General features: G+C 34.3%; 1 protein-coding gene across 1 annotated transcript; it reads right to left on the bottom strand.

Moving 5' to 3' along the window:
• Positions 1-42058: 42058 nt before the first annotated feature.
• LOC131050718 (putative UPF0481 protein At3g02645) lies at positions 42059-43870 on the bottom strand. Its single transcript, XM_057984948.2, has one exon. It carries the CDS (start codon positions 43868-43870, stop codon positions 42398-42400), a length of 1473 nt encoding a protein of 490 aa, XP_057840931.1. The 3' UTR covers positions 42059-42397.
• Between the last annotated feature and the right edge of the window lie 28219 nt (positions 43871-72089).

The raw sequence follows: 72089 nt of genomic DNA, 5'->3' as shown, positions 1-72089 counted from the left end.
GTCTTCCTTGATAAAGGAACTGAGATAGAATTACTAGTGTGTGGACTACGTAGGCCCATATGTGTGTCACCTAAAGAATTTTGGGCATCCTAGATAACAAAGTCCCTCAAGGAAGCTCCATTAAAGGTCCATGATGTATCGCCATAAGGGAATGGATGTGTGGAACAAGTGGATGAGTTATGAAGGCTTATGACTGTGAAAAGAAGTGAAAGTAGGATAGCATGATGGAGACTTAGGATCAACAAGTATGCTTTTTGATTTAAAATTTTAGAACTTTTGCCCCCAGTTATTTTGATATTAGGGGAGATCAACTCTTGCTCTTTTTGGTTTATAGGATTTTTATCCTTGACTTTGATTTTTGTAGAGTCCAATAGCTTTTGATTTTGATTTAGACTAAAGGACTTTTATTTATTATTGACTTTTAGATTTTTCTTTTCAAAGCTTGATTTTTGATCCCCAATTAGTAAGGGCTTTTGTAATTCTTGTTGATCCAAGTTTGGAAGTGGAGTGGAAATGGAATGAGTGGATGATATGGTAAAGCTATGTGAGTTATCAAGAGGGTTAGTGATAGACTCAATTGATTCTTTGTTGGAACCACTCTTAGGACTATTGATATCAAGAGTTGCTTGCACCGCTAGAGGAGATTTGCATTCGGACTTAGTAGCCACAACACTAGGTGGTTCACACCCAATTCCTTGGTCTTGCATATTGCTTGTAGATTGTTCTTGTCGACTGAATGGCTTAGGAGACAGTGGGAGTTGATCAACATGAAAGATATACTCACCACATCCCATGTCTTTAATCTTGAACTTGTCTTTGAGCTCTGCTTGTTTGGATGTAGAAGCTTTCAAGGATTCTGGATCCACATATGTCGATGATGGAATAGCTTCTCAATTGACTAGTATTGTTATTTCTGATCTAGGTTGTAGAATGTTGCAATATATGAATGGATTTGGGTCAGCTTTGATAGTCACTTCAACTCCATTGTGTGGAAACTTGATGCATCGATGATATGTAGATGGTACTGCACTCATCTCATGAATCCAAGGACGTCCTAGTAATATATTGTATGTGAGATCCAGGTCTAGGACTTGACAAACCACATCCTTCATAACTGGCCCAACTCTGAGAGGTAAGGTGACTGTGCCTTTGGATGAACACTCTTCATCATCATATGCTTTGATAGTAATTTTGTTTGTAGAATTCACAGCTTTGTCGGAATATCCCAATTGTTTAATTGTGCTCAATGTACAGATGTTTAGACCAGCTCCTCCATCTATCAGGACTCGTTTGATTTGATGTTTGTGAATGAAGGCTTCAATGTGTAATGGTGCATTATGTGGCTGACTTACGGAGGCGTCATCGGCTTCTGTGAAAGTAAGGGAGTGTGGAATGGAAAGGTATCCCACCATGGCTTGAAACTGGTCCATGTTCAGATCAGTAGGAACAACAGTATCTCTCAAAATTTTGTCAAGAATAGCTTTATGTGTGGGAGATATGCGTAATGACTCAAGGATTGAAATGAGTGCAGGTGTCTTCCCTAGTTGTTCTACAAGGTCATACTCAAGTTTGGTTGATGAAGAAGCGGTGTTTTTAGTTGGAGCACCTTGCAAAGTGATTTTACCTCGGTGGGTTGTAACATGACATTCAGAGGTAGGTTCAGAAGAAGATCCAACACCTTTTAGGACAATCTTGGGTCTCTGGGTAGAATTCTCAGACGCTTTGTCCTTGATGATAATAGTAGAGACATAATTGTCCATCGAGATGTGATTGATAGTTGAATCATAGTTATAAGATGCTCTGGTATAGTTGGTTTGATCCTCTGTGGCTTTAGCTTTTCCCTTGTCATGTTTTGGGAATGGTTCCTTAAACATCTCATGTTCTTGATTGGAGGAATGTCCCTCAATCTCAATGTCACCTCTATCAATGAGATCTTGTATGATGTTCTTCAGTCGATGACAATTTCTTATCTTATGACCCTTTCTCTTATGAAATTCACAATATTCATCATCATTCCACAAATTTGGTTTAACCTTTGGCTCATATGGAGGAAAATCTGGAATAGTGATTACCTTGTTTGCCACTAGCTTTTTGAAAACTAACTCAAGTGGTTCTCCCAATGGAGTGTACTTTCTTCGTGATCTAGAAGTTGTTTGAGTATTCACTTGATTGTTTGTAGAACTTGATCCCAAAAAGATGAATTTGGGTCGCACTGTGTTGGCATCAACAACATCATCATTGACTGTGTTCTTGTTTTTATTCCAAAATCTTGGCTTGTCTTTTCCTTTAAAGTCATCTTTGTTTTCCTTGAATATCTTAATAATTCCTTGTTCAATTAGGACCTTCTCTGTTGCTAAGCCTTTTTCAATGACGTCCTTGAAGGTAGACAAACAAGCTTTCCTTAAGTCATAGCCAATGTCTTTGTTAACATTTTGTGTGAACATCTCTACCATTTGTTTTTGTGGAATTTCACAAGAGCATCTGCTGGCTAGATTTCTCCATCTTTGTAAGAATGATGCAAAAGATTCTCCCTCTTTTTGCTTGGTGTTGCACAAAGTAGTGACTGATATGTATGTCTCTATGTTGTAGGAGAAATGCTGGATAAATGCCTCTGCTAAGTCACCCCATGACTTAATACCAGGTGGGAGTTGGGAGAACCATTCCATAGCTTGATCACCTAGGCTTTGTGGGAATAATCTCATCAAATATGTCTCTTTTGCTGCTACCTGAATGCAAACTGTGAAAAACTGTCTTATGTGTGCCTTAGGATCCCCTTTTCCTCTATACTTATCAAATTTAGGCATCACAAAGTGTGTAGGAAAAGGAGGCATTGGAATGATCTTGTCAAATGGATAAGGACATATGTCTCTCATTGTGTATGTTGGCTTTGGTGTATTTATGTCCTCCATTTTCTTTTGTAAGTCCCTAATTTGTTGCTCCAAATTGCTCTTAGGTGGAGATCGACTTCTTGGACCATACCCCATGCTTGAGGCACCAATTGGAGGAGGAGCATGTTGCATATATGGATGATATTGATCATACACATGTTCATATGGAGGAGGTCTGTAATGATGATGCGTATACAAACCACTTGGTATAGATTCATGTTGAGGAATGCCATATCTATTTTGTCCATGTATACCATACTCTACAGGCATGTCATGTTCTAATGTGTTGCCCCCAAATTTGACACGGGGTTTCCTTGTGTCCAAATTTTGAGCATGCCTTTGAATATCCAATTGCTGTGGTGGTTGATCCTTAGCATTGATATGTGATTTAGCATATTTCTCTGCATAAGACTTCCATAATGGTCTACGAAGGTAAGTATCATATGTTTGACCATGTGTATGTGGGACCTCTGGTTTTTGAAGCAAAGCTGATGGTGATTCAGGTACCATGTGTGGTCCTCTATTTCCTCCACTATTAGGTCTCCTTTGATCCATATTAGAGTGCGATTGTTGCAAAGGTCGATTTTCCATTATTTGAGACATGTCAAAATGATGAGGTATCTTGGCTCCACTTTGTGCCATCATTTGTAAGAATTATTGTCTATCCCTCCTCATTATTTCCTCAACCAATCGATTGAAATGGGGATTCATAATAGATTCTTCCACATCTGCTGAATGTACTGAAAAGTTGTCCACATTGTCATTGTGTGTAGCATTGTTGTTTATAGTGTCCATGTTCTCAACATTTGGAATGTTTCTATAGACATCCATGTCAGGTAATGTAGTATGATCAGAATTGAAAAAGATATCATTGTCATACTCATAAGAACTCATGTTTGCGGACTCTTGAGCCTCTTTAGTTTCTCTCCTATATTTTTGAAGACGGGTTTCAACCATGAACTAGGTATTGACCAAGATGTGTGAGACTAGATGAAAAAATGGAAAGAGTATGGAAGACTAAGAGTTGGATGGAATGTAAATGAATCTGAAGCGTACTTGCAATGTCCAAAGTGTAAGACCAAGTATATATGTAGTAGAGTAGGTGTGACTTCCAAAGAGAGGATAGTTTCTCTTGATGAGGTAAGTTGACCTTGACTCTAAGTAAGACCAAATGAGACCCAAAGGTAAGAAACCTTGATGAGGGACCACTTAGCAAAGTGTTGTTGTATGTAGTGTGTTGACAAAGTATGATGAGGACAAGCAAGTGACCTTTTGACTCAAGTTTAGACAAATGTGAATGTAATGTAAGGTGTAAAGTAATGATGGATTTTGTGAGACCCAAAGACAAGTTGAATGCTAGATGAAAACCTGGAGAAACAACCTAGGAAGCTCAAGAATTCCGAAACTGATTGCTCTTGTTTGCTGGACTGTAAAATTTTTCCAATTTGTGAAGTTGTGACCAAATCTGAATGTTTGACTGTTTTTCGTGACAAGAGGACACAATGTTGATGAGGACTCAATGTTTGCAAGTGTTTAGACTCAAAATAACTCTAAGAAAAGTCTGTTGTTTGATGTAAAAATGTTTTGCATACACTTGAAGACACAAAAGACACAATGTTTTGTTGTTTGGTCTTGAATGTTTTGAATGTTTAAAATAATTCAAGCACAATTCTTATGGCTGGCCAAGACAATAGTTTTTGATCCCACATGAGGTTTTACCCCCGAGGCTACGCTATTCAGAGCGGATACTTAGATGCTTGACCTCACTGGCTCCACCCTCGGCACTCACTTCTCGGGTCAACCAAGCATCAGTCCCCACGAAAACTCCCCGTGGTGAACTTTGTATATCTACTAAGAACCGTATGTGTGTGGGCCGCTACCAGAGGTCCAACCTCCTGCCCCAACAACTAGAAGGATTTGGGCTTCTAAAATAAAAAGGTGCTAGTAAGGGAATCCGCTCGTGTGGCCATACATGCGGCACTTTCAGCTCTATAAATACAGAAGGCTCCCAACCAGTAGGGGTTATGCCCTACAAATGATCAAATAAATTTGATCAAATGGGTTTATGGGGAGACATAGTGTCGGTATGAACTAATCAGCACACGTTATCCATAGTTTTCACCATGAATACAGTTGTTTATAGTGGTTCGAAAGAGGTGGGTTTTCCTTGCTACCACTTGGGTCATTCTCTTCTCACTAGTAGTCCTAATGACCACACGGGAAGACAGGCCCTCTAAAGATTAAACAAAAAGAGCCTATTGCTCAAGACACAAAAGACAATGATTCAATTTTAGTGCACCAATTGAAGTGTTTGCTAGTCTATGAAAAAAAAGGCACACAATAAAAATCCAAAAACCCTTTCCAAGGACTTGCAACAAAGATTTATTAGTACTTTGGATTTTTTGAAATAATCACCCCTTCCTGCAAGCACACAAGTTAGGTAAATTTTAGATCCAAAAGACTTTGTGAAATAGGGGCCTTCAACAATGCGTTTTGTTGACCAATTCAAAGATCTGATTCATCATAAAAAAAGACCACCTTTAAAATTTCAAGAGATTTCTAGAAATGTAAGAAAATCCAAAAAGTTTGCTAATTTGCTCCAAAAATTAATTTTTTATGAAAAATCATAAAAAATTCATATAAAATGCCAAATCGATCCAAAAAAATTGAAATTTTTATTGGAGAGTCCTGATGGTCTTCCAAACCTGTACAAAAACTTTTCTGCAACAAATCCAAGCAGTTTGTGAGATATGAGTAAAATAATGCAAAACCCTAATTTTCAAAGATCTAATTTTTGAAGAATAATTTTGCATCAAATTTAAAATCACAAATAATATATCCTATGTATAATTCTAAGATATTTCCAAAAATTTAAGAAAATCCGAAAAATTTCCTAATTTTCTCTCAAAATTAATTTTTTATGAAAAATAATAAAAAATTCATATAAAATGCAAAATCGATCCAAAAACTCTTAAATTTTTACTGAATCTTTCTAATACTTTTTCTAACCTGAAAAAAAAAGTTTATGTCAAAATCAAAATCCGTTTGTGAGATCTGATCAAAATAAAGAAAAACCCTAATTTTTAAAGATCCAATTTTTAGGGAAATATTTTGCATCAAAATCAAAATCACAAAGAACAAATCCTATGTATAATTATGAGAGATTTCCAAAAATGTAAGAAAATCCAAAAAAATCTCTCATTTGCTCTCAAAAATAATTTTTTATGAAAAATCATAAAAAATTCATAGAAAATGAAAATATGCTCCAAAAATTCTGAATTTTGAATTGAGAGATCCTGATACTTTCTTCAACTTGCAAAAAAAAAATTGGTGCAAAATTTCCTAGCCGTTTGTGAGATATGATTGAATCTCTCCAAGATCTTGATTTTGTGTCCAAAACCCTAGCTGCACAAGATTATTCTCCAAATTGTTTTACAAAACAACAATATAGGGTTAGAAAAATCTACAAAAAACATAGATCTAAGAAAAATCCATGTCCCACCGGGCGTGCCAAAATGTATATGGTGAAAATGGATAACAATAATAACAATATTGAAAGGCTAAATGAATCCAACCACAAAACCCTAGCCTAACAACAACAAAGATCCACCATAACATATGAAGATTACCTAAGACAATGCAAATCAAACGAAATCACAAAGATTATACCATCACATGTCCAATAGGGTTTGGATCTCCATTCTTCCTATCTCCATTGATCTTGCTTGATATATTTGCTCTCAGATTTTATGTGCACAAGAGCTCAACAAAGAACGGAATGTGGTTGCTAGTAGGATCGTAGTGTAGTCAAGTGCATAAAAGATGATTAGAATGCATAGAACGATTAGAATGATTGATTAGGATGATTGATTAGGGTTTGATAATGAAGGAAGCATCTCCTTATATAGAAGACACTATATGAAATGGAGGGATAAGATTGAGAGGTGTAAAAGGAGGTCGGCTATGATTAGAAGGTAGGTAAAAGAAATAATAAAATAATGAAAGGGGTAGGTAGTGTATGAATTAAGAGATGAATGACATGTGTCATGGGTAGAAAAAGCTAATGAATTAATTAAATAAATAAAGATTTATTTAATTAATAGAAGAAGTGGGATAATTAAATAAATAAAAATATTTATTTAATTTAGGAAAAGGATAATTTAAATAAATAAATGTATTTATTTAAATGAGAAATAAGGCTAGAAGAGGATAAATGAATTAAATACAAATTTATTTAATTAATAGAAGAATTAAGCTTAGATAATTAAATAAATAAAATATTTATTTAATTAGACATGACAATTTTGGGTGTCTACACAATCATTGTAATCATCATTGTAAATTATTTGTAAGGCAGTGAGCCTTCTAGGGTTTTAGCCCTTATTGTAATTGAGCAGTGAGCTCTAGGCAATATACTTGAATGCTAGTGCATTCCCCTTTTGTAATATTGTTTTTCTACTGGCCATAGTAGAATAATATTGTGGGTTTAAATCCCACCATGGTTTTTCCCATTTGCGTTTCCACATAAAAATATTGGTGTTATGATTTTGTGGTTGATTATCTTGTGTTTTTGCATTTTACTTTTTTTCATATGCTTTTGGTGGTTTGAGATTAAGTCAGAAAATTTGTTTACCGATAGATCACTGATTCGCACCCGCCCCCCGCCCCCACCCCTCTCCCAGTGATCCTTGATTCCAACATAACCATGGAAGTTTTTGAAAACATTGTATGACACTACAAATGAACTGAGAGGCTATAAAATTGATAATGAGTTGTTGAGCCTTGATCTAAGAACTTTGACAACATCCACGATTAGATCACTAAGATTATCTATCTAAGAGCACAATGTAAAGAATGTGGAATTAATTAAAAAAATCAGTTGGTCTATAATGCATTAACTAGGTCCTAAATATATAGCTTTCGTTTGTATATTTCATACTTACAAGATAACTATGGTCTTATCCGCATATACTAGACCTTCATTTTTATATTTTTTGGATATATTAATTCATGAGTAATGAAATATCTTTTCTATGGGTATCAAAAAAGTATTCACAATCCTAGGCTTTATTGGTTACTAAGGAGAAAGAGTTTAAAGAACTTGATACTAAACAACAACAAAAAAAATCCACATATATCTATCGAGCACCAAAAAAATCATCTTCAAAGGGTAATTAATATAAGAAGGAGAATCCTACTTGTGCACATTGCAAGAATTCTAATCTGAAAAACATTCTTGCACTAAGAATAAAAAATCACATTTATCTACCTTATATAATATTTGAGTGAACATATTCTTCTTCTTCACAATCAAAACAATATGATAAGGAAAAAGACCAAGTAGCTTTTGCTTCTATATAAGATTAAAAAAAAATGGAAAATCTCTTTATGCTTCTATATTCTATTCTTTTGATCTTTGTGTTAAATGCAACCTATTTTTATTTTGATGGGAAATCATGGATACATGGATATAATTTGAAAGGGATCTATTGATATTGGGGAAGGAGACTTCAATGATATCTTTTATCTACCTCACCTGTCAAACAATATTCTTTTCATATACTAGATTGGCCATCATAAAACATGAATGATCATCGTGATCACTCTTTATTTAGTTATCATTGGATACTTGGAGAGTAGAAAAATTATTTCTACTTGAGTAGAGTAATTCATACATCTTGATTGCACTCATTTTTTGATTTTGCACTTGATGATATTTTTGATACTTTAGATGATGATCATTCCCAACAATTTCAAATGTGCAGATACTTTTGAGTAGCATTTTGAAAAGGAATATTTTTATTTAGAGGGTATACTTGAGTTTTTAGATGTTGTTTTACATAGATATTAACTATATTCTAAAATTATCATTTTTATCAAGGTGGCCTAAAATGCCTTATTAAAAGGGGAAATTTTCAACATCAACATAGGGACACTTGAGCAGATTTTAAATGCTTCCTATATCTTTATTTCATTTTCTTCATATTCCTTTTAGAAATGGAAGAAGTAATCCATACACCATTGGTTTTTTTTCTTCATAAAGGAAGGAAGGTTATTTGACAACCATGGACCATCTTCTCTATCTAGTTTTTAGCATCTACCATTTGTACTGATCGTACATTTATGGGAGAATTTGTAGTCTCTCTTCTTTCTCTTATGGTTGGAATATGTTTTTCTCCCATGAGGTTTTTTCATTCACATTTCATAGAAAGCATTTTTCTTGTATTTTATCTCTTTTGGGGAGGATTTTTATTCCTTTCTTTATTTGTAATAGATTGCATTTATACATAAATACCTAGCATAGCCTAGTAGCCAAGTCTCGTCTTTTTATAACCGTCCATAAGTTGCACTTAAAGGGAGTGTTGACATGAATATGGGTATTTCCTATCCAGTTTGAACCCCCTTTATAGCTTGAACAAGGTACATTATCTAACTACTTTAGGTAATTAGGACCTTTTTACACATGTTCACATATTAAGTTTACTTAGTAAGGAATATCTCTACTATAATACATTATAGACAAGAGATCTTATCACTTATATGTCACATGTCATAGGATTAAGACACTTGTCATTATCCTAGGTAGTTCTATCCTCCAAAAATATTTATACAAATAAGGTCTCATAAGTATATTTTGCCCATCACATATGCACATATTTGATCATATTTTAGGTAATATATTTGCTTCCATTATTTCAAATTTATTCTTTTTATTTTTACTATTGTAGAATGATATTTTGGTAATTGCAAGTGATCTTGGGAGATTAAGTCCTTGAGTAAATCTAGAAGCACGCGGTAATAAAAAAATATATTTATACCTTTGACAACATGGACGCCATTATTGCTATTTGTATGATATTAAGCTATTGAAATTCACCATTATTTTGAGAAAATAACATGAAGGAAAATAATCTAATCATGTTGATCTACTTATCAATAAATAAATATGTAAAAGATGGCAATTGCTATGAGTGAATAAAAGTAAATGGATCTATTATATATAATTTCATATTACACATGAGCATTATAGTACACAAACATATTCACCAATACAATAACTATATTATTTATTACATACAAGAATATAAACAATAAATTTAACAAAGATAACTAATATGATAATCCAAATGGGCATTATTATTATCATTCCACCCCATAATGACTATTTGAAAAAACAAATGAATTGGGTTTATAAGTGTTTGAAATTTTTCATAAGATAAAGGCTTTAGGAAGATATCTATTACTTGATCCTTTGTATTGTTGTACATAATTTTGATCAATCACTATCTAACAAACTCTTTGACTTAGTGATATTGAATCTCAAGATGTTTGGTATTCCTATAAAACGTCTAGAGATCATCTATTTAGGGGGAGTTCATGCATAATTTTAGTTGTCATAAGTAGGAGATATTATGCCCTTTTCTCTTGATGCCAAAAGGGGAGATAAGACTTTTAGATAAATGTGTATTTCCATCGATGAAAAGGGGGAGATTGTTGGCAATATGTGATATATGTTTTCATTGATGCCAACTTGCCTTTGATGTCAATCTATCATACTTGTATAGAGAAGGATTGGTACTGTTGAAGATGTTGAGAAATGTTTTGGGACCAATATATTTGAGAGAGATTATTTGACATGGATAGTGACATGGGATTAGCATGCTTAATTAAGGACAAGCAAGCCAATCCAAAAGACGAACATATATGTTCATGACTTAAGATGACAATAAGACATTATGAATGCATGGTATATAATTGGTTATTATTTTTTTACATTGTTTATGGTTTGGATGAGGAATGAAATCAGTTTGATTGGTTTCTTCATGTTTCAAGGAGTTAGATGAATGCCAATTGTACTTCTACTTTTTACTTGTATTGTCGAGGAAAGTTTTCTAAGGGCTAAACAATATATCTTTCTATGTATGTGTCACTATTATTTGTTCTACATTAATCCACATTGCATGATTTGGTTGTGGCTATGGAGTTAAGTTTGACAGTTTGCAAGGAGTTTATTTTCAAGCTTTCATGTCATTAACCTTGCTATGGTAATTGTTAGATATGAGTGTATTCTCTATAGTGCACTATAACAGAGTTAAGTGTTTCAAAAGTTTACTAGTATGATTTGCACCTCTATGGATGAATAGATATTCTCATGCAGACTTGGGGATATGATCAAAGAGGTATAAGGGTTGATCCATATGAGTTTTAGATGACTTGGTTTACCACAATGCAATAACTTATCCAAAATGTTGATGTTTCATAGTCAATCCAAAATGTTTTTTTCTCATTAGTTCAACAGTTTCTCTACTTGCACAATCATATAATGATCAGCTACTCCAAGAGATGGTTGTAGAAATACTATATGGTTAGTCTAGATTTCTCATATCTTGATTTGCAAGATTCTTTTGGTCTCTCCCTAATGGTGCAAAGGTGTATAGTTGGCAGTTATGGTGGTATTGTTGTTGTCTAGGTTGACTATCTTGGTTCCCTCATTTGCAAATTCATCTTGACCTATTATGTTTGTCTTCGAGGATGTGTTGTATTTTTTGGGGGCTCGGTTATGGCTTGGGTTGATTTGCAACTCATTTTACTTCATGGCGATGTGTTTGAAGCCTTGACCTATGTGGTATCTCATGTTTCATCTAAAAGGTTATCTTGGAACTAACCTAATTGGTGTTTTGAGATGCTGCGGAGCATATAAATAGAAGAATCATTTTTTTATCTATGACAATTCAAAAAGATGGAGTAAGTGTGTGAAAAGGGAACTAGCACATCCACATATGTTAGATGCATCTTTCATAGAAGTTGAAGTTCATAATTTTCATTATGATCTTCATGTATACTGCTTTGAAATGGTGAATCTTCTTATCAAGTCATTGTATCTTGATCAACAATTTTATCAAGGAGCATTGAGCCTTAAAAAATAGTGCAATTACTTGTTCATATAGTGTGAGTTATGTTTTTTCCCTCATTGGGTTTTCCACATAAAAATATTAGTGTCCTTATGTGGATTGTTGTGGCGCATGTTATGATTTTAATTATTCATTTTTGTGGATTTTATGTGAAGGATAATTTACAAATTAAATTGTTTAATTAAAGACCGATTCATCCCCCCACCCCTCTCAGTCTCCAGGTGTGTTTAACAAAACTATCAACTATAGGTGCTTCTTTGTCTCCCCATTTCTAGATCTAAGCTAATGTGTTGAATTCCAATTTTGTATCTTACTATTTATGTTGAATGGTATCAATTTCCTATCATTTAACCTAGTTCAATTACACACCTAATAATATAAAATTAATTCGAATATAAAAGGGTCATAAATCTACGAGTGTTCAACTCTCCTATCAAGACTATAATTGAACCTAGTTTACGTCCTCCATGAAATGTTCTGAAGATTTGAAATCTTAGTTTGCATTCCCAAGATAAGATCCCTATTTTCACCAAAAATGAACCACCTTTGCTTTGCATATTTCTATAGAGATTGAGATTGACACAACAAATTTGGGAGAAAAGACCTAGATAGGAGCCTTCACCTTTCAATGATAGAAAAGACCTATGTTGCTATCTTTGTCCTTGTAGACTCAAAGCATCAACCAAAATGTTTGATATGGAAAAGATATAGCCTAATCTAGCTAGTAATTTAACGAGAACCAACTTCTCTTGTATAAGACATCGAAATACGAATGAACCAAAAGTGTATAGTTTGACCAACTCTTATCAATGAAAGTCAAACAACCGAGGTTCTATTATTTTGTTGCATAGAAGAAGGATTGATTAATGTAGATGTGAGCTAATTAAGTCTAAAAGCATGCATAAATGACATCATAAAATTTGTTGGCTCTATTAGCTGTCATAGAAGGACTAAGTGAGACAGAGGTAGAGGTGGTTTATGCTATATGCTTTCAATGGGAGAAAAAACCCAAGGGGTTTATGCAACTTGTTTGGACCTGATTGCTACAACAACCCTTAGAAACACCAAATCGTCCATTGCTTGCTTAATAAAGAACAAAGCTTTAGCATTGTTCTTCTTGTTGTTTTTGAGTTGATCTTTGTGCCAATGCCTGGTAGGCTGCTTGATCTTACAATTCTACCAAACAATTTTCTACCAAATCTCAAACATCCTGAGAGGAAAATAATGCTATCATCTTTATTGATCAAAAATCATAATTCTTACGGATGAAGATAGGATGTCTAGATGATTATAGTGATGTAGATATTCTTTATAGTGCCCTGCACAATAAAGCAGTATTCTTTGCAGTGCCCTGCACGATAAATCTATGTTCCCCAGATATCAGAGACAGTTAACAGCTATGATCTCCCTTTTTCTTGGCAGCTACAACCTCTTAGTATTCTGCGTTGAGTTCCTCCATCACATTGATGGGCTGCATACATATATCAATCTAACAGCAGTTCTCATTCTTCTACAAATCTCTATCAGACTACACGACCTACTCGATCTACTCTGATACCAGTTTGAAAGCAGAGAAGAACAAAATAAAACAGAGACAAGTGATACGAATGCTACATAACACAAAATGACTGTTTGTTTTTTATATTGATTCATACACAGTACATTACCTCTGTATTTATAGAGGAATTCTCGTACTCAATCTCAATTGAGATTAAGAGATGAAAACCAAATAGAAGACTATTAAATAATAGACTGGAAATGTGGAGAACAAATTTGGAGAGGCGGGAAAACAATCTACCTTATTTTTAGCAAATATGGACAAAGTAGTTTTAACAACTAATTTATATATGCAGTCATACACGAAGAGAAGAAATTACTCTAACAAGTCACTAGCAAAGGAATCTGAGTATGCTGAAGCATTCACGGTCGAAATTAACAGGGTGTTGAAATATATAATTTCTCCCACTAATAGATTTGTAAATATTAAATAAATAAAACAAAGAATAAATAGAATGTTCTAAGAGTTGGGATGAGATAAGGTAAGAGTGAAAAACATTAAATATTTATTTGTTATGTAACAAGGTCAGCCAAACATCTCTATTGGCCAATGTAATTTCCAGAAATACCTAAAGACCTCTATAGGAGGAGGCACTTGTAATAGGTTTATCATCAACCATTTGTAATAAGTTTAGCATCAAATGGTAGTTAGCTGATCAATAGATCATGACTAAACGATGAATTTTGTATCATTCTGAGAATATGTAATGACTGCAATGAATTAATTGACTGCAACATTCTGTGAATATGTCAGAATGACTGGAAGATGTGTTGTAGCACTGAAGGCGATTTAGTGAATCTTTCAGTGATATCTTTTGTGTTTTTCTGTATGTTGCTTTTGTATTTATCTCCCTTCCCGTAACAATGAATGCACCTTACAACTGTGTTTCTCCCAAACATAAATAATTAATAACGAATATGACATGCCGACCAGAATTTGTCTACATCAAGGTACGATTGTCTACATTATGATAATAGAATACATGTCAGCAATAAATAACAAGTGCAGAAAATTTGTAAAGAAGAACAATAGTACATAACACATAAATTTATGTGGAAAAATTTGGTAAAAATATGCTAATAAAAAACTACTGGCAAATTATCTTTCGTATTGATTCTCACGAATTACAGTTACAACAATCTTAAAAAACTATACTTCAAAACATGACTTCAAGTTGCATAAAACAATCGAGTTGCGAAGTCCTACTTGAAGACAACTTACTAAATATAGTAAGTATGACTCACACAACTACATGTAAAACACATACTGAAATTATTATGTATAGAAAGTTTCCTAACAAGACTTTCTATTTATAATGCAACCACTACTACCTAAGTAGGCCATGGTGACTCAACCACTACTAGATGGGAGTCCAAGATGACTCAACCACTACAAGCTAAGAGCCCAATTTGGACTTCACTTTCCAACATTCTCCCACTTGAAGTCAAATTTCAAACTTTGAATAATTCCTCCACTAAAAGACCATTGCCAATGTTGTCTATCATCACATAATCTGTAGACCAAGAGAAGTTCTTCACCAAATAAACTTCTCTCTACTAATAGGTTTCGTCATAATATTTGCAAGGTTTGCATCAATGTGAATCTTGGCTAAAAAGATTTATCTTCCTTCCCCACTTCATGAACAAAGTGATATTGAATATCAATATGCTTTGTTCTGAAATGGTATGTTGAGTTTCGTGTTAAGTATAAAGTACTTTGACTATCATAATCCAGTACCATGTTATCTTGCTTCACTTGCAATTCACCCAAAAGCCTATGAAGTATTCTGCCTCAGTAGTAGACAATGTCACCACTATCTACACCTTTGACACCCAACTAGCAACACCTCCAACTAAAGAAAAAACATAACCCGTTCTATACTTTCTCTTATCTCTATCTCCACCAAAATCTGCATCCACATACCCATTAACTTGAAGACTACTCCGACTATAACAAAAAGCAACATCTGAATTGCCTCTCAAATACCTGAGAATCCACTTCACAGTTGTCCAATGATCTGTGCCAAGATTCACCATGTACCTACTGACAACTCCCACTGCTTGTGCAATGTATGGTCTAGTGCACACCATGGCTAACATAAGACTTCCTACTACTCATGAGTACAGTACATGAGACATCTATGTCTTCTCTTATTCTGTCCTAGGGCACTATTCCGAAAACAACTTAAGATGAACAGGAAATGGAGTACTAACTAGTTGTGCATTCTGCATATTGAAGCGTTGTAGAACCTTCTCCACATATGTTTTATGTGACAACCATAATTTCTTGTTATTTATGTCTCTATATATCCTCATTCTAAGAATCTAATTTGCACTGCCTAAGTCCATCTCAAACTCTCTAACAAGTTGAGTTTTCGAATGGATGATTTCATACATGTTGGGACCTACTACCAACATATCATCAACATACAAAAGTAGAATAATAAAACTGATGTCATCATACCTTTGAACATAGGCACAATGATCAGCCTCACATCTACTAAAACCCAAACTCAACATGAAGGAATCAAACCCCTTGTACCAACATCGTGGCGCCTGTTTCAAACCATACAATGATTTTCTTAGCCTACAAACAAGATTCTCTTTGCCTCTTTCCTCAAAACCTTCTGGTTGCTGCATATAAATCTCCTTAGAGAGATCACCATGCAGGAAGGTTGTTTTAACATCTAACTGTTCTAACTCCAAATAAAGACTAGCAACAAGAGCTAAAACAACGTTGATTGTACTCAACCATGCAATAGGTGAAAAAATTTCAGCAAAATCAATACCATAAATTTGTGCATACCCCTTGGCTACCACCCGAGCTTCATATCTCTCCAAATTATCATTTAAATCCCTCTTCAACTTGAAGACCCACTTATTCCCAATAGCTTTTCTCCCCTTAGGCAATGGCATGAGCTCCCATGTCTTGTTCTTATGCAGAGCTTCCATCTCCTCTTCCATAGCAACTCTCCATTTTCTTGCACATTCATCTTCACAAGTCTCTTGATATGAACTAGGTTCACCAACATCAATAAGTAATGCATAATCAAAATTACAAGTAAGAGAATACCTTACAGGTGGTTTGATTACTCTAATGGATCTCTTTAAAATAGGTGATGATTCACTCTATGGCTCAACTCATTGCAGTTCTTCTAGTTGATCTTCATCTAGTTGCTCTACATCTGGTTGTTCTTTATCAAGCACATCTAGATGATCATCACATTTTTCCACCTCTACTAGAATAACTTCCATAATGTGTTGTTCTTCACCTCTTTATATTGATTTTCATTAAAATAAACATCGCAACTAACAATAATCTTGTGGGAAGCAGTATCCCACAATCTGTACCCCTTTATACCTTCTACATAGCCAAGAAAAATATATTTTTTGGACTTCTCGTCTAGCTTATTTCTATTCTCTTTAGGAATATGTACATAAGCATTACAACCAGAATATAGAGGAATAAGTAATCAACTAGTTTACCTTTCCATATTTCCTCTGGAATTATATTATCAAGAGCGGTAGTGGGAGATCTATTGATTAGGAAACAAGTTGTATTTACAGCCACACCCCAAAATTTATGCTCCAAACCAGCAGTACTCAACATGCATCTGGCTCACTCCATGATTGTACAATCCATGCATTCAGCAACACCATTTTTTTGTGGTGTCCTAGCAACTGTCAACTCTCTTGCAATTCCATGCTCACTGCAAAATTCATTAAATTCTACTTTACAAAACTTACCTCTATTATCAGTTTTAAGACATTTTATTGTCTTACCTTTCTAATTCTCTACCAGAGCCCTAAACCTATTAAAATAAGAAACTTCAGATTTCTTCTTGAGAAAGTAAATCCACACCGTACAGGAATAATCATCTATAAATGAAATAAAATATGATGAAACTCCAATAGATATTATAGGAGTTTCCCAAGTATCTGAATTAATTAAATATAATACATCTTTGCTTCTGGTAGTACTTTTAGAAAAACTCATTCTATTCTATTTTCCAAACAAACAATGTTCACAAAAACTTAAATCTTTAGATTTTGCACCTAGGAGAAGATTTCTATTTAGTAGTACCTTGAGACCTCGATCAATCATATGGCCTAGCCTTTGATTCCAAGTTGATAATGAATCCATCTCTGCATCAAATACCACAACAGCCTCTCTAATGTCAGTTTGTCCAAACAACCTATAGAGATTTACATATTTCTCTCCCTTTAGTACAACCAAAACTCTCTTTGTTACCTTGAGACAACTATTTTCACCACTTAATCGATAACCTTGTTCATCAAACACTCCAAGTGAAAGTATTTTTTTCTTTAAACCAGGTACATGAGTAACATGTTGAATAGTTTTAATTACACTATCAAACATCTTGATTCTCACCTCTTCTTCACCAACATCCTCACATGGGTTATTATTTCCCATGTAAACCATACCACCAGAACAAGACCAATAACTAGAAAACTAATTTTTGTGTGGTATCATAAGAAAGGAAGCACCAGAATCAAGAATCCAAACATAAAGTAAAGAGCTTCTTAGATTAGAAGTTAATACCTCTCCATCTTCGAATGGTGTTTGGACTTCTATAGTGTTAGCCTCAGATGCAAGTGTACTAGGATTCTTTTTTTTTGCTTTTGGCAACCTGCAATCCTTCTTGACATGTCCATTCTTGTCATAGTTCTAGAATTTCACCCTTTTTTGCCCCTTGGATTTGGACTTGGTTTGTCAATGCTTAGTATTTGCTCTTTCCTAAGTTCTACCTCTTGCATCAAGGGCTTCATTAGAACAATATCCTTGAGATGTCCTTCGCCTTGAATCTTTAGAGATTAAAGTAGCCACCACATCTTCAAAGATCAAATTCCCACTCAGTGCAGAATTATTGAGAGCCATAACCAATTGATCCCAACTATCTGGCAAGGAGCACAATCATATTGTTGCCTTATCTTCATCAATTTTCACACCCATTGAAGCCAACTTGCTTATCAGTGTGTTGAAATTATTGAGATGATCTATGACAAATGAATTGTCACGCATCATCAAAGTATATAACTACCTTTGTAGAAGAATTTTGTTTGCCAATGACTTTGTCTAATAGAACTTTGCAAGCTTATTCCACAAGTCATGAGAAGATTTCTCTTCTGCAACATTAAACAAAACTGAATCTGATAGAGATAACTAGATTGTTTCTCTAGCCATGCTATCCATGGTATTTCAATCCGACATGCTCATATTTGCAGAATTTAATGCAACTCCTTTAAGAGCTCTATCACATCCATCCTTCACCAGCAAAGCTTCAATCTTAAGCTTCCATAGAGAAAAATTTGAACCATCGAACTTATGCACCTCAAATCTCGTAACACTATTTGCAATTATTTCTCACTTCTCAAAACAAACAATTTTTACACCAATAACCTATGCTCCGATACCAATTGTGAGAAAAATAACAAATGCAAAAAATTTGCAAAGAAGAACAATAGCACATAACACAGATTTACATGGAAAAAATATACCAGTAAAAAACCATGGGCAAATTATCTTTCGTATCGATTCTCAAGAATTACAGAGTTTCAACAATCTTCAAAAACTATACTTCAAAACATGACTTTGAGCTACATAAAACAACCGAGTTGTAGAGTCATACTTGAAGACAACTTACGAAATATAGTAATTATGACTCACACAACTACATGTAAAACACATGTCAAAATTACTATTTATATATAGAAAGTTTCCTAACAAAATTTTCTATTTATAGTAAGTCCCAAAAAAATTTGCTCCTTTGATAGGATGACTAGCAGTGCACTAGTGGATAATTCATGATGACGCAACCATTGCTACCTAAGTAGGCCATGATGACTCAACAACTGTTACATGCAAGTCCAAGATGACTCAACCACTACAAGCTAAGAGCTCAATTTGAACTTCACATTCCAACAAGAAGATATGTAGAATACTCTCTCGGGGTTAGGTGACGGTGATTCTCAAACATTCCATACTCTACCAAAGTAAGAATATGTACAATACATGTCAACAATAATGGAAGATATGTAGAGTACTTCTTTGACTTAGATGATGCCCAGAATGATCGTCGTGACTTACGCCAGATACTACCTATTGTGAGTCACTTTCTATGAAATCCAATAGTGTGTTGTCTTCTACGATGTAGAGCAATTGGGGGCCACGGTATTATCGTGTTTCTTATTTGTAATTGTTCAGGGATTGCTAGGAAAGAGCTCAAGGGAATCAATTGAAAAGCTAAACATATGACTAATGAATTAAATGTACTGTGTGTAGGCCCACATGATTCATGCGTGCACAAATTGAAGTGCTATAAAAATATAGGAATATGATGATGAGTTGCTCGATCCCAACCCCGTTTCCCGCTTTGAAGTTTTGATGTCAGAAAAGATGACAGTTCCTAAAGTAGGAGTTTCTCAATGTGCATCCATACATCTTCAACATACCAGAGCCCCCTATGTATTGAAAGGCCAGACACTTATATACCATGGGTAGTTTTGCTTGGACCTTATCATCATCTTAAACTTGAACTGTTTGAGTCTGATAGATATAAATCCAAGCTTACTATCCAAGTAGAAAAGAAGGCCAAGCTAGGGACTTTTGTGAGAATTTCGTTAGAGATCTTACTAGTATTGGAGGGGAGATAAGGAAAAGCTATAATAATCATATTGAGTGTGATGATGAAGTATTAGGGTGGATGATGGCCTGAGATGTTGTGTTTATTCTGGAGTTTATTGGCTATTATGACCAATATGAAAGCCCTAGAAATCAATAATCAAACCCTTATTTTTAGAACATGGAAGCTATTTTTCATCCACAAAGGAAGAGCCCTTTGTTCTTCCCACTTCAGGCTGATATTTTTAAGATGGAGAACAAAATCCCACTTTTCATTTTGAGAAAAGTTTTGGAATGGCAGACTAGGTTAGAAAGTCAAGCTTTAAACAGGCTTACTATGACAATCTCAAGCGCCTCTAAAAAGTTCTCCTTTCAAGCATGTTGGAGATTCTGCTCGTTCTTTTACACGAGAATGCAACATTAATTTGGTTGATGAAAGGCATATACTGGAATTCCTTTATAATTTCATCATGCCCAAGACAAATCCTGCTCAGATTAGTGTACCCATTTGTGATGATCATATTGGAGTTGTTCTCAGGAGCAACGCTTCTCAGTTTCTGCATTAGATGACATCAAGATTTAGGGTTCTTTTGTCTTCAAAATCACTTAAATCTGACAAAAATCTCCCTACAGCAACAAAATTACATAGGAGAGGGGTGAAATTTTCTCCTTTCACATGGGCATCCGAAGAGATAAGGTTTGATAGAGCCAGCTCTACATTGTTCCTTCCTTGTATAGAGATGGATTACAGAATAGATTTTTCCTTGAGGAATATGGTGGCACTGGAAGCATACATGAAGTGGAAAACTAGAGCATTTACTTGATATGTGGATCTGATAGACAGATTGGTTGAAACTCCTAATTGTGAGAAGTTAAATTAATTGTATCTGATCAAGTGTCGATACAGACCAAGGGAAGCTTCAATCATCCATGTCTTTCACGTGCACTTGTTCCAGAGCCTTCTTTCACCTACCCACCGTTAATGCTACATCTAACTTCTGTCTATAGTTGACAGAACATTTAATGTGTTTTTTCATATAAATTGATTGAATGAAAATACAATCTAAGAGGCCTTTTATGGGTTTCTCCCGTGTCTCTTCTCCTCTCCTGTGTGTTTCTATTTCTTTTCATGGTATCAGAACCGAAGGTGATAATAGGGTGTGCTCCAGTTTGCAGAGTTATTCTACGTTGGTTTCTCTTTATTCTGTTGTGTTTTTGTTGTTTGTAGATGCCAATAAGTTTTGCACCACCTGATTTGGTGAAGTCTGAGCTGTCTTTCTGGTTTTTGCAGTTGAAAGTAAGTCTTGCGTTTTGATTTTTGATAAGTCTTGTGTTTTCTCATGAGAACCCAGTCAAAGAACAAAGAGAAGCCCAGAGTTACCAACACACTTATCATTGGTTGAAGAGATTGAAGTCTACCATTTGTTAGCCCCCTTTGTCTAGCAAGGAAGTCTCCAGAAGTTATTGCCTATAGAAAATGAGGAAAGTGTTTTGTTATGGGTGAAGAGAAAGATATTTCTAATCAGTTTATTTCAATCATCTATTTTATTTGAATATTCTGAAGTTGTTGTTGTGTGCTAAATGGAGCAGCAGTGCTAGTGAATTTGACATGTTGAATAGTGCCACCCAAAACAAGGGGAAACGTTTGTGGTAGAAATGTATATCGAAGATGCCAGTGTTGAAAGATTGAGAAGCTGCTAGATAAAGATCGCTAGATTGCAGAAAGTTTGAAGTGTTTCGAAGTGAAAGACTATTGAGAGATGGGTGAAGAGAGTGGGATCTGATACAGAGGGTGAAATAGAGGCTTGGAGCCGTGAGTGCTCCAGTTAGTTGTGTGGGGTCAGTCAATTATGTGAACTTCAATTTTTACGGTTTTGTAATATGGTAGTGAACTGTTTAGGCTTGTGCATCTATGTCCTAATTAAGACATATAGGCTTGGTTTTTATGAACGGATTGTGTGAATATCTAGTATTATAGATATTAGATGGAGTTAGTTGTGATAGCATAATGTGCAAAGTGTTTTGATCGGTGGTGAGAAATTTTTTGTCTCTAAATCTGAGGGTTATGTCATTGTCAAAATTGGGACAAGTGTGGCAAGTGTGTGAAAGTGATGTCATGGAGCTTGAAGGCGTGATGATTTGTGCATCATTAAAACATTTTTGTGATCCCCTATAGTATTGTTTGTGAATGGGCATAGCTTTTTGGGAAAATGTATTGAGTGCAAGTCACCTTTTTTATAAGGCAAATCAGAAGTATGTATTGTTGTAGGGGGTGCATGATCGGTGATATCCAACACCCTAAAGTTTGTGGTATACATTATTGATGAACCATGTATTTGAAAAGGATTCCTATAGAACTAGCGAGCACAGTGGCTGGTTACCCATGTGTTTCAATAGAGGGATTTCTTTTTATATGGACTCGATAATTTTAGGAAAAAATTCCGAAGTGTTGAAAGTTTCCCCATCTTGATGGTCATTGGAACCATGTTAGTGTTGAGTCTCTTATGATGGTTTGTGGTAAGCCAAAACCACTTGTTTGAGCAAAAAAACAAAAGTAATGTGAAATTCAAAGTGATTGTATCAGTTGGGAAAAACCCAAATGGTTATGGGTAAACTGGTTAAAAACCCAAAAGTTGTTGTAAAAGTGAAGTTTGTAGCGAATCAATTAAAGGTAAACTATGAAAACCCAAAGTGATTAGGGGAAACAAAGTTTGTTGTAAATGGGTACCTAAGAAGACTTTAGGTCGGACCCATCCATTTTAGTTTATGAGGGGATATCTAAAAACAATTAGACAATTAATTTATGGGGGAGGTTATAAGATAAATTAATTGTATCTGATCAAGTGTCGGTATAGACCAAGGGAAGCTTCTAGACATCCATGTCTTTCACATGCAGTTGTTCCAAAGCCTTCTTTCACCTACCCACCATTAATGTTGTAGCTAACTTCTGTCTACAATTGACAGAACATTTAATGTGTTTTTGCTTATAAATTGATTGAATGAAAATACAATCTTAGAGCACAATTTATGGGTTTCTCCTGTGTTTCTTCTCCTATGCTCTGTGTTTCTGTTTCTTTTCACTAATGATGTTACAGTTCTGAAGAGATATGGTATCATCTATAGTAGTTTAGGAAGTGATAAAGAGCTAAGCATTCTATGGAATGGCATCCGCAGATCAATATAGAAGAGCCCATATGATCCCATTGACAATACAATCAAGGTTGTAAATGAATATTAGAGAAGTAGGTATATAGTTTTATTTTGTGTGTTCTTGCAGGAACATTTCTGAAAGCCATGGCGAGCTGCATCAGTGATGGGAACATGCGTTCTGCTCATTCTCAGTTTCATGCAGACATTATTCTCATTATCATTATTTGAACTTCACTAAAATTGTGAAACACAAGTGGACATATATTCTCCTTAAGTATTTCATGCTTGTGGCTTCAATTCTTACTTTCTATAATATACGAACCGCAGTTGTGAGTTCAAGGCCTATCCGTTCCAGGTTTGTCTAGGTGATGAACGACATAAATATATATATGAATTATTTTAGTGGTGTGAAGCTTATGAACTTAAAATCTTGTAACAGTTTGTTTCAACCTATAGAGTGAACAAGCATGTGTTTCTATGTCTGTCTCAAACTATAATTGTTGACATCGTAGATTCCAGGGTTATTAATTTGCACTCTTGCTCATTAATTCAATGGTTGATATAATTTTGATTAGATAATAGAGCTGTTTTATTAGATTACCCAAGCTTCCTACATAATTTATTGGAATACTATACTTCTGAGAATCTTTTCAATTACATCAAGGGCGGGTCAAGGAAACATGACAGGCAATAATGTCTATTAGATTTATTGTACCAGTTTTTTTTCTTGTGATATTATTGAATAGGGTTGTGTCATAATTAATGTTGAATATTCATTAGTTATTTCTGAATTTGATTGTCTGAGATTTTTAATATTAGTGTTGGTTAATATGGAAGGGAATTCAAAAGAGATGTTTGAACTCTTTCATTTTAACAATTTTAATAATGAAATGTCAAATTGATATTAAAAATCTCGAAATAAAATCAAATTCAGAAATAATTAATTAATATATGTGTCATTACATGTAATTTAGAAGTCTTTATAATAGATCTACCTTTAAATGATTTGATTTACATATTTATTTTTTTATAATCAACCGATCAATATTATTAATTTGTTTATCTTCATTTACTATTAATACCAGATTATCTCCATGAAGAGTCTTGAATTCATCAAACTACTATTAAAAGTTGTATAATTTATGTTACAGTACAATGAAAGCTCTATTCTTGCAGTAACAGGAAAGTTGTATAATATTGAATGCTAACATATTCAATATTAAATAGTTCTAATCTCCACATGGATTACATGTCAATGGGCACAAAAAAATGACTAGTAGTGATACTTAGTTTAGATGAAGAAGTTGTTCAAAAATTAAAAAGATGTAATGGAAATTGTATTTTTTTAAATTCTAGTTTTTAAAAGTAATAAATGAATTATTTTTTTAACTAGCGCATATATCTTAAATTTAAATTTATATAATCAATGATGAAAAATCGGGATGACCCCACGACACAATGGTTAGCTACAAGCTTCCTAAATAGGACATCTTGGGTTTGAGTTTTCTTGAGGCTCATGTGTCCCACACACAAGCAATGAAGAGGTAAGGTGATGCCCAATGCACTATAAAAGACATTGAATAATGAATACATAATTCTATTTTTGTTTATATTTTTTTTCCAGCAATATCTTTATTGTGACCTTGACATAATTTTTAGTCCAACCATGTACAATATTAATATAATATTTAATTATTAGTATAATATTATTATAATATAAAACTTTATTTAATAAGATTATAATCATATTAATTTATTATTTATTAATAGATTAAAATAACAATATTGTTTATCATTAGTAGTACGGTCAGGGTTTTGGGTTGTGATTAGTATTATAGTTAGGGTTAAGGTTTGAATCATGTTTCAGATTAGGGTTATGATTAGGGTTACGATAAGGGTAAGGGGGTTAATGTTTGGGTCATGATAATTATTATAATAGTTATGATAGGTTGAAGTTCAAAATTAGGATTAGTGTTAGTGTTAAGGTTTGGATTGTGGTTAGGGTTATGGTTTACATAATGGTTAGCATTATGCCTAGGATTAGGGTTTGGGTTAAAGATATTTGTTAAGTTTAGGGTCATTATTAGGTTAGGCTTAGAATTAGAATTATGGTTAGGGTTAGGTTCTAGATTATAATTATAACAGGGTTAGAGTCGGGGTTAGGCTTTTGATTAGGGTCAAAGGCAAGGTTAGAATTATAGTTAGGACGATGGTTGGAATTATAGTTAGGGATTGGGTTAGGGTTAGAGTTAGGTTAACTGTTAGGATAAGGGTTGGGATTAGGATTATAGTTAGGGTCAATTTTAGGGTTAGAGAGAGAAATAAAGTTATGGTTAGAGTTAAGGTTACCACTAGAATTAGAATGAGAGTTAAGATTAGGGTTAGGGTGATGATTAGAGAAAAATAGGGTATTTTAAGAGTTAGGTTTAGGGTTAAGATTAAACTTATGATTGGGGATAAGGTCAAGGTTTGAGTTAAAGAGAATAAAGGTTAGGGTTAGGGTGGATAGTAATGCAATTAGAGTTAAGGGTAGAGGCAGGTTTAGGGATGGGATTAGGGTTAGAGATAGAATCAAGGTTAGTGTCAGGCTTAGAGATAAAATTAGGATTAGTGAGTGGGTCATGGTTAGAGTTAGTGTTAGGTTTTGGATTATGATTAGAAATAGAATTATGGTTAAGGTTACGGTTGTTGGAATGATTTGATACCAGGAGAAGACTAAGAGGTGGGGTGAATTAGTTTTCTCACAAGTACAATAGTTAATTCAAATTTAAACTTTATACCGGATCACAACACAATGAAAGATAAACCATGAAAGCACAGCACACATGAAACCAATATTTTGACGTTGAAAACCTGTTAAGGTGAAAACCACGGTGGGAAACCCTACCCACAATCAAATAATACTTGTATAGCAGTATGTGAAATAATTACAATGGGGATTGCACTTGCAATCATGCCAACCACCTAGAGCTCACTGCTCAACACAAAAGGGAAGTCTCGCCGGCTTACAAAGCATCAGACTACAATCTAGAAAGAATGAACTTTGAAAGTAGCATCTACTAATGCTTGATACAGTTTCAGTTAAGCACAGAAGTCTTCCCTGCAATACAAAACCTTCAGCAAAATGATATGACTTTATTCGCATATAATCATTTTTTTGATAATGCATATATAACCACCAATCCAAAAAACCATTCCATAAATACATGAATAAGTCACCTATAAATACAGATCATCAACCTTATTGATAAGGTCAGCTAAACTCTAAACCCATAAACACATTATTACAAAAATTACATCACACAGTATTACCAAACCAATATTATGATTTACATTACATAGCATGGACCTAATTCAAATATCCAAACAATTCCATCCGTCGAAAATTCTGCTAAGACCAAAATCTAACATGTTTCACCAACCGATAGAAAAACTTGGTGAAATAACAGAAAGTCTAACTGGATCCAAATAGGACCATCATAACAGCATGTTGGCCAATGTAATGCCACCAAACACTTAGGACACGATCAAGAAGCACCTTCAGCATGATAGAAACTATTCCCATAAGCCAGATCAAAATCATTTGATCAAATCATCAAATATTGCTAACTAGTAAAGCTAACCAATACCAGGAAATACCAACTGGGAACAAAAGTGATAGTTATTGGAGCACCAAAACATGAACCAATAGAATATGGCAAGCATATAACCATCTAGAGTAAGCATCCAAAATTGAATCCAGAAATCTAATCATACCAGATCAGAATCAAAACCAAGATGATCACCAAGACTAACTGAGATAGCCTCCAACCGGGATGCAGTGTTGACATCAATGATAACACTTAACCAAATCCAACATATTGCCAACAATATCCAAAAGACTAATTTGAAATATATATCTCCCCCTTAGATTAACATCTTCTCCCAAAAGATTGACTATTTTTCACATGAACACCTTCTCCCCCTTTGACATCAATGACAAAGGATGGATACCAATCCAAAATACTGAACCAAATAGTTGACTAAACCTCCTAAGTAGTAGCAACATCTCATCAACCCAGATCAAAAGGATATGTCTGATAAGCTCACCAGATTGATGCATCACTAAGTCTCTTCTAAAGGGGAGGTGACCCCCAAATGGTCTTTGAGATATTCAAAAGTATCTTTAGGCAATGGTTTTTTTAGAATATCTGCAATTTGTTCCTTAGTAGGCACATAAACCAATATGACTTCCTTTGCTTCAACCTTTTCTTTCAAGAAATTATACCTTATAGAAATGTGTTTTGAATTGGAGTGAAATATCGGATTCTTTGACATATCAATAATAGTAGTATTATCACATTGAATAATAGGAGGCTCGTCATAACTTACCCTTATATCTTTTAGCATTTGTTTCATCCATAAAATCTGAGTATAGTTATTTGCAACAGCTACATAATCCACTTCAGCCGTAGATACTGAAGTACATGATTGTTTCTTACTAAGACATGAAACCAAATTCTTACCAAGAAAGAATGCACCGTCAGTAGTGCTCTTTCGGTCATCCACATAACCTACCCAATAAAAAACTACATAGGCACATAGTCTGAATTCATCATTCTTTGGATACCATAACCCAAGGTTTGGTGTACTTGCCAAATATCTGAATATCCCCTTGACAACAATATCATGAGTTCCTCTAGGATCTGACTAAAATCTAGAAGCAATACAAACAACATTCATTATATCAGGTCTAGTCTGAGTTAAGTACAACAAACCACCAATCATTTATTTGTATCTACTTGGATTCACTTTAGGAGATTCATCATCCTTTGACAATTTGTAACTGGTTATCATAGGAGTACTGATAGGTTTAGAATTTTCAAGTCCAAATTTCTTAAGTAACTCCTTCACATACTTATTTTGACAAATAAAAATAGCTGAGTAATCTACAAACCTAAGAAAAATTCTATCTCACCAATCATAGACATTTCAAATTCACTCTTCATATCATTAGCGAATTTCATGCATAGACTTTCTTCTCCTCCAAAAATGATATCATCCACAAATATTTCAATAATTAATATGTCATCATGCTCAATTTTATAATATAGGTTACTGTCAACATTCCCTTTGCTAAAACTGAGCTTTGAAATATATCTAACCAATATAGTATGCCGTGCTCTAGGGGCCTGTTTTAATCCATATAAATCTTTCTTCAGTCTGCAAACCATATCTTTGTCTTTTGATAAAGAAAATCCATCAAGTTTCTCAATGTAGAATTCTTCCTCAAGATCTCCATTTAGAAATGCACATTTGACATCCATTTGATATACTTTGTAGTTCTTGTGTGTAGCATAGGCAAGAAAAAGTCTTACCGCTTCAATTCTTGCAACCGAGGCATAAGTCTCACCATAATCAACTTGTTCTTCCTGCAAATAAACTTTGCAAACCAATCTAGCCTTGTTTCTTACAACTTGACCTTCCTCATTCAATTTATTCCTAAAAACCCATTTAGTTCCAATAATATTCTTACCTTTAGGTCTAGGAACTGATTCTCATGTCTTATTCTTTTCTATCTAATCTATTTCTTCTTCCATTTCTTTCATCCAATTTTTATCTTTACTTGCTTCAATAAATGATTTCGATTCAATTTGAGAAATTAAACATACCTCTTCAGTAGTCAGCCTTCTTCTAGTCATCACACCTTTCATTTTATCTCCAATGATCGATCTTTAGAATGATTTAGTTTCACATACCTGGGAGTCTTTGAATTTTCTTAATTTTATGACTCTTTTGTTGTTCATCTATTACTGTTGATTTTTTTTATGTTAACGGTGTCACTAGTTCACTGTTTTGAACTGATTCTTGCATTACTAGTTCAGGTCTCATAAATTCATCTTCCAGTCCATAGTCATATGATTTAATTTGCTTATTGCCTTGCTCATCCACCTTAACATTTATGCTCTCCATTATCCTATTCAATCTTTTGTTATAACATCTATATGTTTTTCTCTTAGTAGAATAACCCAAAAATATACCTTCATCACTTCTAGGATCAAACTTTCCTAATGCATCATCTCTTCTAATGTAACATTTACTTCCAAAAATTCTGAAATATCTGACAGTAGGAGTATGAATAAACTATAATTCATAAGGAGTCTTATCGGTATCATCTTTTATGTGTACTCTGTTGAAAGTGTATACAGATGTATTGACAACTTCTCTCCAATAGATATCAAGCAATCTAGACCCAGGCATCATTATCCTTGTAGCATCTAATATGGTTATGTTCTTTCTTTCCACTAATCTATTCTGTTGTGGAGTCCTAGGTGCAGAAAGTTGTCTTCTAATTCCATTTTTCTTTTCACAAAAGTTGTTGAACTCACCGGATGTAAACTCACCACCTTGATCTGATCTTAAGCACTTTGTTTTTCAGTCATGTCTCAGTCTCAACCATAGCTTTTAAGATTTTGAATTTATTGAGAGCTTCAAATTTTTCTTTCAAAAATGCTACCCACATCATTCTAGAATAATCATCAATAAGTAACATAAAGTATATATCACCTTGAAATCTTTTAGTCCTTGCCGGTCCACACAGGTCATATCATGTATACTTATGAAATAAGTTCTATCTTTCTTACCCATCTGACATTCTCTACATACCGTATTATGAGGTTTAATGATATTGGATAAATCTCTGACAGCTTGTGTTGAACTGATCTTCACTATGCAATCAAAATTTACATGACACATCATTTTATGTCATAACCAACTTTCATCAATCTGTGCAATCAAGCAAGCCTTCTCACCGAAGTTCAAATGAAAGATGTTTCCATTGGTCTGAGTTTCGAAAGCAATTTCCATTCCAGATCTATTGATGATCTTACATTTTTCTTCCTTGAATTGCATATGAAATCCTCTATCCACCATCTGATCTACACTTAAAATATTATGCTTTAAGCCTTCAACATAACAAACATTAGCAGTATTAGTCTTACCATCCAATAATATTGTTCCCTTTCCTTTGATCCTACATGCCTTTTTGTCTCCAAATATGACTAGTCTGCCATCAAATTCTTGCACTAATAGAAATTTTCTCTTGTCACCAGTCATGTGATGTGAGCATCCACTGTCTATAACCCATTCATCCTTTTCTTTATTTTTTGCAGCTAAACATTTTTCTTCAATATGAGTTGCTTCAATGACATGTTCAAAAGAATCATCCTTGATAGCAATAAAGACTCAATCTTTATCGGAGCTTCCATTGTCGGTTTCACTCACAGGTTCATCATCATCATCATCAATAATACCAAAATCATCATCACCAGTATAATAGCATGATTTATCTTTATTCCTTCCAAATCTAGACCTGCTTTGATATTCCGAATTAGGCTTATAACTACTTACAAATCTGTTACGATTCCTAGCAGCTCTTTCAGAGCATCTAGAAGCAAAATGACCAATCTTATTCATGGAAAACATTTAAAAGGGATTTTTCCTTCATGTACTTACTTCTAGTTGGTCCTTTAGGAATTATTCTAGCAATAAGGGCTTCCAGCTCTTCAAGTTCTTTTTCTTCTCTCTCATTGTCCTCCATATATTTAGCATACAAATCCTTCCAATCTATCTTCTGCTTACCAGAGGCAAATGCTTTAAATGCAGTCTCAGTTTTAGCAGCACTCTAATCTCCAAGTTCTTCAAGCTCAAAAGCAATCAATTTCTCAATAGGGGTACTTGACATTGTCTGGAGTTCATTCATTGTAGTAGCCTTCATCTTGTAAGTCGGAGGTAGAACTCTTTGAATCTTTGACACAATATCATCCTCACTGACTGATCCATCACAACATTTGATTCCCATGACAATTTCATTTACTCTATCTATGAAAGAACTAATCTTCTCATCTTCTTCCATCCTCAAAGTTTCATATCTTACTTAGAAACCTTCAAGTTTTGCAATCTTTACTACCTAGTCACCTTCATAAAGAGTTTCAAGTTTCAATAAGATCTTCTTTGCATTCTCCAACTCTATGACATTCAATATCTTTTCATCAGATAGGGCACTTAACACTACTTCTTTTGCTCTAACATCATTTTCAGCTTTCTTATGTTCATTAGTAGGTGTCAGTGTTCCAAAATTAGGATCATGAAGTATATACCCTTTCTCCACTATCTCCCAAACTTCAGCTCCAAGACATCTGAGATGAATCTTCATTTGCTCCTTCCATATTTTGTAATTTGTACCATCAAATCTGGGACCCTCCTTCCAGTAGGGGTTAAAGGTAGAACTTGATGCTAATATCATCAGATCTCCTCAAGCAGTTGAGCTTCTATAGAGAGGACATTTCTCTAATACCAATTATTGGAATGATCTGATACTGAGAGAAAGCTAAGAGGGGGGATTGAATCAGTTTTCTCACAAGTACAATAGTTAATTTAATTTTAAACTTTATACCAGAGCACAAAACAATGAAAGATAAACCATGAAAGCACAACACACATGACACCAATATTTTGACGTGGAAAACTCGGTGAGGGGAAAAACCACGGTGTGAAACCCTACCCATAATCATATAATACTTCTGCAAGAGTATGTAAAATAATTACAATGGGGATTGCACTTGCAATTAGGCCAACCACCTAGAGCTCACTGCTCAACACAAAAGGGAAGTCTCACTGAATTACAAAGCATCGAACTACAATCCGGAAAGAATGAACTATGAAAGTAGCATCTACTAATGCTTGATATAGTTCCAGTTAAGCACAGATGTCTGCCCTGCAATATAAAACCTTCACCAAAATGATATGACTCTATTTGCACATAATCCTTGATCTGATAATGTAGAGATAACCACCGATCCCAAAAACCATTCCATAATTACATGAATAAGTCACCAATAAATACATATCATCAACCTTATTGACAAGGTCGGCTAAACCCAAAACCCATTATTAAAAAAATTACATCACATGGTATTACCAAACCAATATTATGATTTACATTACATAGCATGGACCTAATCCAAATATCCAAACAATTTTATCCACCGAAAATTGCGCTAAGACCGAAATTCAACATGTTTCGCCAACTGGTAGAAACCCTCAGTGAAATAAAAGAAAGTCTAACCGGATCCAAATAGAACCATCATAATAGCACACCAACCAATGCAATGTCACCAAATAGTTAGGACATGATCAAGAAGAACCTTTAGTGTGATATAAATCGTTCCCATAAGCCAGATCAGAATCGTCTGACCAAATCATCAAATATCGCTAACCGGTAAAGCTAACCAATACCAGAAAATACCAACTAGGAATAAAAGAAATAGTTATCGAAGCATAAAAACATGAACCCAATAGAATATGGAAAGCATATAACCATCCAAAGTAAGCATCCAAAACCAAATCCCAAGATCCGATCATATCGGATCAGAATCAAAACCAAGATGATCACCAAGACTAACTAGGATAGCCTCCAACCGGGATACAGTGTTGACATCAATGACAACACTTCACCAAATCCATCATATTGCCAACAAGGATTGGGTTTGAGGTTAGGATTAGAGATAGGAATAGAGCTAGGGTTAGGGTTTATGTTAGGTTTAGAGATAGAATTAAGGTTATTGTTAGGGATAAAATTAGAGTTAAGAGAAGGATTAGAGTGAGGTTGGAGATAATGTTAGGGTTAGGGTTAAATATGGTATTAGGGTTAGGGTTATAATTGGGATTGAGGTTAAAGTTAGTGTTAGGGGTAAATTAGGGTTATGATTAGGTTTAGATATAGAAATAGGTCTAGATTTAGAGTTAAATATAAAGAGAGAATTAGAGTTACATATGTAGATTTAGAATTAGAGTTAAGGATAGGTATAAGATTATAATTGGGGTTACAGTGAAAGATATGATTAAATTTAAGATTAGGGTTATGGTTAGGGTTAGAGTAAGTTATAAAGTAACTAAAGTCATAAATAAGGGTATTGTTAGGGTTATGATCAATATTACAGTTAAGGTTAATATTAGGGTAATAATAAAACTCTTATTCTAATTTAAGACTAGCATTAATTTTTACCTAAGTACTAACCTAAAACCTAATTAAACTCTATCCTAAGTGAATAATAAACCTAATTAAACTCTAACCTTGACCTTTATTGAAACCTAACCCTAATACTAATCCTACCAATAATAGAATCCTAACTCCAACCTTAATAAAATCCTAAATGTAACCCTAAGTGAATACTAACATTAATTAAATCCTAACATTTACCTTAATTGAACTCTTACCCTAAGCCCAATACTAACCTTAATGCTAATTGTAATTGAACCCTAACTATAAAACCAACTCTAACTCAAACCCTAGTTTGAATCTTAAAAGTAACTATACTCCTAATTGAAGCCTAATAATAACCCTAACACTATTTAAACCTTGAACCTAACTTAAAGATTTATTGTAGAATGGTAAACCTAAATTTGACCTAACCATAATCCTAACCCTATTTTACTCCTATTTCTAACTCTAAACCTAATAGAAACTGAATAGTAACCCTAAACCTAACCATATTTGAAGCCTAGCGCTATTTGTACCCTTATCCTAACTCAATTATTTTCTCCTAATTTAACCATATATCTATTTTAACCCTAACTCAATGTTTTTCCCCTGATTAACTAACTCTATTTTATATTAGGGTTGAGGTTAGAGATAGAATTATGGTTAGGCTTACACTTACAATAAATGATAGATTAGGGTTAGTGGTATGGTTAGGATTACATTTGGGATTAGGGTTTAGGTTAGTTTTAGGAGTAATTTTAGAGTTATGATTAGGTTTAGATATAGAAAAAGGGTTAATCTCAAAGCTATGACTAAAGATAGAATTGGAGTTAAGGTTGGGAATAAGATTATAATTATGGTTAGTATTATGGTTAGGGTTACAATTAGAGATATAATTAAAGTTAACATTAGGGATAGGGTTAGAGTTAGTTATAAAGTTAGGACTAGGGTTAGTGTTATGATCATGGTAAGGGTTAAGCTTATGGTAAGAGTTAATATTAGAATTGTAATTAGGGTTAGAGATAGAAATAGGATTAGAATTAGGATTATAATAAAATTCTAATCATATTTTAAGTCTAACATTAATTCTAACCCTAATTAAACTCTATTATAAGTGAATAATAAATTTAATTAAACCGTAAACTTGACCTTAATTGAAACCTACCGTAATACTAATCCTAACAATAATTAAATTCTAACCCTAACCTTAATAATAATAATAATAATCTGCTACAAAAGTCTCAAATCATCTTTATCAAAGAAACGGTAGATCTATTATAGAGACTTTCAAATTACATGTAAACATTAGTAAACGACATAATCAAGAAAAAGAACTAACACAATAACCCTAATAAACATTATAGTCGTCGTGTCTCCTTGACCCGCCCTTGATGGCAATTGAATACATTCTCAACTCCTGAAAACATAAGTATACCATTCCAGTAAATTATATAGGAAGCTTGGGTAGTCTAATAAAACAGCTCTTTATCTAATCAAAATTATATCAAGTATCTGAATTAATGAGGAGTGGAAATGGCAATATCTATGTGGCATTCTAGATGTATTTTTTATAATGTTTATTCTAATTTTCAATTAATTAATAAATAAATAATTAATTAATTAATGCATCTTGAATGAACTCGCAACTGAGAATACATTATAGAGAGTAGGAATGGAAGCCACTAGCATGGAATACTGCAAGGAGAATTTATGTGCGCTTGTATTCACATTTTTGGTGAAGTTCAAAATATGAAAATAATGTCTGTAGGAAACTCAGAATGAGCAGAATGCAGGCTCCTATCACTAATGCAGGTCGCCATGGCTTTGAGAAATGTTCCTGCAAGAACTCACCAAATAAAACTACATACCTACTTCCGTAATATTCATTTACAGCCTTGATTGTATTGTCGATAGGATCATATGGGCTCCTCCATATTGATCTGCGGATGCCATTCCATAGAATGCTTATCTCTTTATCACTTCCTAAACTAGTATGGATGATACCATATTTCTTCAGAACTCCAACATCATTAGGAGTGTCCACCAATCTATCCATCAGGTCTGCACAGCAAGTAAACACTCTTGTTTTGCACTTCATGAATGCTTCCAGTGCCACCATATTTCTCAAGAATAAATCTGTTCTGTAATCCATCTCTATACAAGGAAGGAACAAAGTAGAACCGGCTATATCAAACCTTATCTCTGCGGATGCCCATGTGAAAGGACAAAATTTCACCCCTTTCCTGTGTAATTCTGCTGCTGCAGGGAGATTTATGTCAGCTTTGCGTGATTTTTGAGACAAAAAATCCCTAAATCTTGATGTCATCTGATGAAGAAACTTAAAAGCAGCGCTCCTGGGTACAATTCCATTATGATAAAGATTATCTCCAACGAGGACACTAGTATGAGCAGGATTTGTGTTGGGCACGATGAAATTATAAAGGCATTCGAGTATATGCCTTTCATCAACCAAATCAATGTAGCATTCTCGTGTAGAAGAACGAGGAGAATTTCCAACATGCTTGAAAGGAGAGAACTTTTTACAGGCACTTGAGATTGTCATAGTAAGCCTGTTTAAAGCTTGAGTTTCTGAGCCAGTCTGCCATTCCAAAACTTTTTTCAAAATGAAAAGAGGGATTTGGTTCTCCAGCTTAAAATGTCACTCTGAAGTGGGAAGAACAAAGGGCTCTTCCTTTGTGGATGAAAATAAGGGTTTGACTGTTGAACTCTAGGGCTTTCATATCGGTCATAACAGCCAATAAACTCCAGAATAAACACTGCATCTCCGGCCATCATCACGCTGATCAATCTGATTATTGTAGCTTTTCCTTATCTCCCCTCCAAAAACAGTCACATCTCTAACAAAATCCTCAAGAGTCCCTCCCTTTGCCTTCTTTTCTACTTGGATAGTAAGCTTAGATTTATATATATCTTTCAGACTCAAATAGTTCAAGGTTAAGATGATGGTAATGTCCAAGAGAAACTACCTGTGGCATATAAGCGTCTGGCCTTTCAATACGCAGGAGCTCTGGTATGTGGAAGATGTATGGATGCTCATGAGATACTGTGCCTTGTTCTTCTCTATGCTTTTGTGTCTTCTTTATCTGTTCCAGCCATTGAGAAACTGCTACTTTAGGAACTGTCATCTTTTCTGACATCAAAACTTCAAAGTGGGAAACGGGGTTGGTATCCAGCAAGTCATCATTATATTCCTAGACTTTTATAGCACTTCAATTTGTGCGCGCATGAATCATGTGGGTCTACATGCAGTACGTTTGATTCTGTTGAGAAACATGTGTCTCAACCTTGCAGTGTTTTTCTGGAAAATTCCGGAATTTGTTTGAGGTAGTTTTCCACATGTTTATGCATTGGAAAATGGTTAGTGAGTTGTTAAAAATGAGTCTTGTCCATAGTAGAATATAGGTGGGCCATTTTTAGAGCCTTAATGACTCATTTTGTGACTTTTAAGAGAGTCTAAGCTAGGGGACAAAATTATGGACGGGATTACTATTTTAACCTGGTTGTTTTTCCATTTTGGAAATGTAAATGTCAAAAATGGGCACCATGTGGCATGGTGGTTAAGCCCATGGTTTTGTAAAACCACAAGTGGTTTCCAGGTTGTAAAATCATCATAAAAGGAGAGCTTGGGGAGGAGTTTGATCATTGAGTTTTTTGCAAGACTGGATGCTAGAAGGAGTCTCTCTGAGTTCGAGTTGTGGTGATGCACTCCTGTAAGAACTTGCATTGCAAGTGTATTGTAATCAGCTTGATTTGATAATACATTGTGCGAGTTTTGGAGGGTGGAGTTTTTCTCCCAGAAGGGTTTCCCCACGGTAATCATTGTGTTATGTGTTCATTGCTATTTTGTTTATTCTTTATTGTGCATTTCTTGATATCTTAGTAATATTTAAGTTGAAAGTTGCATAACCGTCCTCTCAAATAAGCGTAGGAAGCGTTTCCGCACACCTTTGCTTCCTTACAGATTCGTTAGTCATATGTTTCTATGGGCCTACATGCAGTACATTTGATTCGTTAGTCATATGTTTAGCTTTCCAATCCATTCCCTTGAGCAGCTTCCTAGCAATCCCTGCACAATTACCAGTTGCTCCACATCGTAGAAGACAACAACAACAATAGGTAGTATCTGGCGTAAGTCATATGACGATCATTCCGAATGTCATCTAAATCAAAGTACTGCAGAGTTCATTGAATGTTTGAGAATCACTGTCACCTAAACCCTAGAGAGTAGTCTACATATCTTCTATTATTGCTGACATTTATTCTACATATCATAATTTGGGTAATCGTACTCTGATGGAAACGAATTATGGTCGGTATGTCATATCCGTTGTTAATTTTAATTATTTATGTTTTGGAGAAGAATAGTTGTCATATTCATTGTAGAGGGCGATGGAGATAATTACAAACACAACATACCGAAAATTACCACAAAGATTCACCAAATTGTCTTCAGTGTTACAACACTCATCTTCCTTTAATTAATTGATTACACTCATTACATATTATTGCATATTCTAAGAATGTTACAATCGATTAATCGATTACAGACATTCTTACATATTCTCAGAATGTGACAATCAATTAATTGATTAGTCATTACATATTCTCAGAATGCTACAGCATTCATCTTTTAGTCATGATCTATTGATCAGCTAACTGTCACTTGATGCTAAACTTATAAGCAATGCCTGATGATAAACCTATTACAAGTGCCTCCTCCTATAGAGGTCTTTAGGTATTTCTGGAAATTACATTGGCCATTATAGATGTTTGGCCAACCTTCTTACATAACAAATAAATATTTAATGTTTTCACTCTTACCTTATCTCATCCCAACTTTTAGATTGTTTTATTTATTTAATATTTGAAATCTATTTGTTTCAAAACCCCCTTACTAAGCTATGACCAAAGCAAAGGTAGTTAAGTTGAGAACATTAAGAAGTTTTGAAAATCTTCATATAAATGGATCTAATTTTATAGATTATTTGTATACTAGTAGTGAATATAGTTAATCAAATGTGGACATATGTAGAGAACATAACTAATCAAACAATGGTTGAAAATATTCTTAGAAATAATAAAGCATAAGCCTTCTATTAAAAGGATAAAGTGCAAACCCCTTTGTCTTTTTTCTTATTGAAAGCATGAACCACCTCTACTTTCTTGTCTATCACTATGATCACCTCTAGAAGAGATCTTATTTGGAGGTTTATCTTTTTGGTGAGGAAGACAAATATTTCCACCAATGTTATCAATTTTTCTTCCAAAAGCTTTTGATGCGTTAGGCTACCTTTTTAACCAATTGATCAAAAGTGATTGTCTTCAATTGATTACTTTCAAAGAGACTCTAAATAAGCGGAATGTGTTGGAATAAATATTTCCACCACTAGCATCAACATCTTGTTTTATGACTTGAATTTCAAAAAGATAACTCATGGCATCTCCATTATTCAATTCAAGATTAAATAACTTTAACTGTAACTAAATAAACTCTTATTTAGAATGAGAATCTTATAGATCTCTAAATTTTTAAAGAGCATCCTAAGAAAATTCACACCCTTTGACATGTCTAAACATGTCTCCATTGATAAAAGCTCTTATCAAGGCAAAGACTTTTGGATTTTTATGTTGCCACATTTTTTGTATTTAATGGCAATTGTTGTTGTAGGTTGTACATATCAATCAAAAATATTACACCATAGATTATTGAAAATGAGTACGTTTTCTATTTTTCTATACCATTCTACCCAAGTATATTTTCCAGTAAAATTTTCCCCATTCATTAATACAAAAGACTACATTGTAAATTTAAAAAATACACATAGTTTGTGCAATTTATAGATTCAAAATTATTACTTATTTTTTCTTTCTTAAATTTATAATTAAAAATAAAGATAAGGAATATTTGTGATAAGAGATAAATGATAGAAGATGAAATTAGTTTGACCTTAATCAATTTATTCTTTTTCTTCTTAGTATTTAATGACCATTTGCCAAGATATCCCTTGTGATTTGAAAGTCATTCAAGATCTTTTGGTTTGTTACATAAAAATGAAAACTCTTTTACTTCAATTGTGGAATGGATTTTGGGATAATTTCAATATCCTTACATGGGAATGGGGAATGGGAAGTCTATGCTTTGACAACACTATCAAGCTAGGAATTATAAATTGAACAATAAAAGACCAAAAACATCTTCTATCTTGTTCACAAAGAGAAAATGCATTTAAAGGAAGAAAGAATAATTAAAGTGATAGAAAAAAATACCTCTAAGAAACTATCAAGGAAGAAAAAATTAAATAGAAAAATAAACCAAAGGAAGAACCCTCGAAGATTAATACATTAACATAGAAGACTAAGAAGAATCTCCAACATTCTTTATTAGGGTTTTTAGACAAACTAGAGTAATAAACAATATATATTAAATATAATGTTAAATAAGAAATTTAGCGTGGTCCACCCAATGTGGGCTACATCCACTAGAGAAATAGTTGTCAACTTCTTTTCTATTATCCAGAGAAGAGAAAATTACAATATGATGTCTTTTACATTACAAAAACACTTATTTATAAACCTTTTTGATTGTTTACAAAGGTCATCTCACATACGAAAAACCCTAGTTGACCCCTTTATAAAATAATGGTAAATTTTTGGCTTCGAGGGCGCTACCCCTGAAACCCCTAGCTAGGGACGTTACCCCTAGTACCCCGACTAGGGGGATAGCCCTCCCATACCCCGCAGGAGGGGCTCTTCCCCCCTACACTCCCCAGTTAAAAAATCCATGGAGAAAATGCATCTAACAAAGTTACCAATATTTAGCCCAAAAACATGATCGATCGCCACATACCAACATTCTTAAAAAGGGAGAACTTTTCCCAAGTACTTGAGATTGTCATAGTAAGATTGTTTAAAGCTTGACTCTTTGGAACAGTCTATCATTCCAAAATATTTTCCATATTTTGTCTTGCGATAATTGTGATCCTTTTCCATTTTTTCTATTATTATGTCCATCTTTATTAAAAAACATTTGACAATTTTGGTCCAACTTCTATCTAGTGGATAGCTATTGTAATAATAATTTTTGAGTGAAGGAACCAATATATTTTCCTTAATATTAATTATCTCATCACATTCTATTGTAATAATAATTGTACCCATTTATTTGCTACCATGTGATCAATTATCTCCTAGCACCACTATCTTGTGATAATTCTCATCTAAAATCAGAAATAAATTCTCATCAACTCTCATATATGAACAAAATCAAAAATTAGTGTGTCATACATTAATCTCGTAAGCAAATGTATCAAAGAAAAAAATGAATAATTTTCTTTTACAATATTATTGTGAGCATTTCTTTCTTCTATTTCACCTTGTTTAATCCAATAATATGGTGCATAGTGTGCATGCCTATTGTGATGATAACATTTGACATTAATTTATTATTTGTCTCCCCATTACTTATGCTACTCCTAATTAAACCTCTAAATTTGTTACTTCTTCATCTAAATTTGTTATCTCTTCTTCTAACATTGTTAGATTCACCTTAGTATTCATTTTTATGGCCAAGGTCACCTTTTTAATAATTCTTGAATAATGTGTTTCCTTGTCTCTTAAATATTTTCTTCAAAGGAAAATACTCACTCCAAGTTTGCTTCATTACTTTTCATTCTTTCATCAATGTTTAACAAAATTTACTCAATACTTCTATTTGCATAGTTTTCAGATTTTTAGAAATTTTAACCATGAAGAGCACACTATCAAATTTGAGAATCAAACTCTTTAAGATTTTTTTGATAACATGCATGTCATCTACAAATTCTCTTGAAACTTTAACTTGGCTTACTTGAACTTCTACCTTTCATAGAATATCATTTACACATTCATTAGTGATCACCTTTACATTTAAAAAAAGAAATTATTGTTCATAATTTTGCAAATTGTTAATTTTTATATACATTGTTGAGTATTTGTTGTGTTTTCTTGCAATGAACTACTCCGCTTATCTTGAAGAAATTTGCTTGATTAATCAAACATTAAATTGGAAATAGGGCTTCATTCTCTTTCTTTACATTTATTTTGGATTTTTTTTTTTTTGAATATTTAATGCATGTAGATATGCTAGTGTACTAATATATAAAATATTCTATTTTCAAATACATGAATTAATATACGGGACATTATATTTCCTACTATATTTTTCATAAATGAAATGTGCACAATAATCCAAAATTTAACACAAATCTTAGACATCTTTACATATAAATGCTCCCCTTGTCCTTCTAAATGAAATTCACATACAAAATAATATGCATCTTCTATTATTTTGATTAATAAATATTAATTTCAATAATAATACATTTAATTGCTAAAGATCCATTTATTACTTTAAAAACTAAACTTAAAAAAATTACAATTTTCAAGATACATTTTTTTTATTTTTAAATAACTCTTCTAATATGAACTTCAATATCTAAATTAAGTATCACTGTCTAGTTTTTAGTGCTCCCTTTTGAATATAACTATAGACATGTGAAATGATAAAAATATGTGAGAGTTTTTCTTGTTACTGCAAGAATAGAGTTTTTCATGAGTAGCATAAATTTCACACTTTTAATAATGATTTGATGAATTTGAGATAGATAATCTTAGTATTGATAGTAAAAGAAGATAAATTAATTAATAATAACGACCTGCCCATCATAAAAATTTACGTATACAAAAAGTCGCAAATCATTCTTATCAAAGAAAAGGTAGATATATATTATAGAGACTTTCAAATTACATGCACCCAATCATATTAATTACATGCACCTAACCATATTCAGTAATATTACAAGTAAAGTAAACGAGATAATCGAGAAAAAGAACTAGTACAATAACCCTAATAGACATTATTGTTGCCATGTCCCCTTGACCCGCCTTTGATGGGTATTGAATACATTCTCATTAGTATAGGATTCCAGCAAACTATGTAGGAAGCTTGGGTAATCTAATAAAACAGCTTTTTTATCTCATCAAAACTATATCAAATCTGAACTAACGAGCAGGGTGGAAATGGCAACGTCTAAGAATGTACTTTTGATCATGTTTATTCTAATTGAAGTGCATAGACAAAAGCGACTGGATAGGTCTTCAACTCACAACTGGGAATACATTATAGAATGTAGGAATTGAAGCCACAATGGAATACTGCAACGAGAATTTATGTGCACTTTTGTTCACATTTCTGGTGAAGTTCAAAATATGAAAATAACGTCTGTAGGAAACTCAGAATGACTAGAATGCAGGCTCCTATCACTGATGCAGCTCGCCATGGCTTTGAGAAATGTTCCTGCAAGAACTCACCAAATAAAACTACATACCTACTTCTGTAATATTCATTTACAGCCTTGATTGTATTGTCGATGGGATCATATGGGCTCCTCCATATTGATCTGCGGATGCCATTCCATAGAATGCTTATCTCTTTATCACTTCCTAAACTACTATGGATGATACCATATTTCTTCAGTACTGCAACATCATTAGGAGTGTCCACCAATCTGTCCATCAGATCTGCATAGCAAGTAAACACTCTAGTTTTCCACTTCATGAATGCTTCCAGTGCCACTATATTCCTCAAGAAAACATCTGTTCTGTAATCCATCTCTATACAAGGAAGGAACAGTGTAGAGCTGGATCTATCAAACCTTATCTCTTCGGGCGCCCATGTGAAAGGACAAAATTTCACCCCTCTCCTGTGTAATTCTGCTGCTGAAGGGAGATTTATGTCAGCTTTGCGTGATTTTTGAGACAAAAAAACCCTAAATCTTGATGTCATCTGATGAAGAAACTTAAAAGCAGCGCTCCTGGGTACAATTTCATTGTGATCCAGATCATCTCCAATGGAGATACTAGTATGAGCAGGATTTGTGTTGGGCACGATGAAATTATAAAGGCATTCCAGTATATACCTTTCATCAACCAAATCAATGTAGCATTCTCGTGTAGAAGAACGAGGAGAATCTCCAACATGCTTGAAAGGAGAGAACTTTTTACAGGCACTTGAGATTGTCATAGTAAGCCTGTTTAAAGCTTGAGTTTCTGAGCCAGTCTGCCATTCCAAAACTTTTTTCAAAATGAAAAGTGGGATTTGGTTCTCCAGTTTAAAAATGTCAGCCTGAAGTGGGAAGAACAAAGGGCTCTTCCTTTGTGGATGAAAAATAGCTTCCATGTTCTGAAAATAAGGGTTTGAGTGTTGAACTCTAGGGCTTTCATATTGATCATAACAGCCAATAAACTCCAGAATAAACACAGCATCTCGGGCCATCATCCACCCTAACACTTCATCATCACACTCAATCCGATTATTATAGCATTTCCTTATCTCCCCTCCAATGCTAGTCAGATCTCTAACCAAATCCTCAAAAGTCCCTCCCTTTGCCGCCTTTTCTACTTGAATAGTAAGCTTAGATTTATATCTTTCAGACTCAAACAGTTCAAGTTTAAGATGATGGTAAGGTCCGAGAGAAACTACCTGTGGCATATAAGCGTCTGGCCTTTCAATTCGTAGGGGCTCTGGTATAGTGAAGATGTATGGATGGACATTAAAAACTATGCCTTGTTCTTCTCCTTGATTTTGTGTGTTCTTTATTTGTTCCAGCCATTGAGAAACCCCTACTTTAGGAACTCTCATCCTTTCTGACCCAAAATTCCAAATTATGAAATGGGTTTGGGATCCACAACTCATCATAGTATACGAAGATTTTTGTAGGACTTCATTCTACCCACATGTGAAATCATCTGGACCCACACGGGGTACGTTTGATTTGTTAGTCAAAAAGTTTCTTTGGACTTGAGTTTAGCATTCCAATTGATTCCCTTGAGTAGCTTCCTAGCAATCCCTGTGCAATTGCAAGTAAGAAACATAGCAGAAAACAACAGGCTGTCGGATTTCATAGCAAGTGCCTCACAATAGGTAATATATTGAGTAAGTCGTGACGATCACTACAGATGTCTTCTAAGTCAAAGAAGTACTGTAGAGGTCGGCAGAGTTTACTGAATATTTGAGAATTACTATTAACCCCTGGAGAGTATTCTACATATCATAATTCGATAATATTTACAATCCCTGGTTGTGATAAATTACATAAATGCTTCAGCATACTCAGATTCCTTTGTTAGTGACTTGTTAGAATAGAGTAGTTTATTCTGAAGTGTGAACCGTAGATAAAAAGTAGCTATTAAAACTACTCGTTCACATTTTGCTAAGACTAAGGTAGATTGTTTTCCCACGTCTCCGAATTCGTTTTCCACGTTTCCAGTCTATCAGGTAATAATCTTCTATTTGGTTTTCATCTCGTAATCTCAATTGAGATTGACTGTGAGAAGTCCTCTATAAATTGAAAGGTAATGTACTGTATGAATCAGTTTACAAAACAAACTATCATTTTGTGTTGTACCATTCGTATCACTTTTTTCTCTGTTTTATATTACTCTTCTCTGCTTTCAAACTGGAATCTAGTCTAATAGAGATTTGCAAAACAATGAGAGCAACTATTTGAAAGTCAGTGCAGAATACTAGGAGGTTCTAGCTGCCAAAAAAAAGGGATATCGTAGCTGTTAGTGAAAAAACAGAGCACTACTGGCAAAACTGAGCGCTTAAAGTCCCAGGCTAATGCATTCTATTTATAGGCAAATATACATTTAATTAAGCCGATAAGCTTTTAGTGGGGCATTTATGCCCGGAAAACTGTCAGCCTCTCGGTAAAATAGATACCGGTAGCAGTTTGCCGGCGTGATGTAATTTTTTCGGTGATGACATGTTTTGACAGTTTTGTACAGCTTCCGGTCGATATTTCACCTACCCAATTGTAACGCATTCATGATCCTTTGCTAAATTGTTTTGTCATATACGGCAAATTGACAATGGCAATTTCAGTGCAATACAAAATGTTTGTTGCTCTATGAGGACATTTAATTGAATTTTTTGGCATTTATGGGTACGTCTGTTACTTGTTTTTTTGCTTGCGGGAGTAAGTTTGTTTTGTTATTTTCTGTGGTGCTCTCATGCCTTCCCATCAGAAGATTGCAGTCATCTTGCAAATCAAGACGAGTATGCCTCCGCTCCCACAAAAGTATATTTTGGGTTCTCAATTTTTTTTGCTTTTAATATATTCTATGGAACTAACCTGTACTCATTGTTGAGCATTGAGCAATATTGAGAATTGAAATTCAGAGAATAGAAGAAAATGGCATCGATGGGAAAATGTCACAAGTTTTTTGAGGGTGCAGATTGTGATATATTCACTTGATTGAGGCTGCAATTCTCGTTGCAGCCTCTAATTGCTCCAATGAATTGAAGAAAAGAAGAGACAAGATTGCCGGGACACTTTTCGCATCTTCTTCTGTTGTTGCTAAGTCTGCTATGTCTATCTCACGCGCCTCCTCTCAAGAGGAAGATCATTCTGCAAACGGCTGCTCTGAGCAAGATCATTCGGGAAATGCAGAAGGAAAAGATCATTATGGAAATGGGGAAGAAAAAATTCATTCTGAAAATGTGGAAAATGATCCAAAGCAGAGTGTAAAGCATGTGCGTACCAATTTTTACATGTGGGTACCAATTTAGCTGCTATGATGAGTACGATGTAGCTAGGTTGTTTCCAAAAAAAACAATGAAAAACCATGAAGAGCCTGCAAAAAAAAGTCTCAGCTGCTTGCCCACTGGTAAGAATTCAAAAAAATCTTCTTACCAAGCATTGCACTGCTAATTTTAGAATGTTTAATGTTGGATTGGCTACTTTTTAGGAACGAGGATATGTTTCATTGGTGTTGGAAAACATGTCTTTCAACAATGTTTTCGAGAAATTGGTTGCAGACTTGCAGAGTCGTCAAAGCTTGCAAAATATACTAAGAGGGACACTATTTCTTTGAGGGAGGTGTAGACGGCCGCCTGGCGCTTTCTGTGGTCATGTGTTGTGTAAGTGTAATATTCAGCACTTGGGTAAATATTTTATCTTTACCGCAAGAATTATATGCCTTTTGGGCATTATATGTGTATTATATTCTCTATCAAGCCCTTCTACTTCAGCTCCCTACTCTTACATGATACAATATTTTCTTTTTCCTTTTGTAGATCACCATGGATAAAGGAACCAATGCTCTCCATCTTTCTTTATTGCTGTTGCTATTTATTTATCCTCCTTGTCAAATTGAAGGCCTATACAAAATCAAAAGTGGAAGAGTCAAATGTTTGTTTCACTTTTTGTTTTCAATTTTTGGGGGTCAAATGATCCACAGCACAGATTTAACCTCAGTCATTTCCACAAGCCAAAATTCGTCCCATATTTTCTGACACCTTTTTCCTCCCATTTTTCTTTAAGTGTTTGTCATCTGTGACTGGGCTTATCTAATCCTGGATCTATTATAAATCACCAAAATGCAGTTTTTATTTATCATAGAAGTATGCAAATTAATTGTCAAATGGAATGAAACTCAATTGTTTTGTGTTTCAAGTGAGGGGCAAAAGCAGTACACACCAAAATATCTACTATATGCAATTTTAATTCGAGAAATTGATGCTTCTGAATGCTTCTTAAGTATTGAGAGCTTAGTTTGTATAACCGTAGTTTGAAAATTTACCGCTTTTCAGTGCTTCAGTTTTAAAGTTCTAAATTCCTGTGTTCCATTTTGTTTGTTCACAAATATTGTATAGTTTTAGCCATTCCTGTTATTTTAACTAAATCTTGAGCTATTCAATCGAAAATCTCATTATGAAATATATTGAGCTTTCATTTGTACATAGGTTGTAGATTGTACTTAATTGTGAAATATATTGAGCTTTTATTTGCACATATGTTGTAGGTTGTAGTTAATTATGAAATATTATTGTCTAGTTATTTTTATGAGATTTTGCCAAGATCTAGAGGCAATGGAAAGCACAAATAAGAGAGAACAAAATAGATGATAGGAATAAACTGTATTCTATCAAGATGAAAATATTAATAAACTGGATCATCAAGCGTATTGTTGTTCAATAGTTATATACAATGAATATGAGCCTGCTTATATAGGCAAGGCTATATGGATATGTGAGCACACAAACATGACATGTGGTTCAATAAGAAACAAGGGTAGGTAGGACATAGGTGTGGTAGGTAGGAGAAACAATATAATATTCCACATGAGGTGGATCACCCACCGAAGGTGGAATTATCACTCCACAATAAGTGGATATGATAAAGTAGTAACAAGATCATACCATAAAAGGTGGAAATTCTCCTACACACACTATCTCAATGTGGCACAAACACCCAAGTGTCTCATACCCAAACTACTATGAAATGCATTATCCTAAGTAAACGTAAGTAAGGTGTAATAATATCCAACATGAATAAATAATTACACCAACACCCCCCTTAAGTGCAACTTAGGGGAATGCACTTAAGTCTACAATGCAACTAAGCAATGCTAGATGGGTCCTGGCTACTAGGCCATGTTAGGTACCCATGTACAAATGAAAATGCATGCAAACCAATGCAATCTCTCACAAATGGAGAAAAACAGGAAAAAACTCCCCCCCAAAAGAGAGATGATGAAAGCACACAATGCTCTCAATGAAGTATGAAAAGAACAAAGCCTCATGTGAGGAAAAAGTCCCCCCACCCCCCTATTAGAGAGAAGAAGAGACCATGAAGCCCCCCCCTCAATGTAGAATCTCCTACAAAGATGGTCCAATGATGTTGACCAAAATACCTCCCCATAAGGAAGAAAGAGAGCCAATGTTGCACCAATAATGTCAAAGTGTGACAAAACCAAGTACCAATGTCGATGACGATGAATCACTCACTGCAACATCATAAAGATCAGGCATAGAGACAACCTGCTTTGAGCATCAACTGGATAATCGTAAATGCAGAAATACTGGTACAATCCAAGTCTCACGGGAGCCATGTACAAATGTGTACAATCTAAGTCTCAACTGGAGCCATGCACCAAGTCTCACAAGATATTCTTAATATATGTATACGAGAGAATTACATAAAATATGTCATTAAAGACGATACAAAGAGGTGTGGCACAAAATGATAGTGACCTTATATTTGACTTTTTCAAACCTCAAACCTCATCAATCCAATGGTGACCTTATATTTGACCCAACAAGCTCCAATAATAACCTGCAATAGAAAGCTCCAAAATACACCCTAAATTTCTCTCAATTGGCAAACCAATGACACTCTAATGGCTCTCATACCAAGTGAGATTTTGCCAAGATCTAGAGGCAATGGAAAGCACAAATAAGAGATAACAAAATAGATGATAGGAATAAACTGTATTCTATCAAGATGAAAATACTTACCAACTAGATCATCAAACGTATTGTTGTTCAATAGTTACATACAATGAATATGAGTCTTCTTATATAGGCAAGGCTATATGGATATGTGATCACACAAACATGACATGTGACTCAATAAGAAACAAGGGTAGGTAGGAAATAGGTGTGGTAGGTAGGAGAAACAATACAATATTTCACATGGGGTGGATCACCCACAAAAGGTGGAATTATCACTCCACAATAAGTGGATATGATAAAGTAGTAACAAGATCACACCATAAAAGGTGGAAATTCTCCTACACACACTATCCCAATTTGGCACAAACACCCAAGTGTCTCATACCCAAACTAGTATGATATGCATGATCCTAAGTAAACTTAAGTAAGGTGTAATAATATCCAACATGAATAAATAATTACACCAACAATTTTAGCCTTAATGAATAGGGTTTGTAGTAGGGGACGATGCAAACTTTTGTAGAGAAGAGTCAATCATCAAGGATGTCTTTTGGTTGCAAGGTTCCCCAAGTTTCAATGTGGAATGACATGAAAACATCAATACAGAAATTTGATTCTTTTAAGGACTTCGAATATTTTCGATGGATTCACCATAAAAGAGAACTTCTTTTCTTTGTTGGATGTTGCTTTTCGAAGTTATATTGATTCATGTTGTGACAAAAGGATTAATACTATCATTTGTATTTTGATGGACATTTTTTGGATGCCTTTCTATTATGTTCTTCACTTATCATTTGTTATACTATGAAAGGATTCAAATAGTGTGTTGTTATGTTTCATGGACATTTCTTTTTTTCATCTCTATTTTATGGTTCATTGATAATTCCTCCGATAAAAGTCCAATATTGAGTAACAATGTTTTAAGGTGCGATATGTAATACATTAATTTTTTCATTCTCACAGCTCTTCCATTTCTGTTATCTCAATCTATATATTTGACAGCTAAAGCCTCTTCTTTTAGGATCTTAGGGCTTTCATGTTTATGTTTCTTTATCTTAGTAGCAATTCACTCATTTTTGTCTCCCTATTTTTTGCTCCACATTAGGGATCACATGTTTTTCTGCTTTCATAGCCCTCTTTAGAGAATACCTAAGAAAGGATTCAGACAAGCAATTGTATGTTATAACCAAAGCACTGGAAGAGTCTCTTTCAAAATGCAAGATGAAAGAGAATAAAACAATTCAACTTTTACAACTTTCTGTTGGTGTAAATAATTATTCGTCTTGGATATTATTACACCTTACTTAAGTTTACTTAGGTAGATGCATTTCATAGTAGTTTGGGTATGAGACACTTGGGTGTTTGTGCCACATTGAGATAGTGTGTGTAGGAGAATTTCCACCTTTTACGGTGTGATCTTGTTGTTACACTCCACATTCAATGGGTGATCCACCTCATGTGGAATATTATATTGTTTCTCCTACCTGCCCACACCTATTTCCTACGTACCCTTGTTTTTATTGAGCCACATGTCATATTTGTGTGCTCACATATCCATATAGTCTTGCCTATATAAGCAGGCTCATATTCATTGTATGTAACGAACAATTGATGATCTAGTTGATCAGTATTTTCATCTTGATAGAATACAGTTTATTCCTATCATCTATTTTGTTCTCTCTTATTTGTGCTTTCCATTGCGTCTAGATCTTGGCAAAATCTCACATGGTATCAAAGCCATTAGAGTGCCATTGGTTTGCCAATTGAGAGAAATTTAGGGTTTGCATTTTGGAGCTTTCTATTGCAAGTTTTTATTAGAGCTTGTTGGGTCAAATATGAGGTTACCATTGTATTGAGAAGGTCCAAGAAAGTCAGTTTTGCCTTTTGTTTCATCCAAATCGGACTTTGCAGGCCAAATCTAGAGGCATTTGAAGTTTGAAGCTGAGGTAGAAATTTTCCAGGCAATTTTCAAATAGAGATATCTCACTCATCCGGACTCCTTTTTTCAAGCAATTGTTTTTTTGTTTTGGGGTAGAATTTTGTGATCTGTATAATGGTGCAGGATTTTTCTGATTTTCGGATACAGGTTTTTCTGAAATCATGAAATCCCAATTTTTACAACTTTGGAGGCTTCATTTGGGCTCATATCGACTCCTTTTCAGGTGCCATTTGTTTTTTAAAGTGCATATTTTTTCATCTACTTTCATAATCTATCATTTATTTGCAGTGATTTTAAGTAGAAATTGTACTTTTAGTATTTGGTCATTTTTTGCCTATTTGGTACTTGTATTTTGCTTGGATCTCAGTTTAGATCACTAGCTGTTTTTGTTGAAATCTCTTATATCTCATTTTGAGAAGTTGTAAATTAAAATCAGAAGTCCACTTTGCCTTATTTTGCAAGTGGCCCATTATATATGCACTAAGTATAAAGTGTCAAAATCACCATTTTGGGGGGTGTTTCTTGATTGATTATTTTGGGGGGGTACCTTGTGTGATTGTGTCTCTCTCTATCTTGTGTTTTTTCATTTTGGTGCTATGGGTTCTCCTAAATTCCCACTTTTAACTCCTCATAATTATGCATCATGGAAGATTAAGGCATGGAGTAAACTAATGGAAAAAGGACTCATTCATTATGTAAATGAAACTATTACAGCACCACCTGATCCTAAGGCTGATCCTCGTGCTCAAGTTGAATGGCTCACTAAAAATGCTATGGCAATCAGAACTCTTAGAAAGTATGTATCAGATGACCTCATTTTTCACATTGATAAGTGTACTACAACTAAAGAGGATTGGGATATTTTTTAGAAATTGTATGGTCAAGTTGATGAGATTAAGGGCTACAAGCTTGATAGTGAACTCACAACTTTGGATCCCAAGGATTTTGATACAATCCAAGATTATGTCACAAAATCAAATGAGCTAAGAGAAAAGCTAAAGGATTGTAGAATTGGCAAAAAGGATGCTCAATTGGTTTATAACTTGTTGGACAAGCTTTCTTCAGAGTATGCAGCCTTTGTATCTAGCTTTCACACCCATAGGTTAGCTCAAGGTTCCTCATACACTTCTCCCTCATTTGATTCTTTCACGGAGATGTTGATACTTGAGAAATCTAAGTTGACCATGATGGGGATTCTCAAATCTTCAAAGTCACAAGCTTTGGTGGCTAATAAAGGGAATCAAAGAAATCAAGGAAAAGGCAAGAATCAAAAGCAACTTAAGTCAAAACCACAACAAGATGGAGCACAATCTTCCTCTCCACAACAAGGCTATTCACCATTCTCACCTAAGAGGAAATCATATAAGGACAATCTTTTTTGTCAATATTGCAAGAAGTTAGGACATGATGAACATCATTATTATAAGAAGGATATTGATGAGTTGAAGAATCTTCTTGAGAAGAATAGAATCAACCTACCTTCTAGAATGTCTACATCAGCTTCTTCTTCCAAGGATAAAGGAAAGGATCACTCTTTTGGATAGATAAAGGAAAGGGACAAGCTCTTTGTGCTACTACAAGTCCTGATTCAGGGAGATAGCTTCTAGATTCAGGGGCTTCTCATCATATGGCATCTTCACAGTCTATGTTTTCTACATTTGAGCCTTGCCACATGCCGCAGATTTTGATGGGCAATCATACATACATGGATGTGATTGAGAAAGGATCTATTGCCATTGGGGGTAACTCCTTCAATGATGTGTTGTGTGTACCCCACTTGGCAAATAATCTTCTTTCCATCTATCAAATCACACATGGGGCAACTAGGAAAATTGTGGAGTTCACACCTGATTCAGTTATCATTAGAGACTTGGAGAGTGGAGCTATCATTGCGACTGGTGTGGTTGATCATGCATCTCGGTTGTACTCTTTTTCACATTTTGGTCTTATTGATGAGGTTGATTCTTCCTATGTTGTTGATTCATATTTTGAGGAGAACTTTGGGCATTTGAACTTGGGGATTCTCACATGTGACCCCGTTCTTGAGCCTTGTGTTTCATCTCCTTCTATTGATATCACACCACCTATTGCACCTAATGATGCAACTAGTGCAACAATTTTGCCTTCTTATGATTCAATGTAGCAGGATAATTCATGTCTTCCAGCTTCAGTTGATTGGGATGCCTACTTGACAGACATTACAAGTTTGTTTGTGGAGTCCTACATTACAGATTTGGGAGACAGCATTGATGACATTCATCTTCTCTTTGATGAAGATGATCCTTCTTTGATTGTTGTGAGGGATCATTCTGACTCTCTTGTGCATTCTCTACATGATCAATCGTTAGAGGTTGACATGATTGTGGATACTTTTGTACAACACATGGAGGAGGTCTCTTTATCTTTTGAGGAGACATATGAGTCTTTGGATATTGTTCTACATTCATCTCCACTAGATCTTGGAGTGCCTTTTTCCACAATGTGGCACAGTTTACCACCTTTGGATGGGGTACCTTTCAGCATTGATATGGGGACACTTGAGCAGTTTTATGAGATTCCTTTCAAGATGAGTATTTTTGCTTCATCTTCCCTTCATGGTTGGGGAGATTTTTTGGATCCACCTTTGGTTTTGTTTCTTCCTAAGGGGAGGAATGTTGTTCGACATTCATGGAGTAGTTTCTTCATTCATCTTCGAGCTTTTATCATTGGTGCAGATTCCACATTGAGGGGGGGCTTCCTAGTCTCTCTTCTTCTTCTTCTCTCATATGGGGGGGACTTTTTCCTCACATGGGGTTTTGTCCTTCACATACTTCTATGAGAGTTCTTTGTATCTAATTTTCATCTATCTTTTGGGGGAGGGTTTTTTCCCATTGGGTTTTTCTCTCTTTCCCCGCTTTGTGAGAGATTTAATTGTATTGGTTTGCATGCATTTGCATTTGTAAATGGGTACCTAACATGGCCTAGTAGTCGGGACCCATCTTGCATTGCTTAGTTGCATTGTAGACTTAAGTGCATTCCCCTAAGTTGCACTTAAAGGGGGGTGTTGGTGTAAATAATTATTCATCTTGGATATTGTTACACCTTACTTAAGTTTACTTAGGTAGATGCATTTCATAGTAGTTTGGGTATAAGACACTTGGGTGTTTGTGCCACATTGAGATAGTGTGTGTAGGAAAATTTCCACCTTTTATGGTGTGATCTTGTTGTTACACTCCACATTCAGTGGGTGATCCACCTCGTGTGGAATATTATATTGTTTCTCCTACCTACCCACACCTATTTCCTACCTACCCTTATTTTTTATTGAGCCACATGTCATGTTTGTGTGCTCACATATCCATATAGCCTTGCCTATATAAACAGGCTCATATTCATTGTATGTAACGAACAATTGATGATCCAGTTGATCAGTATTTTCATCTTGATAGAATACAGTTTATTCCTATCATCTATTTTGTTCTCTTATTTGTGGTTTCCATTGCCTCTAGATCTTGGAAAAATCTCACACTTTCTTTAGAGGTAGCCTATCCTAAGGATGTGGGAATTACACCTAACAACCTAAGGAATGCCTCTTTATTTCCATAAATTTTTGCCTCATTTGGTGACTAGCAGTAACTATATTGAGCCTTTAAAATGTTTGTTTTTTATGAATTGTGCCAGTCCTTGATTGCTTCTTCACACTTTGTTTATGGTTGCTAAAACTTGATAGGTGTCCGTGAAGAAGTCCATGCCTGCGATTATAATGGTAGTGAAATGATTTAGCTACATGATTCTCAATAAACTTTACTAGAAAAACCTTTGATAATGGATTTCTAACAACCAAAATCGATTAGTAGTTATCAGCTTAATAGAGGCAATGTATTTGTCATGTATAGAAACAACCAAAGACATCATAACTAAAAAGATACTAGAAGGGATATTGAAGCTTGGAAAAAATGGCACTAGCAGAAATCAGTCAACCAACAAAATCTCAACGTGCACACAAGCCATTAGGTTCAATGTCAACTTCTACAACCTAAATTGCAAACAAAGAGAGTAAAAATAATAAGTCATTAAAATGCTCAGAAGTCAGGATTATAAAACTCCAACATTCTTATGTTGTCTTAATTACTATTATATCAATGGAATGTGTGTATTATACTTTAGAGCAATCCAAAATTCAATTTGCGCATGCAATGATGAATTACATGTTTCATTAGGGGATGAGTAAAAGGAAAAAAGACATCTGCAATATACAACCCCAAAAATCAAAATTAAGACAATTAAGATAAATTGCACTAATGCCATCACTCTTTTATGTTGTTTGTGTTCAATTGGAATTGTTATATGTGATATGAACTGATGCATATATCTTAGAATCTGATCATAATCTCTAACCCAAAATTGGGTATCCTATTTGCATATAGTTGTTAACTATCAAGAATCCAAAGGTTGGACAGGTTACATTAGGTCCCAGAAGACTAAAGTCGTAGACCTTTTAATGGATCTCACACCTCCAACAAAACTCTAGGTTTTGAAAAGAATCGGCTACATTTTTTAGGGAAGAAGGAAAAGACATAAACATACCCTGTATCCTTTTACTTTTTGGTTTTAGCTCTAATGATTATAATGGATCTTTTGATTTGGTGGTGCCTCTATGTATTCAATAGACATTTATGAACTCTTGTGAAATTTCAGGGGATAATGTTTGGCCAGGATGCATTCAATTATATCTTATTGAGTTTTGTGAAATCATAGGAGAAAATAGTTTAATCGGGATGCATTCAATTACATTTTACTATTTTATGAAATTTCAAGGAAGAATTGTTTAACCAAGATGCATTCACCTACATTTTAATGAGTTTTGTGAAATATTAGGGGAGAATTGTTTAACCAGGATGCATCAATTACATTTTACTGAGTTTTGTGAAGTTTCAAGGGAGAATTGTTTAACCAATATGCATTCATCAATTACATTTTACTAAGTTTTGTTAAATTTAGGGGACATATTGTTCAACTAGGATGCATTCAATTACATTATAATAGGATTTTTGAAATATCAGGGGAGAATTATTTGTTTTCTAAAATTTTAGGGCATAATTATTTAACCAAGATGCATTCAATTACATTTCACTGAGTTTTGTGAAATTGCAGGGCATAAATGTTTATCCAAGATGCATTCAATTAAATTTTGCTGATTTTTGTGAAATGTTAGGGCATAACTGTTTAACCAGGTTTCATTCAATTACATTTTAATGATTTTCATGAAGTTTCAAGGGAGAATTGTTTAACAAGGATGCATTCAACTCATGGGTATTTAGCCGAAAATCTCCTGCTTTAACTGCAACTTTGGAACTTTATCAACAACTCATAAAATTGGGCTTCAGGGTATTCTTTATCAGTGGGAGGGATAAATCCCACCCAAGTGAATGTTACCATACATTAGTGGTGAAACCAAATGGAGATTACTGCTCTCTCTGGACAACATATGTTTTTCTTCTTGCTTAATATATAGCATGTACCCGCTCCATGCTCAAGTCTAGATTTAGTATAAGGAAAAAATAAAAAATGTTTAAGCATGGTTGAGACAATGAGAAACCATTTGATTAATTTAATAAAAAGGAAGTATCCAGATTTCCTGTTTTTCTTGTCAATTTTCCCTCATTTCTAAGTCTATAATGTAGAAGTTAAAACTTGAATTATTTTTTCAAGCCCCATTGTTGGAGTTCAAGATTACCATGTCTATGAGATTATTCATCTTATTTCACTTTTTTCTATTTAATTTCTCATTTCACATAGAGTCTTTGTAGTTCTATTTATTTCAATTATTCATTTAGTTCATTTCTAACCAACCTTATGTATTTTCATAAAGCTTAATTTGAATGAGATATTATCTATTCTTTATCCTTGCATGTTCGTGATTGTTATGATGTTTCTGAGTAGTTTTTAAATCTTATTTTAGGAGGATTGTGGAAGTCAAAGATAACCATGTCTGAGACAGATTTATTTTCTATTCACTTTGTTATATTTAATTTCTCATTTCATGTAGTGTTTTTGATATTTTGTCTTTAATTTTTTTAAGTTCCTTTCTTCTTAACCTTGTGTATTTTTGTAAAGCTTACTTTGGATGAGATATTATTTGTTCTCTTTCCTTGCACATTTATAATAGTTATGGTGTTTCCAACTAATGTTGACATCTTTCTTTATTAATAATATTCTAGGTGGTGGGAAGGCATTATTACAGATAAAAAGGATGATAATTTTTATTCCTCACTTACTTTTGTCTTTGCTTTCAACATAAGAAATGAGACACACTTTTCATTAATTCACTTCAATTTATTTTTTTGCATGATAGTTTAAGAAACAATGGTTTATTTTTGCTTGAATATGTGACTTACTGAAGACACTATTGAGATGTATGTTTTGTTTTATCTTAAAAATACAAGATATATTTCATTTTATTTCACCTTATGGATGTGCTATGTAAATTTTCATTGATTATGTTGGCATTTGCATGAAGATTGCATTAATGAAATGTTATGTTGTCATTGATGTCAATTAACCGATAATGATATTGTTATAATGTTGTTTTGTAATCGTTAGGAAGAGCTAGTGAAGGGAACTATAACCGGTAGGTGAGTTTGTTGAGTAAACTAATATTGCTAAGTAATGGAGAGTTGAACTGGTAAACCCTACCTGTTGATTTGATAAATGCTAACCGATTAAGTTTGGTGAATTGGTTTTATTGGTTTATGATCTGATGATGAGCGGTAATGATTATGACACATATGCATGTTGTATGAGAAGAGTTTCAAAGTGTTTTTGGCACATTGAGATAACGGTTTTTATCTTGAGAATGAGAAAGTTTATTGCATGTAATGCAAACCGCATGATGAGTTACTGAGTTCGATGAAGCGGTGATCAAGGAGCAGTTGAGGCTTTCTTGAATGATGTGCAGAGATTGTTATGTAATCCAATGGTCATACTTGAACGGAATTGTTTGTAGTATCTATGAGAGATTTATGTTTTTGTTGTGCTACTGAACTATTGATTTGTTTATAAGGTCAATGAGTTGTTTTGTTGTAGTGTTGGAAAAGTTATAGTTGAGTGTGTGGTTGTCGAACCAGATAATATATCTGTAGTTTTTGTAAAGGCATATAGGAGCATGAAAAGGATCTAAACAAGCAAGTGTAGTGCTATTCAACCAGATAAGCAAACCACTGTTGTTTTCTAACAATTACACTAGTTAAAATCACCTAACCAAGTAAGCTCTAGCAAGATTCGTGTTATTCAAATCCTCTAACCAGGTGGTCCATTAGCTTCGATTTCAAATCCTCTACCGAGGTTACTCCTCACAAGGTATTCCTTCTAATAGGGCATTATAGTCAATCCCTTAACTGGGTGGTCCCTAACAGGATATGTTCTTAACAGGACTTTTTGTAAATCTTTAACATGCTTGGCTCCTAACAGGGAAAACTTCAGAAGAGTTCAGAATACTTGTGGGTATTCATCCCCGCCATGGTTTTTCCCATTTGGGTTTCCACGTCAAAAATATTATGTCAAGTGGTGAATGTTTTTGTGGTTATGTTTACTATGGTTGAATTGCTTAACTACTTAATCCACTTTGATATGTTATGTTAACCGACAGCAATATGAAATGAGTTTTTACCTATGTCAGTAAAGTATTTGGATGTTTGTGAGTTTCAAGTTGTTTACTATTAATCTATTGTAACAGTCAACTGGTTTATCTTGATAGTGATATTACATTTATAGTTCAGCGGTTTAACTTGTTAGTTTAGAGTTTTCTTTGGGAGGTTGTTTTTTAGATTGGTGAAGTTTATATCAGTTTTTCTATCTACTAATTCACCACCCCCCCCCTCTTAGTAGTTGACTGGATCCTTATTATTTCATCATACCATCAATTGGTATCAATGCTTCTCAGGTCCTCTAAGGTCTAAGCCTAACAACTTGATGTAAAGATCTTGTAGAACATGATGAAGAAGGAAGGTTTGAAGTTTAATAGAGAGAACTATAGGATATGGAGTGATAGAATGAAAAATTATATTAAGAGTCTAGGAAGTCAATACTGGGAACATGTTGGTACTCAATATGTTGCACCTAGTGGGATTGTGACTGATGATCAGAAGAAAGAGTAACAAGAAAACAATCAAGCACTGGAGGCTATTATCAGTTCTTTCTTTGATGCAAAATATGTTGATATCCATGGTCTAGAGATTGTATATGAGGTATGGAAGAAACTTGAAGAGATTCATAGAGGTGATAAACATGTGAAGATTTCCAAAGAAGAGAGTCTAAGAGGAAAGTTTGATGACATGTGGATGGTTGAAGGTGAGAATATACAACAGTATGGTTAGAGAATAAAAGAGATAGTTGGTGAGATCAAGAGTGCTGGTGGTAAAGTGGAAGATGCCACAATGGTTAGTAAGGTGTTGAGAACCCTGCTACTAGTCTACAGTATCTGAGTTGCAGCCATTCGGGAGCTAAAGTCAATTGACAAAACTAAGGTAACCCTTGACTCCATCATTGTTAAGCTTACTGCTTTTTAATTAAATGGTTATGATGGTAGTGTTCAAAAATCTGAATCTACATTTAGAGCTTCAGTTTCTAACCCACCTATGAGGAAAAGTAGAGATGTCAGTCATAGTTATGAATCTAAATCCAGTAGAGAAATTGATGATGAAGACAGTTTGGTTGAGCTTGAAGCATTGTTTGCCAAGCGGTTGCTTAGAGATACCGGTAAGTATAGAGGTAAATTACCTTTGAAATGTTTTTCATGCAACAATATTGGACACATTGAAACTAATTGTCCTAATGGTGATAATGAGCACAAGCAAGAGAAGTTCAAGAGGTATAAGGGAAAAGGAAAAAGAGATTATCTTATTGCAGTTGATGGGGGTATCACTGATGAGGAATCTGAGGGTGATTCTATTGAAGACATTGTATTTCTAGCCATTAAAGAGGAGACATCTGATCAGAAGGCTTTAATTTCTCGCATGGATAATTTTGATGATTGGATCATTGATAGTTGTTGTTCACATCACATGGCCGATGACCGAAGCAAATTTCTTTCTTTGTATGAATTCGATGGCGGAGTTGTAAGATTTGGTAATGACTCACCCTACATGGTTAAAGGTAAGGGAACTATTTCTCTTAATAGAAAGAGTAGTGTAGATGATGTCTACTGGGTTGAAGGACTAAATCACAAATCTTTTGAGTGTTGCTCAACTCAATGACAGAGGATATCCATTGGAGTTTAAGAATGGTATATGCAAAATCTATGGGAGAAAAGGTGAACTGATTGTAACCGATAAGCAGACTAAAGGTAACCTGTTTCACCTGAATCCTAAAGTCAACAATTGTTTAATTGCTAAAGTAGATGATAGTTGGCTTTGGCATAGGAGATTTTTTCATATAAATTTTGATAACATTGTTAAAGTGAGTAAGTCCAAGACAGTGAGAGGTTTGCCTCAGTTGGACAAACCATTTAATGCTCTATGTAAGGAATGTCAGTTGGGAAAGATGACATCCTCAACTTTTAAGAGCAAATCTTTTTTAGTGGAACATCTGTTAGATTTGGTTCATACAGACCTCTATGGACCAATAAGGAATAAAAGTATTCAAGGTGATAGATATTTTATGATCTTCACTGATGATTGCTCAAGAATGATGTGGGTCACATTCTTGAAGGATAAAACAAAAGCATTTAGTAAATTCAAGGCATTCAGGGTCTTAGCTGAAAAGGAGAGTGGTAAGAAGATAAAGTGTCTGAGGATTGATCAAGGCGGTGAATTTACTTATGAGGAATTCACTAGATATTGTGAAGAAAATGGTATCAAATAGCAACTTTCTGCACCGAGTACACAACAGCAGAATGGTATTGCAGAGAGGAACAATCGGTCAGTTGTTGAAGTTGCTTGAATGATGTTGATACAAGGAGGTGTAGCGAAAAATTTCTGGAGAGAAGCTGTCAGCACAGCTATCTACAATATGAACTAGATGTTGGTAAAAAGAGGTAAGGATAAGACTCCTTATGAATAATGGTTCGGTAGATCACCTAATGTTAGTTAGATATTTGGCAGCAAATGTTTTATTAAGAGAGGTGACTATGTTAGTAAGTTTGAGGCTAAAAGTGATGAAGGTATATTTCTTGGTTACTCCACCAAGAGTAAGGCCTACAAATTTTATAACAACCAGACACAGAGAATCATTGAGAGTATTTATGTTGAAGTGGATGAGTATCCTGAAGTCTCAAGGGAAACCAGTGTGGAAAAAAAGGATGAAGATCCTTGCATTCTATTTTGGAACCAGCACTAGTGAAACCTGGAACTGGTAAAGAGAATGTTGTTGTACCAGTTCAACTGGAATAGGTAGAGTTAGAAGAAGAACCTGAAGATAATGATCATGTTATTCCAAGGTATGTGAGACTCAATCACAATCCTGACCACGTTATTGGAGATAAGGATGCTGGAGTGTTAACCAGAAGAAGAATTAGAGAGAATTCTTGCATGATCTCCATTATTTAGCCTAGAACTATTAAGGAAGTATTTGGAGATGATCATTGGATTAAAGATATGGAGGAGGAGCTTGATCAAATTGAGAAGTATAATACATGGACCCTAGTACCTAGACTAGTGAATAAAAATCTGATAGGTACTAAGTGGGTATTCAAGAACAAACTAAATGAAGATGGTATAATAGTCCGAAACAAAGCTAGATTGGTTTGCAAAGGTTATGCATAGGAAGAAGGAGAAGATTATGGTGAGACTTTTGCACCAGTTGCTAGACTGGAAGGTGTCAAAACTTTACTTGCATTTGCAGCACATAAGGGATTCAAAGTATATTAGATGGATGTGAAATCAGCATTTTTGAATGGAATACTGGAATAAGAAGTATACATTGAGTAGCTAGATGGTTATGCTTTGATTGATGAAAAAGACATATTATGCAAATTGCACAAGGTATTATATGGATTAAAGCAAGCACTGAGAGCATGGTATGAAAGGCTTCATTCACACCTGATGAAGATAGGTTTTCATAGAACCAGTGAAGATAGCAACATATATCTCAAATCTGAAGGAGATAATATACTGGTTAGTGCAGTATTTGTAGATGATATCATGTTTGGAGGCAATGATGACATGAGCAGTGACTTTGCAAATGAAATGAAAAGTGAGTCTAAAATCTCTCTAGTGGGAGAGAAAAAATGTCATAGGCTTGCAAATTCAGCAAATCAAGAGTGGTATTTTCATCACATAGTCTAAGTATGTGAAAGAGGTATTAAAGACATTTGGTATGAGTGACTGTAAACCAGCTGGGACACCAATGGTAACAGGTTATAAATTATCTAAGGAAGATGAAGCCACATCTGTTGATGAAAAGGAGTACAAGTCAATGATTGGGAAATTGCACTATGTTGTTCACAGCAAACCGTATATAGGTCATGCAGTTGGTCTAGTTGCTAGGTTTCAGAAGAATCCAAAGGAAACATATTTGATAGCAACCAAGAGGATATTTAGATATTTGAAAGGTACTATTGACTATGGATTATGGTATCCATATGAAGGTAACTTTGACTTGAAGATGTATACAGATGCAGACTAGGCAGGTAATGTTGATGATAGGAAAAGCACAACCGGTGGAGCATTCTTTCTTGGAGGAAGACTTGTTTCATGGAGTAGAAAAAAGCAGAGTTGTATATCACAGTCTATTGCTGAAGCTGAGTATGTTGCAGCTTATATGAATTGTACCTCGGCTATCTTGATGAGGCAAATTTTGGAAGGTTTCAAGATGAAGATTTTAGAACCTGTAAAGATCTTATGTGACAATACCAGTGCCATAAATATTTCCAAGAACCATATTTTTCACGCACGAGCCAAGCATGTTGAATTGAAGTATCATTTCTTGAGGGAAAAAGTTCAGAGTGAAGATGTGATATTGGAGAATGCTTCTACCAAGGAGCAACTTGTAGACATCTTTACTAAACCTCTGCATAAGACTACTTTTGAGTGTCTTAGAAGTCAGCTAGGGGTTGTACCCCTTCATGAGGTCAATTGAGCATGATGTAGAGTACATCAGTCCCGGAGCTACTTGTAGAATTTTACAGCAGGATTGGTGTAGAAGTGGAGTTATTCCACAGGGGGAGCATCAAGTTGCAGGTTGTTGATGTTGCACAATGAAGTTTGACATTGCATGTTTTACTTTCACCTTGGCATTGTTGTCAAAGGGGGAGAAGAACTATGTGATTATGGGGAGATAATTGTATGATTGATAGAGAGAAAATATGCAACTAGCTACTAGCTGAAGAGAAGGAGAGAACATGGTAAAATGTAAACTAGGATTCCTATTCACAATCATAGCAATCAATGGTATTGATATTTGTATTGCCATCAATGCCAAAGGGGGAGATTGTTGGCATTTACATGAAGATTGTATTAATGAAATGTTATGTTGTCATTGATGTCAATTAACCGGTAATGATATTGTTATATTGTTGTTTTGTAACCGGTAGGAAGAGCTAGTGAAGGGAACTGTAACCGGTAGGTGATTTTGTGGAGTGAACCGGTATTGCTAAGTAATGGAGAGTTGAACCGGTAAACCCTACCTGTTGATTTGATAAACCCTAACCGATTAAGCTTGGTGAATTGGTTGTATTGGTTTATAGTCTGATGATGAGAGGTAATGATTATGACACGTATGCATGTTGTATGAGAAGAGTTTCAAAGTATTTTTGGTGCGTTGAGACAATGGTTTTTATCTTGGGAATGAGCAAGTTTATTGCATGTAATGCAAACCACATGATGAGTTACTAAGTTTGATGAAGCAGTGATCAAGGAGCGATCGAGGCTTTCTTGAATGATGTGCAGAGATTGTTATGTAATCCAACGGTCATAGAACCGACTTGTTTGTAATCTCTATGAGAAAATTAGGTTTTTGTTGTGTTACCGACCTATTGATTTGTTTATAAGATCGATGATTTATTTTGTTGTAGTGTTGACAAAGTTGTAGTTGACTTTGTGGTTGCCGAACCAAATGATGTATCTATAGTTTGTGTAAAGGCAGATAGGAGCATGAAAAGGATTTGAACAAGCAAGTTTAGTGCTATTCAAATAGATCAGCAAACCCTTGTTGTTTTCTAACAATTACAGCAGTTAAAATCCCCTACACGGGTAAGCTCTAACAAGCTTAGTGTTATTCAAATCCTCTAACTAGGTGGTCCATTAGCTTGGATTTCAAATCCTCTACCGAGGTTACTCCTCACAGGGTATTGCTTCTAATTGGGCATTATAGTCAATCCCTTAACCGGGTGGTCCCTAATAGGATATGTTCTTAATAGGACTTTTTGTAAAGATTTAACAGGCTTGGCTCCTAACAGGGTGAACTTCAGAAGAGTTCAAAATACTTGTGGGAATTCATCCCCACTATGGTTTTTTCCATTTGGGTTTCCACGTCAAAAATATTGTGTCAAGTGGTGAATGTTTTTGTGGCTATGTTTACTATGGTTGAATTGCTTAACTGCTTAATCCACTTTGATATGTTATGTTAACCGACAACAATGTAAAATGAGGTTTTACTTATGTCAGTAAAGTATTTGGATGTTTGTTAGTTTCAAGTTTTTTATTGTTAATCTGTTGTAATAGTCAACTGGTTTATCTTGACAGTGATATTACATTTATAGTTTAGTGGTTTAAATTGTCAGTTTAGAGTTTGCTTTGGGAGGTTGTTTTTTCAGATTGGTGAAAGTTTATATCAATTTTTATATCTATTGATTCACCCCCCTTCTTAGTAGTTGACCGGATCCTTATTCTTTCATCATACCATCAGATTAAACAGTCTGGAATCAAACCATGTTTTTAAGACAGTTGTCAAGAAATTCAAAATGTATGGATTTTGATCTTTGGATGTCTACAATTGGATTCTTGTTCTTGTATTATTTTATAATGCAACTCTTCTATTCTTGCGGATTAATAATAGTTGGCATGGAATTAGCCAATTAGGAAAGGTTTAGGTACTTGTGGGTTTGTTGTAAGAATTATATAAACATGTGACTTCTGTGATTTACTACTTTTGCAAGGGGTTGATACTTAATCTTCATTATTTTAACCCTTAGATGAGGAGGTAAAGCCAAATATTATGTCTGTAAGGTTGCGGGTTAGTACTAACCTCATCTTATTGAATCTAATAAATGTATTTCATCAATAAAGATATCAATATTTACTATATGATGAAATGTAAGACTATGTTAAAAAATGGTTGTATGTTTTTAGCCTATCAATGTACTACAATGTGGAAATTTTACATTGTATTTGAAAGGGCATTTGTGTACACTGCAAAATTTTCAACTCTAATTCTTGGAGGTTTCCAGATATTTTGATGCAACTTGTGTTCATAATCATCAATGTGATTGGCATAAACTTAATTTCTCTCCACTTTTTCTCTTAATTTCTCTCCAGTCTCACAGTTTTTGCATGGAAACTGCACTATCACAAAATTAAAAATAGGTTCTTCTAATGGAATTCGCACCCTCAAATTTCTTCTTTTTATAAAAAGAGGTTTGATCTTACATCACCTAAAGATTCAATTGTGTATTAGCAGTCTCTATTATTGTTATTGTTTTAGTAATTTGTTTTTCTGTATATGTTTAAATTCTTTAGAAAACAATATGCTTATAACCATTAACACCATGTGCAAATTTGTAAAGGTGTTCACTATGTGAAAATTACTTCTAAAAGTAGCACAGGTAGAAGTGAACTTCACCATGGATATAGTGACCAATAGAACTAGGAGAATTATAGGTTCTAATAAAATTATTAACTTGGCTTATTGGTGCATGAATTAACACCATGCAACACCCTATGGGCATTCACTATGTGAGGAATTACTCATTACAAATAACAGAGGTAGAAGTAGTTATATTTAGCTTTCTCCACCATTAAACAACTTTTGCTATATGAACTTTGTTCGAATTTTAGGAGACAATATTTTGATTTTGTATTTCATGTATCTTACTCAATTTTTTGAATGTTTTATCTATGTTTATCTTATAACCTTGAAATTTGAATACAATAGTACCTTCCCTATGATGGGGATGAGAGAAATAGATAACTGGTTTGAAAAAATCACTTTATGTCAATGCTATTATCTATTATTTATTAAATTATTTTACATTCAAACCACAATTATCAATAAAAAACCAATTTCAATCACAGATTACTCATGTTGAAAGAAGTGTTGCAGTGTATAGCATGGACTATGAATAAAATATTGAAAATACATAATTGTCATCAAATGATCATGAAACAATTGCTTTAATTATTATAGAGAAAAAAGAATCATTTGTTATGTTTAAAAATGATTACTAACCTAAAACATTCCTCATGATATAATTTATCAATATATTTTGATGGAAGTTGATTTATATCAAGCTTCATGTGAGGTGTATACAACACAATTCTTTCTTTCGTTTATATTTTCATGAATCCATTCAAAGATGGAGTGTTAGTGTATTCTGTCCATTAAATGGAAATATTATTCATGAAATTTTAGATGTAGTTCAAGAATATACAAAAGGTATTGATAGTTCTTATACTTAATGTTAGTACAGATCCAATAGCCAACAAGATGAGAGGGGGGGGTGAATCATACAAACTTAATCATCCATAAAAACATCAGATTCAACCTCGGTGACATATATATCAGTCATATAACCAAAATGTCAAACATGCAAACTTAAAAGCATATGAACAATATAAACCTCATAACACCAGATTTAACATGGAAACCCAAATAGGGAAAAACCACTATGGGATTTCGGACCCACTAAGAAATATACTCTTCTAGAGTATGCTCGGTTAAAAGCAAATCCTATTAAAGATTACAAACACATTGCTAGATGTGACCCGGTTAAGGGATTTCCCTCAAATCTGTTAGGATCTTCACTTTGTTAGAAGTGACCTTGTTAAAGGATTTCAAACACTCAATAAGAAGGTCACCTTGCTAGAGGATTTTACAAATAAGACTGTTAAGTCCACTCGGTTAAGAGATTTTCTGCTACTTCTCAAAATAACAGTAATAAAAATATGTTTGCAACTTCACATCTAAAAATGCTAAAGCAGATTCTTATTTGCTCAATACAATCAATTCATAGGACTTATCTTGTCCCTCTGCTAGGCTCTATACTATGTTATCAAAATAGGTCTTCAAGCTTCTATGCTCAGTATTCACTAAGTAGCATCCCTGTGCATACACTTGCCCGCATACATTGTTTATCAATAGTTTCCTATTTATAAACAATCTTCTAACCGCTTAATCTCCTCGATCACATTTCCCATGATCAATCATAGCCATCAGATCTTCAATCTTGTCCAGGTTCAATGTATCCTTCGAACTGAAAATGTTTTACCCCACCTTGGAACTTGCATTTTCACCTTGGAACTTGTGTTAGGGTATTGCGGTTCAATCTGAGCTGTAGATCTTCCTGCCGATCTTTCTTTACCATAGATTCTTTAACAATCTTCATACATGGCTTACCAATCATTTAATTCGCTCCAGCTCATCAGCTCCCTTCATTAAATATCACATGTAAACATTTAATGCATTCTGTTATAGCTTAGTTGTAACTCGGTAAATACTAAACTTCACTCGTTAGACATTCTGCCTTCATTAACTGATAGTGATAACCTTAGGGTTTACTGACTAGGTTCCTTAGGGTTTACCGACTAGGTTCTTTGCTCAGTAACATAGTATAGTATTAACCTTTCAAACAATAGCATATGTAGGATATCAAAACAATCTAAACATCATGATCTCATCATTGTCTAACTCGGTAATAGTTGCCCTTTGAATAACTTACCCCTTATTCATCATATTCTTTTTGTGTCTTTTACCGACATCTTTATACTCATTAAATCATACTTCTTAAGATATGGCAACATCATACTGAATTAGAAATTCAATTTCTTGACATCAATGACAAAATAATAATATTAAGACAGTAATCATCCTTAATCAGTTATATCCATAGTCATCAACAACCTTCTCAATATCCTTATTGAAATGCCAACAATCTCTTATTGTAATTGGAATTGCAACCTTCTTCTTGTCTATTATAATGCCAACAATCTCCCCCTTTGGCATTGATGGCAAAACCAATTGATTTGACTTTATTGAGTCAGATTCAGATTGTTGTGAAATTCTGAAATGTTGAAATGCTCTCCCCCATACATTAGGCTTCTCCTATTTTCTCGGTCTTCTTTCCAATCTGTAGTCTGCTCTTCTTATGTATTCTCCCCCTTTCATAAGTATTCTCCCCCTTTGACAACAATGCCAAAAAGAAAAGAACTAAAAACATAATTTCTTCCTCTGAGAAGTGAATTCCATGTTGTTATGTATCAATTCAGTCTCGGTCAGAGAATGTGTCTTCAATTCTTGTTCCATGTTTATTGTTTCTTGTACACCTTTAGAAAACCTCCTAAAGTGTGTAAATCAGCATCAACTCCTAAAAGATATTCTCTAGAGTCATTGAATTTATGCTTTCACCGAACTCGGTCAGTGAATGGAAGATAGGGGTAGGACACCTAACTGACTTCTGAGATATTCAAAAGTGTCCTTTGGCAATGGCTTGGTGAAGATATCTGCTATTTAGTTCTTTGTACTAACATATCCCAACACCACTTTCTTCTCTTGAACTTCTTCTTTAAGATAATGATATCTGATAGAGATGTGCTTTGTCTTAGAGTGCATAACAGGATTCTTTGAAATGTTAATGGCACTAGTGTTATCATAGAATATAGTTACTGGCTCGGTAACTTGCTCATTTATACCTTCCAACGGTTGTTTGATCCATGCTATATTGGTGCAATTTAGTGTTGCAGCAACATATTCAGCTTTTGTTGTTGACTGAGAAACACATCCTTGTTTCTTGCTAAGCCAACTCACTAGTCTTTCTCCTAAAAAGAAAGCTCCTCCACTTGTGCTTTTCCTGTCATCAATGTTGCCTGCCCAATCAGCATCAGTATAAACTTTTAAATCAAACTCATTTCCTTTCTGATATACTAAACCATAATCTTTAGTGCCTTTTAAGTATCTGAAAATTCTTTTGATTGCCATCATGTGTGTTTCCTTAGGATCTGCATAAAATCTTGCAACAATACCTACTGCATGTGATATATATGGCCTGTTGTGAACAACATATTGCAACTTTCCAATCATAGATCGGTAAAGTGTCTCATCAACAGATGCAGATTCATCATTCTTTGATAGTTTATAGTTGGTAGTCATAGGAGTACGTACTGGTTTTGAATCCTACATTCCAAATTTCTTCAAGATTTCCTTTATGTACTTGGATTGGGTAATGAAAATCTCATCTTTCATTTGCAGTATCTGCAGACCTATAAAATATTTTATCTCACTAATTAATGACATCTCAAATTCTTTACTCATTTCATTTCCAAAGTTCTTGCATAGAGAGTCATTTCCACTAAAGATAATATCATCAACAAATATGGCTGAGATCAGTATTCCATTTTCATCATTCTTCATGTACATATTGTTGTTTTCACTTGTTCTTATAAAGCCAATTTTGATCAAATATGAGTGCAATCTCTCATACCATGCTCTAGGTGCTTGTTTCAGACCATATAAAGCTTTGCTCAATTTACATACCTGATCATTATTTTCTCCTTCAACAAATCCTTCAGGTTGTTCAATGAAAACTTCTTCTTCTAATATACCATTCAGAAATGCAAATTTGACATCCATTTGATATACCTTGAAATTATTGTAAGCAGCATATGCCAACAATGTTCTTACTCCTTCAAGTCTTGCCACAGGTGCAAAAGTCTCATCATAATCAATTCCTTCTTCTTGGGCATAACCTTTGCAAACTAGTCTTACTTTGTTCCAAATGACCTGACCCTTTTAATTTAGCTTGTTTCTGAAGATCCACTTTGTACCGATTACATTTTTGTCCTTCGGTCTTGGGACCAATGTCCATGTGTCATTCTTCTTGATTTGATCAATCTCTTCTATCATAGCATTTATCCAATCTTCACTGTTAAATGCCTCTTTCACTATTCTTGGTTCAAATTCAGATATCAAACATGTGTTCTGTCTCAGTTTGTTCCTTGTCATCACTGGATCATCCTTATCTCCTATAATCTAACTTGGTGCATGATGTCTTCTGAAATACTTAGCTAATACAGGCTCGGTAGGCTTTGTATGATCTTCTTCATCACTCGGTAACTGGATATTTTCTTCATTTTCTTCAACAGTTATCTTGGTAGGACTTCTCGGTTGCACATAGACAAATTCTTCATAATCTTCTGGTTCTTTGGAGTTTCTTTCATCATTTCTTTCTGCAAATTCATCAATTTTCACATTTGCACTTTCTACTATTTTGTTAGATGATTTGATCAGACATTTAAATGCTTTGCTTCTCGAAGAATAACCTAGAAACATTCCTTCTTCACTTTTCTGATCAAACTTGCCATTTCTATCATCTTTATGAACATAGCATCTACTCCCAAAGATTTTAAAATAACTTACATTAGGTTTCTTTTCATACCAGATTTCATAAGGTGTCTTCAAAGTACCTTTCTTCAATTGAACTCAGTTCAAGGTGTAAACAGCTGTGCTTATTGCTTCTCTCCAAAATGTTTGTGGAACTTTCTTTTCAATCATCAAGGTTCTAGCACAATCCACAATAGATATGTTCCTTCTCTCAGCTATCCCATTCTACTGTGGAGTTCTCAGTGTAGAGACTTGTCTTTTTATACTATGATCATTGCAAAATAAGTTGAACTCACCAGATGTAAACTCTCCTCCTCTATCTGATCTGAGACATTTCAATTGTCTTCCTATTTCATTTTCAACTCTAGCCTTGTACCATTTAAACATTTGAAAAGCTTCTAATTTTTCTTTTAAAAACATTACTGACATCATCCTTGAGTAATCATCCACAAATAATATGAAATATTTATCACCATAATAACTCTGAACTTTCATAGGACCACAAAGATCAGTATGCACAAGATCTAAAATTCCCTTAAAAGTGTAGGACTTACTTGTAAAGCTTCATCTTGTCATCTTACCCATCTAGCATCCTCAGCACATAGCATTCTCGAGTTTTTCAAGACTCGGTAGACCTCTTACTTGGTGCTTCTTACTTATTTTGATCAGATTATCAAAATTAACATGACAAAACCTTTTATGCCATAACCAGGTATCATCTATCCTTGCATATAGACATTTATTCCAAATTGAGTCAAGATGAAATGTATTACCTCTTGTTTGTGTCCCGATAGCAGCTAACTTTCCATGCTTGTCATGAACTTTGACAATTCCTTTTTCAAACTCTATTCGGTAACCTATGTTGTTTAGCTATGCTAGACTCAACAAATTGTATTTCAAACCTTCAACCCAATAAACATCATTACATTTAGCATTGTCAAGAAGTGTTATGGATCCTTTACCTCTTACCGAACATGGTGCATCATTACCAAATCTTACATGGCCTCCATCATAATCATCTAATTTAATAAACTTGTGTTTATCACCTGTCATGTGATGTGAGCAACCACTATCTATGATCCAAGAATCATTAGTATTTATATGAGATATTAAAGCTTTTTCTTCATACCTTTCTTCATCTAATCCATCTTTAATAGCCACATAAACAACTTCCTTTGTATCAGTTTCATCTGATTTGTCATCATTAGATTCCTCATCAGCTATTAGGCATGTCTTTTTATCTCTTCTCCTTAAGTCTCTGTGTCCTCTATAATGATTATCTTTCTGTCTATCATCTCAGTAATCTCTCTTTTCACTAGATTCTTTGTTAGGACAGTTAGAAGCCATATGTCCTATCTTATCACAATTGAAACATTTTAAAGGTAGCTTTCCTTTATACTTACCTTTTCCTCTCGGTAGCCTTCTGGCTAATAGTGCTTCAAACTCTTCTTGCTTTCTGATTTCCTCATACAATTTATGTACCTCCTCCATGTTTTTGTGAAATATTTCACTTGCTCCACTGTGATTCCCTTCAGAGTACTTATACTTTCTATCATTGTAATCATCAGTTTCATCAATATGAAAAGAACTGAATGCAAATTCAACTTTATTTACCGATGACCCACTGTTATCAAAGTTACTTAACTCAAATGCATGTAGCTTACCAATAGTAGCATCTAAAGAAACTGGCATATTGGGTACAGACCTCAATTCATTGATTGCAGAGACTCAGATTGCATAGGCTGGTAGAAGGGTTCTTAACAACTTACTTCTTATATCTTTCTCTTCAATAGTTCCACCTACTCCTTTGATTTGATTGACAATCTCCTTTAGTCTTGTACTGTACTGGGTTATGTTCTCACCTTCATTCATCCTCATAGATTCAAGTTGTCCTCTTAGACTATCCACTTTTGCTCTTTGAACATGTTCATCTCCTCCATATACAGATATAAGCTTAGTCCACATTGCCTTTGCATCAGTACATCCTTCTAGATCATTAAACTCTAAGTCGGTCAATGCAAATGTTATTTCAATCATTGCTTGAATATGTTCTTGCTTTGCCTTTATCTCTTCCATTGTCAATGGATAGGTGCTCGGTGTGATGAAATCATTCTCCAGATAATAGACAGCATATTCTCCAATTCTTGATAGATGCAGCTTCATCCTTTTCTGCCA

This window comes from Cryptomeria japonica, chromosome 11 (genome assembly GCF_030272615.1).
Source record: "Cryptomeria japonica chromosome 11, Sugi_1.0, whole genome shotgun sequence".
Taxonomy (NCBI): Eukaryota; Viridiplantae; Streptophyta; class Pinopsida; order Cupressales; family Cupressaceae; genus Cryptomeria; species Cryptomeria japonica.
Note: the sequence above shows the minus strand (reverse complement) of the source record. Positions and strands in the feature narration are given on the sequence as shown.

Excerpts from the sequence above, each read along its gene's own strand:
- LOC131050718 (XM_057984948.2), bottom strand. The coding sequence starts at position 43,870 with ATGAGAGTTCCTAAAGTAGGGGTTTCTCAATGGCTGGAACAAATAAAG.